Source organism: Salmo salar, chromosome ssa14, assembly GCF_905237065.1.
Source record: "Salmo salar chromosome ssa14, Ssal_v3.1, whole genome shotgun sequence".
NCBI classification, from domain to species: Eukaryota; Metazoa; Chordata; class Actinopteri; order Salmoniformes; family Salmonidae; genus Salmo; species Salmo salar.
The window spans coordinates 46633046-46689352 of NC_059455.1; the positions used below are offsets into that span (position 1 = coordinate 46633046).

The 56307-nt window shown below is 43.4% G+C and overlaps 1 protein-coding gene across 4 annotated transcripts; it reads right to left on the reverse strand.

The window, feature by feature from the left end:
* Positions 1-6983: 6983 nt before the first annotated feature.
* Positions 6984-55477, reverse strand: LOC106569810 (CTD small phosphatase-like protein). 4 transcript variants are annotated; one of them, XR_006758844.1, is made up of 9 exons: positions 54369-55095; positions 26445-26602; positions 25788-25820; positions 21040-21141; positions 17195-17251; positions 14482-14574; positions 9986-10171; positions 7661-9750; positions 6984-7617 (listed from the first exon to the last, which is right to left on the reverse strand). XR_006758844.1 is itself a non-coding variant. In XM_014141438.2 (8 exons), exons 1-8 carry the CDS (start codon positions 55460-55462, stop codon positions 9625-9627), a joined length of 807 nt encoding a protein of 268 aa, XP_013996913.2. In that variant the 5' UTR covers positions 55463-55477; the 3' UTR covers positions 6984-9624. The 4 variants fall into 4 exon arrangements, 3 of the variants coding, with proteins under 3 accessions (XP_013996913.2, XP_013996915.1, XP_013996916.1); XM_014141438.2 differs by lacking the exon at positions 54369-55095 and adding an exon at positions 55411-55477 and having other exon boundaries at positions 6984-9750; XM_014141440.1 differs by having other exon boundaries at positions 6984-9750.
* Positions 55478-56307: the final 830 nt, after the last annotated feature.

The following is a 56307-nucleotide window of genomic DNA, read 5'->3' on the forward strand; positions in this document are numbered from 1 at the left end:
TTACACCTGGATCTTGCAGCTAACTAGCTGCTACCTGAGTGACTATTGGCAACGTCGGTCACGGAATTAACACACATTATTACGGAGCTAGCCAGCTGAAGAGTTCCGTCAGCCACTCCTGGGCTATTCATGAGCTAGCCAGCTGAAGTGTCTCCTGGGCTACAACTCACCTCTCCTGACCCGTTTTACTGCCGATGCGGAGCCCCATCGGGTCTTCACGACTGGACCAACGACGTTATCTGCCCGAGGGAGTTATCCAACTGGCCCCTCCGTCGCGACGTAACCTGATCGCCCATCTGCGGCCCGCTAATCGTTAGCTGTCTTTTCGGCTGCGATCTGAATAGGTCTATCGGACACTTTTCTTGGGCCACTATAACTAACTATTTTGCCAACTTGGACTGGTCCCCCCTTCCACACGGAACCCCACTAACCCACAGACGGAAACGCACGATGTGGCTAAAAACAGACCTCCCTCCCATCTTCCACCAGCTTGCTACCTATGGCCCGGCTAGCTGTCTGAATCTCACTGGACCCTTTGATCACTCGGCTAAGCATGCCTCTCCTTAATGTCAATATGCCTTCTCCATTGCTGTTCTGGTTAGTGTTTATTGGCTTATTTCACTGTAGAGCCTCTAGCCCTGCTCATTATACCTTATCCAACCTCTCAGTTCCTCCACCCACACATGCTATGACATCTTCTGGTTTCAATGATGTTTCTAGAGACAATATCTCTCTCATAATCACTAAATGCCTAGGTTTACCTCCTCTGTACTCACATCCCACCATACCTTTGTCTGTACATTATACCTTGAAGCTATTTTATCACCCCCAGAAACCTGCTCCTTTTTCTCTCTATTCTGGACGTCACAGACGACCAATTCTTATAGCTTTTAGCCGTACCCTCATACTTATTCTTCTCTGCTCCTCTGGGGATGTAGAGGTGAATCCAGGCCCTGCAGTGCCTGGCTCCACTCCTACTCCCCAGGCGCTCTCTTTTGATGACTTCTGTAACCGTAATAACCTTGGTTTCATGCATGTTAACATTAGAAGCCTCCTCCCTAAGTTTGTTTTATTCACTGCTTTAGCACACTCTGCCAACCCGGATGTCCTAGCTGTGTCTGAATCTTGGCTTAGGAAGTCCACCAAAAACTCTGAAATCTTCATCCCTAACTACAACGTTTTCTGACAAGATAGAACGACCAAAGGGGGCGGTGTTGCAATCTACTGCAGAGATAGCCTGCAGAGTTCTGTCCTGCTATCCAGGTCTGTACCCAAACAATTTGAACTTCTACTTTTAAAAATCCACCTCTCCAAAAACAAGTCTCTCACCGTTGCCGCCTGCTATAGACCCCCCTCGGCCCCTAGTTGTGCTCTGGACACCATATGTGAACTGATTGCCCCCATCTATCTTCAGAGCTCGTGCTACTAGGTGACCTAAACTGGGACATGCTTAACACCCCAGCCATCCTACAATCCAAGCTTGATGCCCTCAATCTCACACAAATTATTAATGAACCCACCAGGTACAACCCCAAAGCCGCAAACACTGGCACCCTCATAGATATCATCCTAACCAACGTGCCCTCTAAATACACCTCTGCTGTTTTCAACCAAGATCTCAGCGATCACTGCCTCATTGCGTGCACCCGTAATGGGTCAGCGGTCAAACGACCTCCACTCATCACTGTCAAACGCTCCCTGAAACATTTCAACGAGCAAGCCTTTCTATTCGACCTGGCCCTGGTATCCTGGAAGGATATTGACCTCATCCCGTCAGTAGAGGATGCCTGGTTATTTTTTAAAATGCCTTCCTCTCCATCTTAAATAAGCATGCCCCTTTCAAGAAATTTAGAACCAGGAACAGATATAGCCCTTGGTTCTCCCCAGACCTGACTGCCCTTAACCAACACAAAAATATCCTGTGGCGTTCTGCATTAGCATCGAACTGCCCCCGCGATATGCAACTTTTTAGGGAAGTTAGAAACCAATACACACAGGCAGTTAGAAACGCCAAGGCTAGCTTTTTCAAACAGAAATTCGCTTCGTGCAACTCCAACTCTAAAAAGTTCTGGGACATTGTAAAGTCCATGGAGAATAACAACACCTCCTCCCAACTGCCCACTGCACTGAGGATAGGAAACTCTGTCACCACCGATAAGCCCACTATAATTGAGAATTTCAATAAGCATTTTTCTACGGCTGGCCATGCTTTCCACCTAACTACCCCTACTGCATTCAACAGCACTGCACCCCCCCACAGCTACTCGCCCAAGCCTCCCCCATTTCTCCTTCTCCCAAATCCATTCAGCTGATGTTCTGAAAGAGCTGCAAAATCTGGACCCCTACAAATCAGCTGGGCTTGACAATCTGGACCCTTTCTTTCTAAAATTATCTGCCGAAATTATTGCAACCCCTATTACTAGCCTGTTCAACCTCTCTTTCGTGTCGTCTGAGATTCCCATAGATTGGAAAGCAGCTGCTGTCATCCCCCTCTTCAAAGGAGGTGACACTCTTGACCCAAATTGCTACAGACCTATATCCATCCTACCCTGCCTTTCTAAGGTCTTCGAAAGCCAAGTCAACAAACAGATTACCGACCATTTCGAATCCCACCGCACCCTCTCCGCTATGCAATCTGGTTTCAGAGCTGGTCATGGGTGCACCTCAGCCACGCTCAAGGTCCTAAACGACATCGTAACCGCCATCGATAAGAAACAATACTGTGCTGCCGTATTCATTGACCTGGCCAAAGCTTTTGACTCTGTTAATCACCACATCCTCATCGGCAGACTCAGTAGCCTTGGTTTCTCAAACGATTGCGTCGCCTGGTTCACCAACTACTTCTCTGACAGAGTTCAGTGTGTCAAATCGGAGGGCCTACTGTCTGGACCTCTGGCAGTCTCTATGGGGGTACCACAGGGTTCAATTCTTGGGGCCAACTCTTTTCTCTGTATACATAAATGATGTCGCTCTTGCTGCTGGTGAATCTCTGATCCACCTCTACGCAGACGACACCATTCTGTACACTTCTGGCCCTTCTTTGGACACTGTGTTAACAACCCTCCAGACGAGCTTCAATGCCATTCAACTCTCCTTCCGTGGTCTCCAACTGCTCCTAAACACAAGTAAAACTAAATGCATGCTCTTCAACCGATCGCTGCCTGCACCTGCCCGCCTGTCCAGCATCACTTCTCTGGACGGTTCTAACTTAGAATTTGTGGACAACTACAAATACCTAGGTGTCTGGTTAGACTGTAAACTCTCCTTCCAGACTCACATCAATCATCTCCAATCCAAAGTGAAATCTCGAATTGGCTTCCTATTTCACAACAAAGCATCCTTCACTCATGCTGCCAAACATACCCTCGTAAAACTGACCATCCTACCAATCCTCGACTTCGGCGATGTCATTTACAAAATAGCTTCCATTACCCTACTCAACAAGCTGGATGCAGTCTATCACAGTGCCATCCGTTTTGTCACCAAAGCCCCATATACTACCCACCACTGCGACCTGTACGCTCTCGTTGGCTGGCCTTCGCTTCATAATCGTCGCCAAACACATTGGCTCCAGGTCATCTACAAGACCCTGCTAGGTAAAGTCCCCCCTTATCTCCGCTCACTGGTCACCATAGCAGCACCCACCTGTAGCACGCGCTCCAGCAGGTATATCTCTCTGGTCACCCCTAAAGCCAACTCCTCCTTTGGTCGTCTCTCCTTCCAGTTCTCTGCTGCCAATGACTGGAACGAACTACAAAAATCTCTGAAACTGGAAACACTTATCTCCCTCACTAGCTTTAAGCACCAGCTGTCAGAGCAGCTCACAGATCACTGCACCTGTACATAGCCCATCTATAATTTAGCCCAAACTACTACCTCTTCCCCTACTGTATTTATTTATTTTGCTCCTTTGCACCATATTATTTATATTTTATCTCTGAACTTTCTTCAAACTACAAATCTACCATTCCAGTGTTTTTCTTGCTATACTTTATTTACTTTTCCACCATGGCATTTTTTTGCCTTTACCTCCCTTATCTCACATCATTTGCTCACATTGTATTTAGTCATATTTATATTTTCCAACTGCGTCATTGATTGTATGTTGTTTTACTCCATGTGTAACTCTGTGTTTTTGTATGTTGTCGAACTGCTTCGCTTTATCTTGGCCAGGTCGCAATTGTAAATGAGAACTTGTTCTCAACTTGCCTACCTGGTTAAATAAAGGTGAAATAAATAAATAAATAAAACACCAGTGGAGGCTGCTGATGAGAGGACGGCTCATAATAATGGCTGGAACAGAGCGAATGGAATGGCATCAAATACATGGAAACCAATGTCTTTCAAGTACTTGATACCATTCCAGCTATTACCACAAGCTTGTCCTCCCCAATTAAGGTGCCACTAACCTCCTGTGGTCTACACTGATTGAAGTGGATTTAACAAGTGACATCAATAAGAGATCATAGCTTTCCCCTGGATTCACCTGGTCAGTCCTTCGTCATGCAAAGAGCAGGTGTTAGAGCAGATAGTATTTTGTACTTGTACTTAATCATTCGTCATTTAGCGAAAACCGATTCAACTCGCCAAGGGCTTATCAACCAATTGAGAAAAAGTGCTAAAAAAAAACCATGACTTCTTATTTTCTTAAAAAGGTGCTTTATTGTGACAAGGAAGGAAATATGCTCCAAAATCATGAATACTGTAAAAAAAATATATATACCACTGTACAGCAATGTCCCTCTCTGACCTGCTGGGGTTTGAGAGACTCAGATGGAGTCACAACAGGGCCTGTATTCAGTCTCATAGGAGGAGGAGTGCTGATCTAGGATCAGTTTTACCTTTTAAATCATAAAATCAACAAGAAATGGGGACCTGATCCTAGATCAGCACTAAATACAGGCCCAGATCTGTCTTCACTTCAGTCTTCTCTGACGATCCTTTTGCTTCAATCAAACAATGTATCGTCTAGCCATACCTTAGCTTTAAACTGTTTAGCAATATATTAATCACAACTGACAAATCAATATCACAAGTCATGCCTGAATGTATAGGTTGGTAGCGGCTGGTAAGGGCTAGTATGGGTCGGTATGGGCTGGCAGGAGTAGGCATGGGTTGGTAGGGGCCGGTATGGGTTGGTAGGGCATGAAATAAATATGCGGTATGAAGGTATGGGTTGCAATTAACATTTTATTACATTTAAAAGACGGCAAAGAAACGTTGATAGTGTGGGGAGTACAGGGTGAAAACAAAACATGGACACTCAAAAGTACACCACTTAGAAGAGAAAGTAACAACAAAAAATCTGACAAAGAATAACAACTGAACTTCCCTGTGAGTTGAAATCGGAGACTGGTAGAAGACTGTTTTAAACAAGGAGGTGTGTGACAGTGTGTGACTGAATGCAGCGTCTGACACGTCATACATACACCTAGTCTTCATATACAGTACCAGTCAAAAGTTTGGACACACCTACTCATTCAAGGGTTTTTCTTTATTTTTACTATTTTCTACATTGTAGAATAATAGTAAAGACATTTAAACTATGAAATAACACATATGGAATCATGTAGTAACCAAAAAAAAAGGGTTAAACAAATCAAAATACATTTTATATTTGAGATTCTTCAAAGTAGCCACCCTTTGCCTTGATGACAGCTTTGCACACTCTTGGAATTCTCTCAACCAGCTTCATGTGGTAGTCACCTGGAATGCATTTCAATTAACAGGTGTGCCTTGTTAAAAGTTCAATTGTGGAATTTCTTTCCTTCTTAATGCGTTTGAGACAGTCGTGTTGTGACAAGGTAGGGGTGGTATACAGAAGACAGCCCTATTTGGTAAAACACCAAAGTCCATATTATGGCAAGAACAGCTCAAATAAGCAAAGAGAAACAACAGTCCATCATTACTTTAAGACATGAAGGTCAGTCAATCTGGAAAATTTCAAGAACTTTGAAAGTGTCTTAAAGTGCAGTCGCACCATAATGAAACTGGCTCTTATAAGGACCGCCACAGGAAAGGAAGACGCAGAGTTCTCTGTTGCAGAGGATAGGTTCATTAGAGTTACAAGTCTCTGAAATTGCAACCAAAAAATGTGAGCTTTTTGGTTCCAACCTGCTGTGTCTTTGTGAGACGCAGAGAAGTTGAACGGATGATCTCCGCATGTGTGGTTCCCACCGTGAAGGATGGAGGTGTGACGGTGCTTTGCTGGTGACACTGTCAGTGATTTATTTAGAATTCAAGGCACACTTAACCAGCATCGCTACCACAGCATTCTGCAGCGATACGCCGTCCCATCTGGTTTGCGCTTAATGGGACTATCATTTGTTTTTCAACAGGACAATGACCCCATTTGACCAAGAAGGAGAGTGATGGAGTGCTGTATCAGATGGCCTGGCCTCCACAATCACCCGACCTCAACCCAATTGAGATGGTTTGGGATGAGTGAATGAAAAGCTGGTTGAGAGAATGCCAAGTGTGTGCAAAGATGTCAACAAGGCAAAAAAGTGGCTACTTTGAAGAATCTCAAATATAAAATATATTTTGATTTGTTTAACACTTTTTTGGTTACTACGTGATTCCATGTGTGTTATTTCATAGTTTTTGATGTCGTCACCATTATTCTACAATGTAGAAAATAGTAAAAATAAAGAAAAACCCTTGAACGAGTAGGTGTGTCCAAACTTTTGACTGGCACTGTATGTGAGGTAAAAGAGTTCTGATTGAAAACGTAATTCAATAGATGTCGTCACCAATATCTGTTTTCTCAGTGTGCTAGAGGTGTTGGTCATCAGAGAGAGAGAGAGGGACGTTACCGTGCTGAGAGAAGACAAATTAAAACACCAGCTGGATAAAAATGGGTAAAACGGGCAACTTTTTCAAAACCAAATACTGACAAAGGTAACTAGAAAAATATCACAATGATATGAACAACAGTTTCAGAGAGAGAGAGAGTTTGTCAGAGAGGTGAAACCCAGTAACACTTTCTATTACACTAAAGGGCATTCATTGCATTAAAAACAAGTAACATCTTGAAAGCATGACACCCCAATCATCAGCAATAATACACAAGCATTATTATTAAAATGTCCATGTCAACAACCACAGGTTGACAATATGGTACCCCAAGACCCCATAGGAGCTACCAACAGTAGCCTGCCTACCAAAATCACTAGTAAAAACCTTCAGGTCTAAACACACTGTGCCAACCATTAAAAGCAGCGGGTGACCGTCCTATTGTCTCTGTACAGAACATCATTTTCTGTTTCATTTCTCGAACGAATCGCACAGCTCGTCGACACCCAGCAGGTGATCACGTGACCACCTGCTGCTTTTACCCATTGGTCAGGAGATTGTGTTTCTTCCTGGTCTATGATGTTACAGCTAGACTAGATACCTTGGGATTCATGACGGAGAATTGCTTTAAGGCATTATTACCATGCCGAGGTATCCTGCGGTCCTTTAGCAGTGCCCAGAGTGTTACAACAGAACCTGTATTCAGTGTTCAGACTCCTACACAATGAGATGGGGAGGGACAGGAGTTTTCCCTAACCTAATCAGATCAGAGAGTCAAGTCAATCAGCTTTTAGTTTCTTTGCATTCCATGTATGGAACAACCTACAGGAGTTCTCTACAACAGGATGTCCATGTATGGAACAACCTACAGGAGTTCTCTACAACAGGATGTCCATGTATGGAACAACCTACAGGAGTTCTCTACAACAGGATGTCCATGTATGGAACAACCTACAGGAGTTCTCTACAACAGGATGTCCATGTATGGAACAACCTACAGGAGTTCTCTACAACAGGATGTTCTGGTGCCTCTTTGCAGTTCAACGTGTTGAATGGGGACCACCTTGCTGAGGAATGTGACCGTTTTTCTTGAAAATGTATTTGTAAATTGTTGAATTTGTATTATATTTTGTAACGTGTTAAAAGAAATCAATACAACAGGCCCTAGTAATAGCCAATAACAACGAGGCCAGAGTATTTTCTGATCAGGTCACATGGTATGGGGGGGTAAAACACTCTGCTCTAACACTGACCCAGGTTGAGTCTCCTGAAAGTTATTGCCCATGGTTACAGTACTGTTTCAGTGTGTGTCCTCAGGACTCAAGTCAGGCACTGCGGTGAGGAGAAACATGGCACTCTACCCATTAGAATACTGTACAACATCAGGACAGCATCCCAAATTACACCCTAACTCCAATGTAGTGCACTACTTTGGACCATGGGCCCTGGTCAACAGTAGTGCACTAAATAGGGAATAGGGTGCCATTTGGGACGCACACCAGATCACTGGAAACAATGAGACGGATACCATGGCAACAGTGTACCACTGGGGGGTGGGGGGGGAGATTGGTAAGGGTTACAGCCTCCTGTAGGATATTTTTGTTTGTTTGTTGCTAGACTTATATCCATGTGCAGAAATAAAATGACTTGCATGCTAGTTAAAAACTAGCAGACTAAAATAATTAAATGGATTGCTAACAAAGTATGATCCATTCACTTCAAAACATAACTGAATGGCATTCGTTAACTGGCAAAACTCCTTAAAACAGACTGAGGTAAACCCCTACTTAGATTTTAACAATTGAAATGACGTTTGGCAAAAACGAATAAAAGAAATACATTGAAAAATGTTGGCACAAATTCAACTATGGTTCAGGATGTTTCCCAAAATTAGGCCTAATTGCCATGTAGAAAGTTACATATTCCTTTACTTCTTAAAACAAATTAACCATAATACACTATTCTAAGGTATAGTGAAGACAGCAAGATAAAGAGAAAATAAAACACTTATATGGTGTCAAAAAGAAGAGAATATAACGTGTAACCAATACAAGGTATGACAACCTCCTGCTAAAATAACAACAGTGCTTTGTTATAAAGAATCATAGCGGTCTCCATTTTAAAGTATAGACAGAATTCAATAAAAAGACTGGAGAAGTATTCTGCAAATATGCCATGTACAAAATATCTCCTCATAACCACATTCAAACAAGGCACTTCATTCGGTAAGAAAAGGAAAACATTAAATCACAGTCCTTTCAAACTACCAGAAACTGCCTGATGCATAGCAACAATACAAGGACCTAATACTCAGACTGAATTTATCGGATATCTTCACAACAAAAACATTTCCACACAAAATATAGATTTTTGGTTAAAAGTAACAACTCTGCCTGTTAGTCGGTGTGACAAGACTAGAGTTTCTTCCTTTGCGTCCATTCCCTCAAATCAGAACCGCATTCTGCCGCTCCATACACATCTTCTAACTGATGATGTCACAGTCGAGCTTCCTGATTCCGCCACTGTGCTCCATGGGAGTTGGAGTATTCTTCACTCTGACTACAGTGAGCCCCCAGCCTCCAGGAGAGGATACCATAGCGGAGAGAGGTGTACTGTTTGGGGTGTCTGGTGTTGGGTTACCCACTACAATCCACAGTGTGACTCCAGGTTGCCCCTAGGGGCCGGAGGCCGGGACATCTGTCTAAGCCTGAGCGATGGTGTGTCGTTAAAGAGGCAGAGTGAGAGAGAGAGAGGGAGAGAGAGAGAGACAGTGAGAGAGAGCGAGAGAGAGGGAGGGAGAGAAAGGAGGAAGGTGGTGTTACCCTGGCGCTACCTGCCCCGGAGGTTCTGCAACACACCATACACCTCTTCCTCTCTGCTCAGGCCCTCGAAGAAGGGCAGCAGGTCCTGTAGCTCTGTGTCGCTCAGATCATCAAACCACGACTGGACCGGCACCTGAGGAGACAGACAGCACATGCTGGTTCAGTTGGGTCTACTGGGTGTAACGGCCCTGCACTAAACACACCTGATTCAAGTGATCAACGTCTAGATCAGCAGCTGATTAGAAGAACCGCGTGTGTTAGAGCAGGGCTGGAACAAAACCTGGCGGAGCCAGTAGCTCCCAGGGAAGATCATTCGGCCAGTGGCAGGAGAATTGTCTGCCATACACAGGCGTAACTAGTGAACTCACAGCGTTCTCCGGGTGGAAGATGTAGGAGGCAGGAGAGTTGTCCAGTATGATGACGTTACTGAGCTCTCTACCCAGCCTGCTCAGGTCCTTAACATAGTTCCCCCGGTGAAACACACATGACTCCCTGAACAGACGGGCTCGGAACACACCCCACTGGTCCAGGAGATCCGCCACAGGGTCAGCATACTGGACACACACGGGTCAAAAAGGTTACAGGTCAGGGGTCAGACAGTACAGATATCAAAAGGTGAAAGAAGACACTGTACAGAGATGGAAGCAGGAATCTCTGAAGCTACCATGTTACAACTACCACTAGCCTGTTAGTGCAATCATGCTACCAAACCTTTGGCACGAAAAGGAGTGACATGATGACACAAACAGACTGGTACCCAGGCTAGACTAGCACATCTTAGTGATTTAATGCAGCTGCTTAATGACATGGTTGGTAGTCTCCGTACGACAGAGAGATCCCACTACTGAAGGGTAGGACACTTTGAAAATGGGAGACGCTCATTTACCACACAGACAGTTGACACTTGCCCATCATGCATCAGAAGTTGACAGAGAACGGCTCAAAGAGATGGACAAGAGGAGGGAGTAGATAGATATTAACACAGGGAGAACAGAAGGGAGTAGATAGATATTAACACAGGGAGAACAGAAGGGAGTAGATAGATATTAACACAGGGAGAACAGAAGGGAGTAGATAGATATTAACACAGGGAGAACAGAAGGGAGTAGATAGATATTAACACAGGGAGAACAGAAGGGAGTAGATAGATATTAACACAGGGAGAACAGAAGGGAGTAGATAGATATTAACACAGGGAGAACAGAAGGGAGTAGATAGATATTAACACAGGGAGAACAGAAGGGAGTAGATAGATATTAACACAGGCAGAACAGAAGGGAGTAGATAGATATTAACACAGGGAGAACAGAAGGGAGTAGATAGATATTAACACAGGGAGAACAGAAGGGAGTAGATAGATATTAACACAGGCAGAACAGAAGGGAGTAGATAGATATTAACACAGGGAGAACAGAAGGGAGTAGATAGATATTAACACAGGGAGAACAGAAGGGAGTAGATAGATATTAACACAGGCAGAACAGAAGGGAGTAGATAGATATTAACACAGGGAGAACAGAAGGGAGTAGATAGATATTAACACAGGGAGAACAGAAGGGAGTAGATAGATATTAACACAGGGAGAACAGAAGGGAGTAGATAGATATTAACACAGGGAGAACAGAAGGGAGTAGATAGATATTAACATGGCGAGAACAGAAGGGAGTAGATAGATATTAACACAGGGAGAACAGAAGGGAGTAGATAGATATTAACACAGGGAGAACAGAAGGGAGTAGATAGATATTAACACAGGGAGAACAGAAGGGAGTAGATAGATATTAACACAGGCAGAACAGAAGGGAGTAGATAGATATTAACACAGGCAGAACAGAAGGGAGTAGATAGATATTAACACAGGCAGAACAGAAGGGAGTAGATAGATATTAACACAGGCAGAACAGAAGGGAGTAGATAGATATTAACACAGGGAGAACAGAAGGGAGTAGATAGATATTAACACAGGGAGAACAGAAGGGAGTAGATAGATATTAACACAGGCAGAACAGAAGGGAGTAGATAGATATTAACACAGGCAGAACAGAAGGGAGTAGATAGATATTAACACAGGGAGAACAGAAGGGAGTAGATAGATATTAACACAGGCAGAACAGAAGGGAGTAGATAGATATTAACACAGGCAGAACAGAAGGGAGTAGATAGATATTAACACAGGCAGAACAGAAGGGAGTAGATAGATATTAACACAGGCAGAACAGAAGGGAGTAGATAGATATTAACACAGGGAGAACAGAAGGGAGTAGATAGATATTAACACAGGGAGAACAGAAGGGAGTAGATAGATATTAACACAGGCAGAACAGAAGGGAGTAGATAGATATTAACACAGGGAGAACAGAAGGGAGTAGATAGATATTAACACAGGGAGAACAGAAGGGAGTAGATAGATATTAACACAGGGAGAACAGAAGGGAGTAGATAGATATTAACACAGGCAGAACAGAAGGGAGTAGATAGATATTAACACAGGCAGAACAGAAGGGAGTAGATAGATATTAACACAGGGAGAACAGAAGGGAGTAGATAGATATTAACACAGGCAGAACAGAAGGGAGTAGATAGATATTAACACAGGCAGAACAGAAGGGAGTAGATAGATATTAACACAGGGAGAACAGAAGGGAGTAGATAGATATTAACACAGGCAGAACAGAAGGGAGTAGATAGATATTAACACAGGGAGAACAGAAGGGAGTAGATAGATATTAACACAGGCAGAACAGAAGGGAGTAGATAGATATTAACACAGGCAGAACAGAAGGGAGTAGATAGATATTAACACAGGCAGAACAGAAGACAGAAGGTGGGACAGAAGACAGGGGAGCAGAAGAAACAGAAACCAAAACAATGAGAACAGAGCCATGTCCCAAAAGGCACCCTATTCCCTATAGAGGACTACTAGAGTATGCACCCTATTCTCTATAGTAGACTACTAGAGTATGCACCCTATTCCCTATAGAGGACTACTAGAGTATGCACCCTATTCCCTATAGAGGACTACTAGAGTATGCACCCTATTCCCTATAGAGGACTACTAGAGTATGCACCCTATTCCCTATAGTAGACTACTAGAGTATGCACCCTATTCCCTATAGAGGACTACTAGAGTATGCACCCTATTCCCTATAGAGGACTACTAGAGTATGCACCCTATTCCCTATAGAGGACTACTAGAGTATGCACCCTATTCCCTATAGAGGACTACTAGAGTATGCACCCTATTCCCTATAGAGGACTACTAGAGTATGCACCCTATTCCCTATAGAGGACTACTAGAGTATGCACCCTATTCCCTATAGTAGACTACTAGAGTATGCACCCTATTCCCTATAGTAGACTACTAGAGTATGCACCCTATTCCCTATAGTAGACTACTAGAGTATGCACCCTATTCCCTATAGTAGACTACTAGAGTATGCACCCTATTCTCTATAGTAGACTACTAGAGTATGCACCCTATTCCCTATAGTAGACTACTAGAGTATGCACCCTATTCCCTATAGTAGACTACTAGAGTATGCACCCTATTCCCTATAGAGGACTACTAGAGTATGCACCCTATTCCCTATAGTAGACTACTAGAGTATGCACCCTATTCCCTATAGTAGACTACTAGAGTATGCACCCTATTCCCTATAGTAGACTACTAGAGTATGCACCCTATTCTCTATAGTAGACTACTAGAGTATGCACCCTATTCCCTATAGTAGACTACTAGAGTATGCACCCTATTCCCTATAGTAGACTACTAGAGTATGCACCCTATTCCCTATAGAGGACTACTAGAGTATGCACCCTATTCCCTATAGTAGACTACTAGAGTATGCACCCTATTCCCTATAGTAGACTACTAGAGTATGCACCCTATTCCCTATAGTGGACTACTAGAGTATGCACCCTATTCCCTATAGTAGACTACTAGAGTATGCACCCTATTCCCTATAGTAGACTACTAGAGTATGCACCCTATTCCCTATAGTAGACTACTAGAGTATGCACCCTATTCCCTATAGTGGACTACTAGAGTATGCACCCTATTCCGTATAGTAGACTACTAGAGTATGCACCCTATTCCCTATAGTAGACTACTAGAGTATGCACCCTATTCCCTATAGTAGACTACTAGAGTATGCACCCTATTCCCTATAGTGGACTACTAGAGTATGCACCCTATTCCTTATAGTAGACTACTAGAGTATGCACCCTATTCCCTATAGTAGACTACTAGAGTATGCACCCTATTCCCTATAGTGGACTACTAGAGTATGCACCCTATTCCCTATAGTAGACTACTAGAGTATGCACCCTATAGTAGACTACTAGAGTATGCACCCTATTCCCTATAGTAGACTACTAGAGTATGCACCCTATTCTCTATAGTAGACTACTAGAGTATGCACCCTATTCCCTATAGTAGACTACTAGAGTATGCACCCTATTCCCTATAGTAGACTACTAGAGTATGCACCCTATTCCCTATAGTAGACTACTAGAGTATGCACCCTATTCCCTATAGTAGACTACTAGAGTATGCACCCTATTCCCTATAGTAGACTACTAGAGTATGCACCCTATTCTCTATAGTAGACTACTAGAGTATGCACCCTATTCCCTATAGTAGACTACTAGAGTATGCACCCTATTCCCTATAGTAGACTACTAGAGTATGCACCCTATTCCCTATAGTAGACTACTAGAGTATGCACCCTATTCTCTATAGTAGACTACTAGAGTATGCACCCTATTCCCTATAGTAGACTACTAGAGTATGCACCCTATTCTCTATAGTAGACTACTAGAGTATTTCAGAGAAGTGACAAAGGATTAGAGTTGTTGAAAGTACCTTTGCAAGACTAGCCGTGAACAGAACACATTCAAACAGCTCTCCCATCTTCTGCAGGAACTCATCCACATGAGGTCTCTTCAGCACGTAAACCTGCAACCACAGATTAATATAGGATGATTCACAACTAAAAAACACGTGTTTTATGTGAGAAGTAGGCATTGGTCTGAAGCAGAAAAAGAAAAGGAAATTAACATGAGCACCACAATGCCTACCCCACCCATGCTCTACCAAGGTTTTTCAACACACAGCTTTTACCTACTACAGAAGCTACTGTATATTGGTCTATTGCACTTCAAACATTGTAGATGCAGGTTGCTTAGGATTCAAACCTTCTCAAACAGCCTAATCATCTAATTTCCTTGGTTTTTACACCAGAAGGTGTAAAACACAACATTATAATACATCATAACACAGCAATACAAGTCAAGTAAAAAGTACACCAACATAACTAATGGCAACAGAAATAATGTAGTTAGTACTTTTTTAACATTAATAGCTGATTTTACATAGGGAAGCGAAAAAAACTACAAAAAAAACAGAAACCCATTTAAGCCAATAAGGAGAAAAAAAAGAGATCAGGGAAAATGTTCCAGTTAACAAGACAATAAGAGGAAGTTCCTGGAAAATACACAATAATCACCATGTAGCCTACCCATTAACTGTTTACATACTGTGGCGTACAGCAGGTCAGCCACCAGGGGGAGACTCGTCGAGGCCTGGTGACAGACGGAGTATACATCACGAGGCGATGGCTCCATCTGTTGGACGTGCCAGGTCTCGACGGGCTCTCTGCCCAGGACTAATTGGGGCTGATTGGGGATTGGTGAGTAATCAAGAGCTGATTGCTCACCAGCTGTACAAGTCCCATAAAGCTGCCAGAAGGGCAGCACACAGAGAGAGACTGGGGGAGGAAAGGACTCCTGTATAGTTGGGGACGGTACCAGAGGTAACAGGAGGGAGTTCAGTTTTTGATCCCCCCCATGGGGGAGACCTTTTCTTTTTGACTATTATTTTAATAAACACCTTTGAAACTGAGCTAATCCTACTCTGTTCGTGTCTGATCTGTGTAAACGTTTTGACCCCAAACCCATAATACATTGACTGTCACATTAAGTGGCTCGGGAGAGCAAGGCATGAAGTGGCACAAACTGCTCTGTGTTCTGCGCCAGCAGAGGGACTGTGCTACTTCTCCCCCCTTGACATCCTAGTCATCCACCTCGCTGGAAACGTCTTGGGATTAAACCGAGGGGACGGCACTGGTGCGGCTGATACACAGATTTAGAGGCGGTCATCCGAATGTTTCCCGGGACGACGGTGGTCCTCTCTTGATATCGCGCTGCGCTGGATGTTCCAGTGAGACCAGAAGATGAAAAAAAAAAAGTGCATAGAGAGGGCCGGGCGCTCCGTCAATCAGCTGGTGTACGCATTTCAGGGAACACAATCCTCCCACCTGGTCATTAAGCAGCGTGTCCCTGGGATGTAGCGTAGGGGGTGGCATGAATCTGACGGATGAGGGCAATGATGTATTCTATCTCCAGTCTCCTCCGTAGTAGCAAGATATGAGCAGTAGTACACACACACACACACACACACACACACACACACACACACACACACACACACACACACACACACACACACACACACACACACACACACACACTCCCTGTCCAATGGCACTCAAAGATGCTCTTTTAAGAGCCACCTAATAACTGAAAATAAGCACACTGTGTGGGTGTGTCAGGACTGGGGGAACGGGACTTTTGTTGCTCATTCACTCACTACTAAGCATTTATTTATATTGCTTGGTAAAACTTATTTTTGTTGTTGTCTAAAACAGTTGATGTGTTGAAAATAGTCACATCGCTAACCAAGTTAGCAAGCATGGCATTTTCTTTTAACTGCACAAAGGTCATGCAGGCAAGCAATGATGTTGGTGTTATTTAACCTGGGTGCAGCTGTACCCCCCTGGCAACTTTTTACTTGGATGGTGGACCTCAGGTTTTCCGGAACGCATTGAAAAGTAACTTGACACAGTCAATGCAAATTTGGAGTATTGTATTTTGTTCCTAATGCTAACGACCCTGTTAAAAATACAGTATGCGGTTCTCGGTAATTGCCGAACAGCTCATGACTAGAGGCGAGGAGCGTGTTGTGTACCTCCAAGCCGATAAAAATTTGCTAATCAACTTTGCACAGACATGATGGTAGGGAGATTTGAATTTAACATTGAGCTTTATCCAATGCCATACTATTACACCTACAACCAGTGTTTTGGGATCATACACCTGAAATCAGTCAGAATTACAACAACTACAAGCACTGATCATACACACATTAAGTGAAACAATCAGACAGCTATCCTCTTTCCCAGTAGCAGTAGCTGCCACCCAGTACAAGTAATCATGAATAGGCCAACCAGGATACACACAGCCTATCCTGGATTACTTGAACTGGGTCACAACCTTTCTCCTCCTCCTCCTCCTCTTCCTCCGGAGTTGTTGAGCTCAGAGGAACTGGGAGCAACAGTGGAACATTTGGTCGGGTTTCGAAAGACTTGTGAAAATATTACTTTTTAAAAATGTGGCTTCTATAAAAGTAAAATTTGTCATTTCTGACATCACCGTTGCAGACACTAATGACTCTGGGTGGGCATAATCCAATAACCAGTATTTAAAAGTGAATGAAGACAGAAGTGATCCTACAGTACCTGATGAACAGTGCCATCTATCTCCACTGGGACTATGAAGTCAGCATTGCTAATGGGCTGTAGAGAGAAGAGATAAAACACAACATGTCAGTGTGTCTCAGAAACTGTTCCACAGTGGTGTAATACAACAGTCACACAGCAGAGGGAGAGCTTGCACTGTGCCATAGATTTTAGGCTAGCACACCCATTCAGTCGCCTTCAAGAAAGGAAAACTAATCTTCTCCTGCCCCCTTTAAAGTATTATTCTCCTCCTCCTTCCCTTTTTCCGCCAAAACAAATCTCTCTGTTTCTCTCTGCCTTTCTCTCTAACAAACTATGACAGAGAGAGAGAGAAACTGTACCAAGTAAAAGAGAGGAAGAGAAGAAGAGGGGGATTACGAGAAAGATATTTTGGGTATTGACACCAGAGGCCAAGCAAGGTCACCGTTAGTCAGACTCTCTGAACTACAGTCTATCCCTGCTACTGCTGTTGACTCTCTAACATGGGACAGAACAGTCTCTACTGCTGTTGACTCTCTAACATGGGACAGAACAGTCTCTACTGCTGTTGACTCTCTAACATGGGACAGAACAGTCTCTACTGCTGTTGACTCTCTAACATGGGACAGAACAGTCTCTACTGCTGTTGACTCTCTAACATGGGACAGAACAGTCTCTACTGCTGTTGACTCTCTAACATGGGACAGAACAGTCTCTACTGCTGTTGACTCTCTAACATGGGACAAAACAGTCTCTACTGCTGTTGACTCTCTAACATGGGACAGAACAGTCTCTACTGCTGTTGACTCTCTAACATGGGACAGAACAGTCTCTACTGCTGTTGACTCTCTAACATGGGACAGAACAGTCTCTACTGCTGTTGACTCTCTAACATGGGACAGAACAGTCTCTACTGCTGTTGACTCTCTAACATGGGACAGAACAGTCTCTACTGCTGTTGACTCTCTAACATGGGACAGAACAGTCTCTACTGCTGTTGACTCTCTAACATGGGACAGAACAGTCTCTACTGCTGTTGACTCTCTAACATGGGACAGAACAGTCTCTACTGCTGTTGACTCTCTAACATGGGACAGAACAGTCTCTACTGCTGTTGACTCTCTAACATGGGACAGAACAGTCTCTACTGCTGTTGACTCTCTAACATGGGACAGAACAGTCTCTACTGCTGTTGACTCTCTAACATGGGACAGAACAGTCTCTACTGCTGTTGACTCTCTAACATGGGACAGAACAGTCTCTACTGCTGTTGACTCTCTAACATGGGACAAAATAGCCTCTACTGTGACCAAAAGCTTGGCAATTAAATTACTTCCATTTGCATAGATCTAAGAGGAGACTTTTGAATCTTCTGATCTACCCGTCAGGTGTGCCGGCAGCTTGCTTTGCACTAACTAGTTAGCTACCTTTAAAAATGACTTTTCTTTCCCAGAACAGGTAAGAAAATGGTGCCACTCTCAGAGTTGGTTATCTATAAACTCAGACTGCTTTACAAAACACACAGTGCTGCTAGATCACAGCAGACACAGCCTGGATCTGTCCTACTGGAAGTTGTTGAGGAGGAACAGAGGTCTGTAAAGGTTTAAGGAAACAGTGACTCGCTCTCTGTTGTTTTATCTGCAGCACAGACTGCTTTCAGTGACGAGAGAAGTGCTTTTTGAAGTCGGTTCAATTCTTAAAAAAAATAAATCACAGTTTTCAATTTCGGTTTCGATTATTTGGGTTGAATGCTGTAACACAGAATAAAACAATTAATAAAAGTCCCATGAGGGTAGTGACTGCCCATTACAGCTTATCACTTTATATATTTCAGTTGTTGTATACATTACATTTGTCTTATTTGATGACTTTATTATTTCATTCCAAGTCATCATCTCATCTCTATAGAGCTGCTGTCTGACAAAGTCACTATTTAGTAGTTGTTCAAAGTAAATAAGGCATACTTTTATGACTGCTGAATACCAACTATCAACCACCTAGATCATACATTTTCAGGTAGAGATACCTGGTGAAGCAACAGCTGCTCTCTATATCACCTCACGATACGTCGCTAAGCAACAGCTGCTCTCTATATCACCTCACGATACGTCGCTAAGCAACAGCTGCTCTCTATATCACCTCGCGATACGTCGCTAAGCAACAGCTGCTCTCTATATCACCTCACGATACGTCGCTAAGCAACAGCTGCTCTCTATATCACCTCACGATACGTCGCTAAGCAACAGCTGCTCTCTATATCACCTCACGATACGTCGCTAAGCAACAGCTGCTCTCTATATCACCTCGCGATACGTCGCTAAGCAACAGCTGCTCTCTATATCACCTCACGATACGTCGCTAAGCAACAGCTGCTCTCTATATCACCTCACGATACGTCGCTAAGCAACAGCTGCTCTCTATATCACCTCACGATACGTCGCTAAGCAACAGCTGCTCTCTATATCACCTCGCGATACGTCGCTAAGCAACAGCTGCTCTCTATATCACCAGACGATACGTCGCTAAGCAACAGCTGCTCTCTATATCACCTCAAGATCACGACACGTCGCTAAGCAACAGCTGCTCTCTACATCACCTCAAGATCACGATACGTCGCTAAGCAACAGCTGCTCTCTACATCACCTCAAGATCACGATACGTCGCTAAGCAACAGCTGCTCTCTATCACCTCACGATATGTCGCTAAGCAACAGCTGCTCTCTATCACCTCACGATATGTCGCTAAGCAACAGCTGCTCTCTATCACCTCACGATACGTCGCTAAGCAACAGCTGCTCTCTATATCACCTCACGATCGCGCATTCTTCTCTCTTCTGTAGTAGTCGTAAAAGTAACACAGACCGGACAAGTGCGCGCGCAATGGATTATGGTCATTGTAGTTAATTACCACGTTTTATGCGCTAAACTATGTAGAATTTGGCTTGTTGGAAACTACAACTCCCTACTACATCGCACAGTTCAGGTTGTATCTGATCAATCTCTAGAGAAACACTGCAATGCGGGCACTGAGCTCTCAGGAAGAAAAAAACTAACAAAATGGAATTCAAATAACTGAACCGACGTCTGTCAATTAGTTGTTTATTAAAAAGCGAAAAATGAATGGCTCAGAACTAAGTACTTTACAAACACACGGTCTAATGTACGTGTAGCCCTACATGATTACAATGAACAGAATGAGAGCAGTGGATCTAGGGGAACTGAAAGTAAAGAGGAAACTGTTATGCACTACGTAGGTTAAGTCTACACATTATGACAAAGGCAAGATAAGCCTCATTCAACATTCTATTTATTTGTATTTAACCAGGCAAGTCAGTTAAGAATACATTTTTATTTACAATGACTGCCTACACTGGCCAAACCCAGACGACACTGGGGCCAAATTGTGCGCCACCCTATGGGACTCCCAATCACGGCCGGTTGTGATACAGCCTGGAATCAAACCTAGGGTGTCTGTAGTGACGCCTCTAGCACTGAGATGCAGTGCCTTAGACCGCTGCGCCACTCGGGTGCCTATGAAGGCTGATGAGGGGAGAATTAAAGCAGGAATCATTAAAAATGGTGAAACAGCCACCACCCTCTGTTAGCCATATTACAACAAAGTTACTACACTTTTCTAACCCCTTTTCTGCTCGGACATCATGGCCACACAAGAGCACAATATGTAGTGTTAATATTTTTTAAATAAAGTTAGATGCTAAGGCTTTTTACCTTGAATGAGCCGAGTATCGAAATCAACTTTGTCTCAGAGGAAAATTGGTTTTGCAGAAATAATCTAACATAAGACATGAAAACTGTACATTGATAATACCAGCCTACCAGGGCTTAATTTGTATTTATTTGTTTTACCTTGAATGAGCTGTGTACCAATGTCTCATCCAAGTCGATCACTACACACTTCTTCCCATAGTCTGATATGTTCATCTCTGGTAGGAGGAATTTGGCTGGAGGCTGAAGGAGAGAGAGAAGATATTTTATGTTAGAGAGAGAGAGATGGAGGTAGAGAGATGGAGGTAGAGTAGAGAAAGAGAGGAGAGAAAGAGAGAGGAGAGAAAGAGGAGAGAAAGAGAGAGGAGAGAAAGAGGAGAGAAAGAGAGGAGAGAAAGAGAGGGGGAAAGAGGAGGGAAAGAGGAGAGAAAGAGGAGAGAAAGAGGAGGGAAAGAGGAGAAAGTGAGAGAGAGAAGAGAAAGAGAGAGGTGAGAAAGAGAGATGAGAGAATGAGAGAGGAGAGAAAGAGGAGAGAGGGAGAGAAAAGAGTGCATAATCAACACATTGAGATATCATTAGTTAAATGTGTGAGGCAGGGTGGATTAGCAGCCCAGTGTTAATAGTGAGTCTGGTGTTTCCCATGAAGAAAGATTAAGGGAGAGAAACATGAACACTAGCTAACACTGTGCTGGAACGGTCTGCTGGTTCTCTCTTCTGAACAGATCGGGTCTACATCAGACAGAACCAACAGACACTCCGAAGGACTGAAGCTACCCATCCCTGTCCGGCATCATCTCAGAACAGGAATCCCATCATCTCTGTCCTTCCCTCTCAACACTAACCCAGTGTAATATATAGTGTGTTTAATCCATCCAGATTTCTGTCTAATCTGAAGAGATTAAAGTTAACATCTTTCACACATTCTGACAGACAGTAACAGGTCATGTTGCGGTCAACCAGTACAGACCGAGCCTGCGTTCCATTTCTCTCTTTTTTTTGGTTATTGTTTCACATTCCAGATACAGTGCACTACTTTTAACCAGGGTTAAAAGTGGGCTCTTGTCAAAAGCTGTATACTTTATAGAGAATAGGGTGCCATTTGGGACACAACCAGACAGGACTATTTTCCAGGAAATCACCATCTGTCCTTCTCAGGAACACAGACTATATTAACACCAGATCAATGTCACTAACTGCAACATTTTCTACATGGACCTGAAGTGCTATGGAAAATGGATGCCCTCCATGACGGTGCTAGTGAAAGACGGACATGCAGCAGATCTAACCTACTCCATTAAAAAAGGGTAGACTCAGCAATAGGAGACGATAATACACACAGTGACTACGGCAACTAGTACCCTCTGTTCCCTGACTCGAGGCCAATGCGGAGTCTATGTTTAATGGGCTTAGGCCTTGGGTGTCATGGTCCAGACACAGACTGTGGTAGGTGATCTAGCCAGTGTTTATCTTACTGGCTAGATAACGAGCTCTTCTCTAATACCCTCATTAGCTAAATGGGATCAATCACATCCTACTTTCCATGAGAGCAGAATCTATGAATGTATCCCGAATAGCACCCTATTCCCTATGTAGTGCATAGGGCTCTAATCAAAAGTAGTGCACTATGTAGGGAATAGGGTGCCGTTTGAGATGTAGCCGTAGACTACAAGAACCAATGGAATTGAAGCTCTCACAGAGTAAATGTAAGACAATAAGGGAAAAGTATTATTATAATTTTTTTACATAGTGCATTGCTTGTGCACTATGAGTGGCGCAGCAGTCTAAGGCACTGCATCTCAGTGCTAGAGGTGTCACTACACATCCTGGTTCGATCCCGGGCTGTATCACAACCGGCCGTGACCAGGAGTCCCATAGGGCGACGCACAATTGCCCCAGCGTCGTCCGGGTTAGGGGAGGGTTTGGCCCAGCGTCGTCCGGGTTAGGGGAGGGTTTGGCCCAGCGTCGTCCGGGTTAGGGGAGGGTTTGGTCGGGGTAGGCCATCATTGTAAAATAACAATTTGTTCTTAACTGACTTGCCTAGTTAAATAAAGTTTCAATATACACTGCTCAAAAAAATAAATGGAACACTTAAACAACACAACGTAACTCCAAGTCAATCACACTTCTGTGAAATCAAACTGTCCACTTAGGAAGCAACACTGATTGACAATACATTTCACATGCTGTTGTGCAAATGGAATAGAAAACAGGTGGAAATTATAGGCAATTAGCAAGACACCCCCAATAAAGGAGTGGTTCTGCAGGTGGTGACCACAGACCACTTCTCAGTTCCTATGCTTCCTGGCTGATGTTTTGGTCACTTTTGAATGCTGGCGGTGCTTTCACTCTAGTGGTAGCATGAGACGGAGTCTACAACCCACACAAGTGGCTCAGGTAGTGCAGCTCATCCAGGATGGCACATCAATGCGAGCTGTGGCAAGAAGGTTTGCTGTGTCTGTCAGCGTAGTGTCCAGAGCATGGAGGCGCTACCAGGAGACAGGCCAGTACATCAGGAGACGTGGAGGAGGCCGTAGGAGGGCAACAACCCAGCAGCAGGACCACTACCTCCGCCTTTGTGCAAGGAGGAGCAGGAGGAGCCCTGCCAGAGCCCTGCAAAATGACCACCAGCAGGCCACAAATGTGCATGCGTCTGCTCAAACAGTCAGAAACAGACTCCATGAGGGTGGTATGAGGGCCCGACGTCCACAGGTGGGGGTTGTGCTTACAGCCCAATACCGTGCAGGACGTTTGGCATTTAGCAGAGAACACCAAGATTGGCAAATTCGCCACTGGCGCCCTGTGCTCTTCACAGATTAAAGCAGGTTCACACTGAGCACATGTGACAGACGTGACAACAACATCCTCCGGCATGACCGGTTTGGTGGTGGGTCAGTCATGGTGTGGGGTGGCATTTCTTTGGGAGGCCGCACAGCCCTCCATGTGCTCGCCAGAGGTAGCCTGACTGCCATTAGGTACCGAGATGAGATCCTCAGACCCCTTGTGAGACCATATGCTGGTGCGGTTGGCCCTGGGTTCCTCCTAATGCAAAACAATGCTAGACCTCATGTGGCTGGAGTGTGTCAGCAGTTCCTGAAAGAGGAAGGCATTGATACTATGGATTGGCCCGCCCGTTCCCCAGACCTGAATCCAATTGAGCACATCTGGGACATCATGTCTCGCTCCATCCACCAACACCACGTTGCACCACAGACTGTCCAGGAGTTGGCGGATGCTTTAGTCCAGGTCTGGGAGGAGATCCCTCAGGAGACCATCCGCCACCTCATCAGGAGCATGCCCAGGCGTTGTAGGGAGGTCATACAGGCACGTGGAGGCCACACACACTACTGAGCCTCATTTTGACTTGTTTTAAGGACATTACATCAAAGTTGGATCAGCCTGTAGTGTGGTTTTCCACTTTAATTTTGAGTGTGACTCCAAATCCAGACCTCCATGGGTTGATAAATTGGATTTCCATTGATTATTTTTGTGTGATTTTGTTGTCAGCACATTCAACTATGTAAAGAAAAAAGTATTTTATAAGATTATTTCATTCATTCAGATCTAGGATGTGTTATTTTTAGTGTTCCCTTTATTCTTTTGAGCAGTCTATAAAATGTATTAAGTGCAAAATGTAGCATAAACCTCATTGTAATCAGACAGAATGATTTAATGACAATTTTCTTCAGCAATGTGCCTTACAGCGAGGCAAACATGTCGCCCCTACAGCTACATTTACTGTTCCTTGTCAAAACTTATGCAAGAGGCCATAGTGGCTTCTTCTAGTAAGGCGGTCTGGCTGCCAGTTGACTTTCTACATAATTGATGGGCAGGCTGTCTAGGAGGTTCAGTTAGTTTGGTTACCTAGAGAGCGTCTCATTCTGGTCCCAACAGATTATTACGTTGTCTGTCGTTGAACCAAATGAAGACACAATTCGTTAAAGCAATTAAAGTGAAGTAGTAGAAACAACACGCCTCTAACTGGCTTTAGAAGCAATCCAGGAAGATAGATCACACTAGATTGGTCAGGCTGGCAGTTAGTGTTAGGACGTTTTTTCAAATGCAACCAAACCACTTGTATCATTCATGCAGGAGATGCAATAAGCTTGAACACGGTTTGATTGCTTACGAACACCTACAAATTAAACCCACCACCATGATAAATTCAGATAAGAGGACTTCAGCTCCCCCAACAAAAATCTAATTGCGATTTGTGTACCAAAATATTGCAATTTGAGATCAAAACACTTAGAATAGAAATAGAATGATGGTTCTAATGTTACGGTTGGAATACAATGGGCATTTGGAATGCAGTTTTGTTGGCATGACAACAGAAGGGAGGAGAATGGTTGTGACAGAGTAGGAACCAAAGTGTTGGTCAGTGTTTCACCATGGGACCCTAATTAGATAGGTACATTCAGACAACGATTTTTTTTGAATATTTGCCTTTTCCTCTCAGATTAAGAACAAGCTGTTGCACAAACAATGCCGATATTCCACACCACTGGTACTGGCCTGTAGCAGAGCAAAAGTTTACTAGCAAGATTTGTCCCATCTCAGTGGATTTAGCTAGCGATTAGCATTAGGGGCTAACCCACATTTTTTTTGGCACATTTGCAGCTTAATATCGCAATTTTGATAAAAATGTGATTAATCGTGCAGCCCTACCTAGAGTCAAGACATTCAGAGCAGATACAGAGCCAAATCTTACCCTTGAGATCCATGCCTATAAGTCACATTTTCACTTTTATCTCAATGGACAGCAATGAGTGACTTAATGATTTACATGGTAGTCATTAGTCAGTGTTAGGATCACGGATCTTAAGTTAGGATTCAGCCACTTAAGGACTGAGCGGCCACATGCAGAAGGAAAGATAAATAGTGATACATACACTAGGGATAGGAATAACCTCGACCTGGTCAAACTAGACACAGAGAGAGAGACAGTGAGAGACAGTGAGAGAGAGAGAGACAGTGAGAGAGAGAGAGACAGTGAGAGAGAGAGACAGTGAGAGACAGTGAGAGAGAGAGAGACAGTGAGAGACAGAGAGACAGACAGACAGACACAGTGAGACAGACAGACAGACACAGTGAGACAGACAGACAGACAGACAGACACAGTGACAGACAGACAGACAGACAGACAGACAGACAGACAGACAGACAGACAGACAGACAGACAGACAGACAGACAGACAGACAGACAGACAGACAGACAGACAGACAGACAGACAGAGTGACAGACAGACAGACAGAGTGACAGACAGACAGACAGACAGACAGACAGACAGACAGACAGACAGACAGACAGACAGACAGACAGACAGACAGACAGACAGACAGACAGACAGACAGACAGACAGACAGACAGACAGACAGACAGACAGAGCGAGAGAGCGAGAGAGCGTCACAAACATGGAAACAACAGTCAATGTTGAAACAGATTTTCTGGAGTTCTTTAAAGACACTTCTCTTTTTCATTGTTTATCTGCAATATTGTGTGTGTGTGTGTGTGTGTGAGTGAGTGAGACTTGTCCTAGTGTGTGTACCTTTGGTTGTGTCCCGTTCTCCTCTGGGGCTGGAGGCAGGGAGGTGGTTGTGTTGTTGGAGGCAGGAGGCTCCACATTGTAGTTCCTAAAGCAACAGAAGAACGTACTGAAGATGCCTGGACTCCTCTGCTTCTTTACACTGCTGTTGGACTGGGAGACTGGAGGGGGAAACAGAGGAGAGACGTTAAAACATTAAGAGTAAAGAAACAGCTACTGAAAACGCCTGGACTCCTCTGCTTCTTCACACTGCTGTTGGACTGGGAGACTGGAGGGGGAAACAGAGGAGAGACGTTAAAACATTAAGAGTAAAGAAACAGCTACTGAAAACGCCTGGACTCCTCTGCTTCTTCACACTGCTGTTGGACTGGGAGACTGGAGGGGGAACCTAGAGGAGTGTAAACACTGAGGTAGATTATAGCCTAGCCTATACAGCCGTCGCGGTAAAGCACAATTCTCCGTTTTTTTCCACGCAGAACATTTTTTATTAAAAAACACAGAAGAAATATCTTGCTGTGTTTTTGTAAACGCAGATCTAAAATACATCTTACTGTAATTTCTGCAAAGAATCAGACTAATTTTGTACTTCAGTTACACTTCTCCACTCAGATGAGAAATCTTTGCTGTGGTTTTCAGACCAATCAAAAGTCCCACATTCATGAACAGGCATTCGATCAGCAGACAGCGCTCTGACTGATGGCAGCGGGAAAATGGCGATGGTTACTTTTCTCTAGCAGTTTTAGCAAGTTCAAAATCCACCAGTAACTTCAGCAAAACATTAGCAAATGTAGCTGGCTACATTTGTCTGTGGTAAACATAAGAAATCTGATGGCCGTGCATCATCTTTGTAAAAAAATACCTTGCTCTTTCATTGTATGCTAATTTACCTATGTGTGGCTGCTAGCCAAATAGCGTTGCACTTCTGTTGTCATCTGATGAAAACTACGCTAATTTCGGTATAATTTTTAGCATTTATTTATTTCGTTGCCCGCCCCATATCGCTCTATAGAAAGCAAAAAAAACAAACACTTGCCTTTCAATATAAAACGTAGGTGAAATGGTTAAAATCAATGAATAACTCAACCTCATTATAGAGCAGAAGTATAGCACTCTGGGAAAAACAGAGCAGAGAGAAATACTAATGAATGATGATATATGAACGCACATAGCTGCTTTCCTGCAACCGAAAAACAACCCATGTTATGAAGGTAGCACACAACCCATGTTATGAAGGTAGCACACAACCCATGTCATGAAGGTAGCACACAACCCATGTCATGAAGGTAGCACACAACCCATGTCATGAAGGTAGCACACAACCCATGTTATGAAGTTAGCAGAGTAGTGGAGTAGCTGTTGTTGACCCTGGTCTGACAGACTGAACCACTGATCAGAAAATAACCAGTGACATTAGTCACACATAGCCGAGCTGTAGACGCTCTACCGAGCACGCTCTCTCCCACTTGTTCGGTCTTCCCCCCACCCCCATATATATCTCTCTCTCTCTCTCTCTCTCTCTCTCTCTCTCTCTCTCTCTCTCTCTCTCTCTCTCTCTCTCTCTCTCTCTCTCTCTCTCTCTCTCTCTCTCTCTCTCTCTCTCTCTCTCTCTCTCTCTCTCTCTCTCTCTCTCTCTCTCTCTCTCTCTCTCTCTCTCTCTCTCTCTCTCTCTCTCTCTCTCTCTCTCTCTCTCTCTCTCTCTCTCTCTCTCTCTCTCTCTCTCTCTCTCTCTCTCTCTCTCTCTCTCTCTCTCTCTCTCTCTCTCTCTCTCTCTCTCTCTCTCTCTCTCTCTCTCTCTCTCTCTCTCTCTCTCTCTCTCTCTCTCTCTCTCTCTCTCTCCAGCCCCGTAAGTCAGTCAGTCTGACCCGGTAGAACCAGCCTATACAAGGCAGCATTCCTCTCCCTCCCTCCCCTCCTTTCCTTTCCTCCCCCTGGAGCAAGAGCTGCGGTCAGTCCACCCACACTCACACACCCAGTCAACCGCCCCTCAACACTTCCAGTCAAACTCCCCTCCTACGCCCCTCAACCCCTCCCCCTACGCCCCCTCACCTCTCCGAGGGCCAAGCTGCAACACCAGGGCCAGTTCAGGAGGGTGCAACGTTAGTTACATAATGTTCAGAGGATAGAAATGTATTGTGTCACTCACAGTTAGGTCTTGGTAACGTCTCAAACCGCACACTATTCCCTATATAGTGCCCTACTTTTGATCAGAGCCCTATAGGTGTGTGAGTCCTGGTCAAAAGTAGGGCACTATGTAGGGAATAGGGTACCATTTGCGTACAAAGCCATCCCCCCCACCGCCACTTAAGCCAATCAGATCACGTCTCCCTGTTCCTACTCCCCTCCTACAAGCAGCAACTCAATAAGGAGCCACTAACACAGTGAACAGTGAGGCGCTGGACAGAGACAGACAGACTCACTGCTGCAGGACTGTTCTGAGAATAATGATAGGAATATGCTGGATGAGTCTTCCACCCAGGACTCACCGGTCAATACTGAGGAATATATATCGTCAGTCACAGGCTTCATTAGGAAATGTGTTGATGTTGTACCCACAACAACAATGCGGTCATATTCCAACCAAAAACCCTGGACGAACGGAGATATCCGTACAATGCTGAGAGCCCATACTGCAGCATTCAACATCATCGGAAAGAACCCCGATGACTCTGTGTCGTGCACAAGGCAAGCAGGTACGAGCTCTGCAAATCCATTAGGGACGCAGAAAGACAATTCACAAGACTCAAACTTTAATTGATGTTTGACAACTCAAAACACGCATTGCATGTGGCAAGGGCTACAGACAAAAAAAGGTAAAACCAGCTACGTGGTGGCCGCCGAAGCCTCCCTCCCAGACGAGCATTTCGAGGCAGACAATCCCGAGTCATACAGGCAGAGACTCTCGTTGCTCCGGATGACCAAACATTCTCCGAGGCTGACGGGAAGAAACAAAAAAAAAAACTCAAGAGTGAATACTCACAAAGCTGCCGGCCCAGATGGCATACCAGGCCACATCCTCAGAGTGTGTACTGACCAGCCAGCCCAGATGGCATACCAGGCCACGTCCTCAGAGTGTGTGCTGACCAGCCAGCCCAGATGGCATACCAGGCCACGTCCTCAGAGTGTGTGCTGACCAGCCAGCCCAGATGGCATACCAGGCCACATCCTCAGAGTGTGTGCTGACCAGCTGGCGGACGTCTTCTCAGACACCTTCAACCTGACTCTGTCCCAGGCTGTAGTCCCCACCTACTTTAAAAAGGAGACCACCAGTCCCCAAGAAAAAAAAACAAGGTGACATACCCAACTAACTATTGCTGCGTCGCGCTCACCTCGGTCATCATGAAGTGCCTTAGAGAGGCTGGTTATGGACCACATCAAGGCCAGCATGCCAGGCACGCTATACCCACTCCAATTTGCCAGCGCTCTAATAGATCCATGGAAGATGCCATTTTCCATCGCTATTCACATGGATGAAACATCTGGACAAGAGGAACACCTATGTTGAGAAAGCTGTTCATTAACTTTTAGTTCAGCATTCAACACTATTGTTCCCTCCAAGCTTGACACCAAACTCAGATCCGTGGGTTTGGACACCAACCTCCGCAACTGGATCCTGGACTTCCTGACAGCCAGACCACAGGCTGACTTAACAACAGGGGCCCTGTCTTACAACACCACCACTGTCTACTTGCTAAGGCGGCTGAATAAATTTGTCATGACGACCCGGGTCCTCTCCAAATACTACCGCTGCACCATCGAGAGCGTCCTGACCGGTTGCATCACAGTCTGGTACGGGAATTTCTCTGTCCATGACCTCAAGGCCCTCCAGCGGGTGGTGAAGATGGCACAGTACATCACTGGGACCATGCTCCCACCCATCCAGGACATTTACTTGAAACGGTGCCTAGGGAAGGCCCACAGCATCATCAAGGACCCCACACAGCCCAGCCACAAGCTGTTCTCTCCCTTAACGTCGAGCAGACGGTATCGGAGCATAAGGTATGATAGAAATGGTCTCTGAGCCTGTTGGTATCTACAAGCCATCAGACTGCTGAACACTTGAACTGGACTGACCACCTGCTCTGATTCTCCACAACTTAGCACACACCCACACACTACTACCAGACTTATTATACTGCTCAGTTTATTCACTGCCCCCATCCCCCCCTTCACCAAAACACATGGAAATATTGAGACTGGAAATTGTGTCTTCCTGTATTATATTGAAATGTTTATTGTATTCTACAGAGCTATTTACTTTATCTTGTATTATTTCTTATTGTTGTTGCATTGTTGAGAAGGAACCTGGAAGTAAACATTTCATTGGATGATGTATACCATGTGTATCCCGTACACGCGACTAATAAAAACGTGATTTGGGACGCAGACAGGATGTCAAATCACCATCACTTCACCTCTAAAAGGATTGGTGTAATCTTCTGAGAGGAAAAAAATGCATTATTCGAATGGAGTCACATTATTTGGGCAGAGAGCAATCAGATACCATGATGACATTCAAGTTGCAGGAGTCTCTCGCTCTCTTTGTATATCTCTCTGTATGTCTCTCGCTCTCTCTGTGTATGTCTCTCGCTCTCTTTGTATGTCTCTCGCTCTCTTTGTATGTCTCTGTATGTCTCTCGCTCTCTTTGTATGTCTCTGTATGTCTCTCGCTCTCTTTGTATGTCTCTGTATGTCTCTCGCTCTCTTTGTATGTCTCTGTATGTCTCTCGCTCTCTTTGTATGTCTCTCGCTCTCTTTGTATGTCTCTCTGTATGTCTCTCGCTCTCTCTGTATGTCTCTCGCTCTCTCTGTATGTCTCTCGCTCTCTCTGTATGTCTCTCCCGGTCTGTATGTCTCTCCCGGTCTGTATGTCTCTCTCTCTCTCGGTCTGTATGTCTCTCTCTCTCTCTCGGTCTGTATGTCTCCCCTGGTCTGTCTGACACTACCTGATTGTCTCAAATTCCCTGACTGTCTGTCTCTCTCACACTGTCTCACTCTTCTCTCCCATCTCTAGCTCTCCCTCCCTCTCATTTCATCATCCTCTCTCCCTCTCCCACGCTCTCCCTCTGGCTTCCAGTCAAATTAATGACTGTTTCTCACACTTCAGTATGCTGGGTATTAAAATCTCTTTCAATCTAAGACCGACAAAGAGAGAGAATTAACTAGCCTAGGCATCCATCGATGACAGAGCTGGGCTATAGAGCATCAAGATTAGTGCCTGACAGATATGGGATTTTTGTATCCGATACCGATTTTAGAGTGGAATATTCACAGATAAGCAATATTTTTTATCATTATAGAAAACTAAAAGTTTTTTGTATTGACTGTGCTTAAAACCAGCCAGGTCACCCATGATACAAGTCAGTGTTCGATGTCCATCCATGTTCTGAGGACGTTGAGAGATGTGGAAACCTGCTACTAGGGGGCAACAGTGAGCGCTGTTACCTTCTAAGTAGGTTTTGATTTACTAGGGCGTTGTGGACTGGGATCGCGGATGGGCGTTGTGGACAGGGATCGCGGATGGGCGTTGCTAGGGCGTTGTGGACGGGCGTTGCTAGGGCATTGTGGATGGGGATGGGCGTTGCTAGGGCGTTGTGGACGGGCGTTGCTTGGGCGTTGTGGATGGGGATGGGCGTTGCTAGGGCGTTGTGGACGGGCGTTGCTAGGGCGTTGTGGATGGGGATAGGCGTTGCTAGGGCGTTGTGGACGGGCGTTGCTAGGGCGTTGTGGATGGGGATGGGCGTTGCTAGGGCGTTGTGGACGGGCGTTGCTAGGGCGTTGTGGATGGGGATGGGCGTTGCTAGGGCGTTGTGGACGGGCGTTGCTAGGGCGTTGTGGATGGGGATGGGCGTTGCAAGGGCGTTGTGGACGGGCGTTGCTAGGGCGTTGTGGATGGGGATGGGCGTTGCTAGGGCGTTGTGGACGGGCGTTGCTAGGGCGTTGTGGATGGGGATGGGCGTTGCTAGGGCGTTGTGGACGGGGATGGGCGTTGCTAGGGCGTTGTGGACGGGGATGGCGGACGGGCGTAAGCATCCACTTTCCGATTCCAAAGGTTGTTTAAGATTTTTGTTTTAAGCCGACCCCAAACCTTAGTTAATGCCTGAACTTTACTTTTGCAAATTTGACGTTTGAGAAACATGGATGACATTTTAAATTTTTGTCATTTAGCAGATACTCTTATCCAGAGCGACTTACAGTAGTGAATGCATACATTTCATTTCAAGCGTTTTACTTTTTTTTAAACGTCTAATAGTGACGTGAGACTGAGACCTAGTTGCTTTAAAATAGCCCTATAAAACGATCCTCAGCTGATTTCTCAAATTTGAGGAAAGAACGTTAATGTAAGCAACACATAACATTTAAGAGCCCCACAAACACTATATGTTTCAACGGACAAACAGTTACTCTAGTGAAAGGAGGATAAACTGAAACTGATTCCAGCCCCAAAAAATTGCCTAGGATCTGAAGACAGCTGCCTAATGCTAGCCAGCGGGAAAACAACGACATAGCTAAATACCAATAAACTGAAAATGTGTCCTGTGTTTTCATCGACTGTAGGGCTTTAGCCACTCAATTCTGCTAGTTGTCATTTAAAAGGAAAAACATCTAAATCACAAAATTTGCAGCTGGCACGGCGCTGCCGCTTGCGAAGTGTTGCCTTAGTAAATATTCTTTGCTATCTGGGATCCTTTAGCTTTTCGCTAGCTAGCTGGGCTGTTTTATAAAAAAATAATAATAATCTGATATGAATCAGACACTGTAGCTAGCTAGCAAGCACTCCTCAGGGACAATGTTATTGGGGTGCGGGAATGTCAGATTCGTATTTAAAATGTTATGTTGACTGTCATTGAAGTTGGTGGCTACTACTGGTATCTGATCTGACGTGACAAGAAATTGTCCGCCACGTTTTGTGTTTCGGTAAGGGCTCAGATTGACGTCACTCACTCAAGAAGGCTCAACCAAATCACCCGGCCCACCGCCTTCCTACGGAAGGAAACTTCACGTCCCTGACAAGGTGACAACCCAAACATCAAAACGGAACTATCAAGTGCTACTTTATGACCTGCTATGTTTAAAAATCTCTCTCTATATATATAATTGTCTCTGAAAACATTTGAATGGCAGAGCTTGAGGAACACCCGTCGCAAAAAAAGCAAATATTACACACCAGATTTCCCCCCTGTTTCACTTACGGGCTTACCACAGAGTTGCATGTTCTTAGCACAGCACTTGCTTGACCTTTGGGCATAGAATTCATTGTTTGTCATGACAACCAAAACCCTACCATGACACTTCACGTAATAGTATATGATCAGTGTGCATTTTGCACTCAGTACTCACCATAGAAGCAGTAACAGTTAGTTCACTCTCCTCTCCGAAATGTGTTGGTGTGTAGGGTTATACAATGTACAGTCTTGCTGTAGCCTTATAGCCTAAACAAAAGGTTAAGTTACAACAACAACAAAAAGACACGTAAAGAGTGCCCTCTTCAGGACAAACAATGAAATACAAACATGAAGCCAAAATTTGATGAAGAACAGTTTGAGGTTCTCTCAACATTTTAAAGTGGTCCTTTTCGGTGGATTAAAACACCATACATTGGTAAAAAGCTTAATAATCGGCCGATAATACTGGTCGGGCTCTAATAAAGATGTGCTGTTTTTTGTTTTTGTTGGTACATTCTACAAAGGGCTTAGGCCTCAGTATTAGGCTACATGCTATAGAGCACACTGTCAAAGGGAAGGTTTGTGATTATTCTAGGCCTAGGCTTTGAGTGCAATTTTGCTGTAATAGTGCCAGGAATAAGAACAGTGATTGCCTGTTATACGCTTGCTGCGTTGAAGTCGCCAAAAGTATTAGGCTAAGTGGAGTGTACAAAAGTAGAGGATGACCGCAGACAAAAACCTTTTGGCGAACAAGACAGTAAACAGAAAAGACAGACAATTATCTGACCAATCTGTTAGAAAAAGTACCAATTTCACAGGGTTTTCCATTTTTCAAGCAATATGAAGCCTACTAGGGCGAGAGATACAGTTAGCCTTCGTCAATGAGTCATCAGTGAGAAGCTGGAACACCACTAGTGAAGGAGCCATTTCTGCGCTCCATAGGATGCAATCACAACAGCCACCGCGCTTCAAACAACAGCCACCGCACTTCACACAACACCCACCGTGCTTCACACAACACCCACCGCGCTTCACACAACACCCACCGCGCTTCATATAACATCCACCGCGCTTCATATAACATCCACCGCGCTTCATGGCTTGCTGAAATGACATGGAACGACCCACATACTAAAATTAGGCAGTTCTGTGCTTCCTATGTATGAATCATCGCAATCACATCACACAAAAACTAACATCAACCAGGACTTCCGGCTCTGCTCAGTCCACTGCATGGCTCCAAATATAGCCCACAGCTGGGGGAGGATGCAGTGCACACAGACAGACAGAGAGGAAAGGGACTGTCCATTACTGTTGCCTACCTATACAAACTGAGTTGGTTTATGCTGCTGGATGCATACAGACCAGGGTTTCCATTAGTACTTGACTGGCCTGGACAGAGCCATGACCTCAACCCCATCAAACACCTTTGGGATGAATTGGAATACAGACTGCAAGCCAGGACTAATCGCCCAACATCAGTGCCTGACTTCACTAATGCTCGTGGCTGAATGGAAGCAAGTCCCCGCAGCAATGTTCCAACAAGTTCTTCCACACTGATCTCGACAAACCATTTCTGTACGGAACTCGCTTTGTGCACAGGTGCATTGTCATACTGAAACAGGAAAGGGCCTTCCCCAAACTGTTGCCACAAAGTTAGAAGCACAGAATCGTCTGGAACGTCATTGTATGCTGTAGCGTTAAGATTTCCCTTCACTGGAACTAAGGGGCCTAGCCCGAACTATGAAAAACTGCCCCAGACCATTATTCCTCCTCCACCAAACTTTACAGTTGGCACTATGGATTGGGGCAGGTAGCGTTCTCCTGGCATCCGCCAAACCCAGATTCATCCGCCGGACTTCCAGATGGTGAAGTGTGATTCGTCACTCCAGAGAACACGTGTCCACTGCTCCAGAGTCCAAAGGTGGCTAGCTTGACACCACTCCAGCCGAAGCTTGGCATTGCTCATGGTGATCTTTGGCTTGTGTCCGGCTGCTCGGCCATGAAAACCCATTTCATGAAGCTCCAGACGAACAGTTCTTGTGCTAACGTTGCTTCCAGAGGCAGTTGGAACTGGGTAGTAAGTGTTGCAACTGAGGACAGACGATTTTTACAAGCTACGAGCTTCAGCGGTCCCATTCTGTGAGCTTGTGTGGCCTACCACTTCGCAGCTAAGCCGTTGTTGTTCCCAGACATTTCCACTTCACAATAACAGCACTTAAAGTTGACCAGGGCAGCTCTAGCAGGGCAGACATTTGACAAACTGACTTGTTGGAAAGGTGGCGTCCTATGACAGTGCCACGTTGAAAGTCACTGGGCTCTAAAGTAAGGCCCTGCTACTGCCTAGGTTTGTCTATGGAGATTGCATGGCTGTGTGCTCGATTTTATACACTGGTCAGCAACGGGCATGGCTGAAATAGCCAAATCCACTAACTTGAAGGGGTGTCCACATACTTATGTATATATAGTGTACATGACTAACGAAATTACACACAATTGAATTCCAATAAATTATGCAAATTAACCTATTGACCGATAAGCATGATGGTCAAATGTATTTCCATCAACTAATATTTTGTAATTGGATTTTTTTTTTCTTCTCACGATCGATTTGGCCAGCGTCAATTTTATCTATCGACTTGTCATTGTAATTTTTGGGGCCAAAAGCTGTCAATTACCCTGACAGACTAAAGTATGACAGTGTGAGGAAAATCCAATGTGCAGGAATTAATTCAACCACTAAATATAGATTTCAAACAGCATAGACTGTTTCAGTCTCTCACTAAAGACTTCATATAAACAACATAACCACATATCTTGGAAGAAGACCTTGACAGTGAAATAATTAGTCAATCTGCACCTGGAGAGCACAAATAAACAATCACTTGTGGGTCCAGTTGTTCTGGAAAGCAGGCAGCAGCTCGTTCCATTCAACACCAGACTGTTCACACACACTCTAAAATAAGGCATTAGGGAGTGGGTGCAACAACAGCTTCGCATGGTCTAAACATTTCAGGAGAATGTGTTATTCCAACTCCGAAGCAGCTTGCCAACCAGCCCGCCTCTCTGTCAGAAGACCTGTGTGTGTGTGTGTGTGTGTGTGTGTGTGTGTGTGTGTGTGTGTGTGTGTGTGTGTGTGTGTGTGTGCATGCGCTACGTGCGTCGCAGTCCAGACTCGTGGGTGGGTTTGTGGTTGTTGACACATCATAACTGTGTGCTTGTGTAAGATTTGGGATGTGCCTCCCCTAGTCCACAGACCGGTCCTGAAGTCCTTCCCCTAGTCCACACAGACCGGTCCTGAAGTCCTTCCCCTAGTCCACACAGACCGGTCCTGAAGTCCTTCCCCTAGTCCACACAGACCGGTCCTGATGTCCTTCCCCTAGTCCACACAGACCGGTCCTGAAGTCCTTCCCCTAGTCCACACAGACCGGTCCTGAAGTCCTTCCCCTGGTCCACACAGACCGGTCCTGATGTCCTTCCCCTAGTCCACACAGACCGGTCCTGATGTCCTTCCCCTAGTCCACACAGACCGGTCCTGATGTCCTTCCCCTGGTCCACACAGACCAGTCCTGATGTCCTTCCCCTAGTCCACACAGACCGGTCCTGATGTCCTTCCCCTAGTCCACACAGACCGGTCCTGATGTCCTTCCCCTGGTCCACACAGACCGGTCCTGAAGTCCTTCCCCTAGTCCACACAGACCGGTCCTGATGTCCTTCCCCTAGTCCACACAGACCGGTCCTGAAGTCCTTCCCCTGGTCCACACAGACCGGTCCTGATGTCCTTCCCCTAGTCCACACAGACCGGTCCTGAAGTCCTTCCCCTGGTCCACACAGACCGGTCCTGATGTCCTTCCCCTAGTCCACACAGACCGGTCCTGATGTCCTTCCCCTAGTCCACACAGACCGGTCCTGATGTCCTTCCCCTAGTCCACACAGACCGGTCCTTGTGTCCTTCCCCTAGTCCACACAGACCGGTCCTGATGTCCTTCCCCTGGTCCACACAGACCGGTCCTGAAGTCCTTCCCCTAGTCCACACAGACCGGTCCTGATGTCCTTCCCCTGGTCCACACAGACCGGTCCTGATGTCCTTCCCCTAGTCCACACAGACCGGTCCTGATGTCCTTCCCCTAGTCCACACAGACCGGTTCTGAAGTGCTTCCCGTAGTCCACACAGACCGGTCCTGAAGTCCTTCCCCTAGTCCACACAGACTGGTTTTATACTGCCTTTGCTGCATACTACTACAGAGGTGTGGACCGTTAAACAGTGAAGGATGTATGCAAAAAATATTAATAGTCTATTACAGTGGTCTGCTAGTAACAAGTCCATCACAGCACAAATACTAGTCTATTACAGTGGTCTGCTAGTAACACGTCCTTCACAGCACAAATACTAGTCTATTACAGTGGTCTGCTATTAACAAGTCCTTCACAGCACAAATACTATTCTATTACAGTGGTCTGCTAGTAACAAGTCCTTCACAGCACAAATGTAGTAATCTAAATTCAACGATTTTTCTAAAATTACAGTGAATGTAAGGAGTAGGCTATGTATGCAGTGTTGTTGAAGTATCCAAATCAACGTAAGAACACAAGGGCCTATTTAAAAGATGGCTAGTCATCATTAGCTTGGTTCTGTATGGAATACAGGCATATTATGGGACACAGGCCAGGTCAATACCTTTCATTTTAATGTTATACACAGTACCAGTCAAAAGTTTGGACAGCTACTCATTCAAGGTTTTTTTAAAAGTTTTTTTTACTATATTCTACATTGTAGAATAATAGTGAAGACATCAAAACTGTGAAATAACACATGGAATCACGTAGTAAACAAAGAAGTGTTAAACAAATCAAAATATATTCTATATTTTTGATTCTTCAAAGTAGCCACCCTTTGCCTTGATGACAGCTTTGCACACTCTTGGCATTCTCTCAACCAGCTTCATGAGGTAGTTACCTGGAATGCATTTCAATTAGCACGTGTGCCTTGTTAAAAGTTAATTTGTTGAGCCAATCAGTTGTGTTGTGACAAAGTAGTGGTGGTATACAGAAGATGGCTTTATTTGGTAATAACAGATTGACTGCATTACCTGCAGGACTAGAGTTACAGTGCAATCGGAAAGAATTCAGACCCCTTCACTTTTTCCACATTTTGTTGCGTTACTGCCTTAGTCTAAAATTTATTAAATAAAAAATACCTTATTTACATAAGTATTCAGACCCTTTGCTATGAGACTCGAAATTGAGCTCAGGTGCATCCTGTTTCCATTGATCATCCTTGATATGTTTCTACAACTTGATTGGAGTCCACCGGTGGTAAATTCAATTGATTGTACATGATTTGGAAAGGCACACACCTGTTAATATAAGGTCCCACAGTTGTCAGAGCAAAAACCAAGCCATGAGGTCGACGGAATTGTCCGTAGAGCTCCGAGACAGGATTGTGTTGAGGCACAGATCTGGGGAAGGGTACCAAAACATTTCTGCAGCATTGAAGTTCCCCAAGATCACAGTGGCCTCCATCAATCTTAAATAGAAGAAATTTGGAACCACCTAGACTCTTCCGAGAGCTGGCCGCCCAGCCAAACTGAGCATTCAGGGGAGAAGGGCCTTGGGCAGGGAGGTGACCAAGAACCCGATGGTCACTCTGACAGAGCTCCAGAGGTCAAATCAAATCAAACTTTATTTGTCACATGCTCCAAATACAACAAGTGTAGACTTTACTGTGAAATGCTTACTTACAAGCCCTTAACCAACAGTGTAGTTCAAGAAGAGTCCTCTGTGAAGATGGGAGAACCTTCCAGAAGGACAAACATCTCTGCAGCACTCCACCAAATCATGCCTTCATGGCATCACGTCTGGAGGAACCCAGGCACCGACTCATCACCTGGCCAATACCATCCCTACGGTGAAGCATATTGGTGGCAGCATCATGCTGTGGGGATGTTTTTCAGTGACAGGGACTGGGAGACTAGTCAGGATCGAGGGAAAGATGAATGGAGCAATGTACAGAGAGATCCTTGATGAAGAGCGCTCTGGAGCAGGTTAGGACCTCAGACTGAGGCAAAGGTTCACCTTCCAACAGGACAACGATCCTAAGCACACGGCCAAGACAACGCAGGAGTGGCTTCAGGACAAGTCTCAGAATGTACTTGAGTGGCCCAGCCAGAGCCTGGACTTGAACCCGATCTAACATCTCTGGAGAGACCTGAAAATAGCTGTGCCAAACTTGTAGCGTCATACGCAAGAAGAATCGAGACTGTTGAAGCACCTTTGGCAGCGATTACAAAGTACTGAGTAAAGGGTCATGTAAATGTCATTTAAGTTTTTCTATAATACATTTGCAAAAAATTCTAAAAAACGATTTTTACTTTGTCATTATGGGGTATAGTGTGTAGACTTGTGTGTCCCCCCCCCCGCCTAATCAATGCAATACATTTTAGAATAAGGCTGTACCGTAACAAAATGTGAAAAAAGTAAGGGGGTCTGAATACTTTCCGAAGGCACTGTATGTACCCCCCACCACCACAAACAGTCTAAATCGTGTTTTTCATGAAATGTTATGATATTTGGATGAATCCAGATCAAAGCATGAGGACTAAAGTATGAAAAATTACTGTTGGTTCTACATCGATAAAGTGGGGGGGAAAGGTCGGCCAAAACTCCGCCACAGTTGTCATGTCAACACATTTTGTCAACGATGCTGAGAACTTGATTACAAAAGACATGCCAAATGGGAGATGAATAAAATAATTGACATCATTGATGCAATTTCGATTGTTGTTGGACTTGCTGTGTAATTTGCTTGAGATGATTTTACTGTAACACTGCTCACCGCATCCAAGACATAGGCATTTCAAAGAGCTGTCAGTCAAGGTGAGCTCATGAATATAAGCTCCCCGCCCACTCAGCATGTCTTCCCAAACTTGCTGGTAGTTAGCCATGAGAGAAAAAGTACTTTCTAAAATGTAGCATTTCTATCCACCCCCCAAAAATAGTAATATTTTAGTCACAAAAAGGTTATTTTACATGGAAATCAGAATAACTGTTCGGGACCTTTAAACAGAGTGAAGTCACTCTGCACTGCGTCCCTGTCAAATATCAGGGTTGTGTAATACCATTATCTCTGGGACGTTCCTGAAAACTACCCTGCTGAGACTATGGGGCTAGTCAAGTCTGGCCAAAAGTAGTCAACAACAGCAGTATTACTTGGAAGAATTGTAAGGATAAATGGCAACGACATAATAATAACAATCAAATATACCCCAGCTGTAGGGCTCCCGAGTGGCACTGCATCTCAGTGCTAGAGGCATCACTACAAACCCTGGTTCAATTCCAGGCTGTATCACAACCGGCCGTGATTGGGAGTCCCATACGGCGGCGCACAATTGGCCCAGCGTCGTCCGGGGTAGGCTGTCATTGTAAATAAGAATTTGTTCTTAATTGACTTGCCTAGTTAAATAAAGGTTAAATAAAAAAATACCCCCTTTCCTAGTCCCAGCCTGATAAACCCAGCACCATACCCCAGCCCCCTAGCACCATACCCCAGCCCCCTAGTACCATACCCCAGCCCCCTAGCACCATACCCCAGCCCCCTAGCACCATACCCCAGCCCCCTAGCACCATACCCCAGCCCCCTAGCACCAACAGGGTAGTTAGCCTATATTTAGATGTAAACCCCAGCCAGCCTGGCAGGCAGCAGCAGCAGTTTAACAGTGGCTGTAGAGTAGAGAGAGAGAACAGAAGGACACTTGTGTTTGACGGCGGCCAGGAGACCAGAGGTGGACTGAGGCCAAAGGTGGTGGCCAATTCTGTTCCTGACAGTTGGTCTGGTGCTTCTTCAGCCATTAACTTTAGCCTACTTTATTCACGTTAGCCTACTAACCAAGACTCAAAAAGACTGTTTGAGATGTGCATCACAGTCAAATCAACTGCTTGAAAAGGTAAGAAAATGACATTTTATAGTGAGGCACCCATTGGTACAATTCAACACGAGGAGATATATTTCTCATACATGTGAAATCTTAACCTCAAATACAAAAGTTAGAAATGAGACAGAACAGACATAGCCTACACAACACAGGCGACAACAACAGTCCCTTCACTCCAAGTCCCTTCACTCCAAGTCCCTTCACTCCAGGTGGTCAAACATATGGCCCCGCAGGCCAGGTTTGACTCAAAAAATGTAATATATATTAAATATTTTCTAGGGGGAGAAAAATGAACTCGGTATACTTTAAAATGACTCAAACCAAATTTAAACTATGTAGAACCTGTATATAAATAATAATGGGCATCCGTTTAACACCCCTGCTCTATGCCCTGCCTCTGCCAGATGTTCCATTGGCGTGTCCAGTCTGTTCTGTCCAGATTTTCACAAAACGGACAGCAGTCTGTAATTATTGCTCAGATACAATCCTAGTTGCAATGTTAATGTTTGCGTTGGCACCATGAGGAACTGTTCTGTGTGACTCATTCAGTGCGAGAGCGAGAGAGAGAAACCGAGAGCGAGCGAGAGAGAGAGAGAGCATGGGTGGATAGGAGAGATATGTTGGATCAGAGAGAGAACGAGAGTGAAGGAAGCAGAACCGCAAACACAACCAGTGTGAGCAGCAGCATCACTGAGCTCTGCTTTCAGCGGCCTGGCCTCAAATATGACAACCACGGAGACGCTCCCTCTCCCTTCATCCCTCCCTCTCCACCAGCCTCTCAAGCTCACCCTCTCTGGGTCAGTGCCATGGGGAGTTAGTGTCATCTGAGCCGGCTCTGCACTGAGAAGAGGTCCTGCTCTCCGACCTACTCATATCTAAACTACGGCATACAGACACTTCTTGTTCGTTACTTCAGTCAGACTCGGAACTGATAGTAGCATCAAATGACCTGTTGTGGGTGTACTGAAATTAGGGCTGGGTGATATATTTAACTCATTCAATTAATTTGAATCGCATTCACACACACACACACACACACACACACACACACACACACACACACACACACACACACACACACACACACACACACACACACACACACACACGAGAGATCACTAACTCGCTATTTGCATTTGGAGGTTTGATCGAACACAAATCAGGTCATATGGACACAAACACACTGATATGATTTCATTGTAATAGAGAGGGCTCTAAATTAATTACAAAAAAATATTTGGTATCACTAAAAAGTTAGGAGCAACACATAAAATGTAGGAACCCCAGAGAATAAGATTGTTTAAATTGATTGGGATAGAGCCTATATTGGGGCTATATGAATTATTGCTAATATAGAAGGACATGTTGTGCCCTAGAAACAAACATGTAACACTGTAAAGACATGAATATATTCTAAAAGCATAAATGTTGGTATGAATACCCGTCATTGAAATTAGTCATTTGTAGCATGGGGGTGTACTGAGTTTTCAATATTGGTAAAGTACATCAGGTGATCATCTGCAAATAAGTGTAGTTTATATTCATGTTTACCAATACCTGTTACGTTTGGGTCCTGTCTAATTATTTCTGCAAGCGGTTTAATTGCCAGTGCAAACAGGAGGGGGGAGAGGGGACATCCCTGCCTTGTGCCCCTTTCTAAAGCAATTTCATCAGATAATGTATTATTTGTGTATATTTTTACTTTAGGACATTTAGAAAATATTTTTTTCTAAAATGTATTATGTCAGATGGAAAATTGAAAGCTTCCAAAGTTTTGAATAGAAAATGCAATTCAAGACAGACAAAAGCCTTTTCGGCATCAACAGCCATTATTGATAAATCTATATATCTTGTTTTTTTAGCGTATTGTATTAAACTGAAACCTGTTCTTGTATTTGTTTGCGTCTATTTTTAATAAACCTTGTTTAATTTATATGTATCATGTCTGGTAAGACTTGGCATTCGATTGCTAATGAGTTTTGTTATTATTTTATTGTCACAATTTATTAAACTGGGTTTATAATCAGCAGGAAACTTTCCGGGTTTTAATATAATTGAAATAGCTGTTTGATACATTGAACTAGGAACCACTGAATTGAGTGACGTGTGTAAATAGGGGAGCTACTTTGTCCCAAATTGTTTAATAGAATTCTATGGGAAAGCAGTCCAGGTGCTTTTCTCTGCACAAATGTTTTTAACAGCATCTAATATTTCTTCTTGGGTGATCTGTTTTCTGTGATGTTGTGTCTCCTGATAATTACTTCAGGGTTGTCGAGTTTAAGAAAGCTGTAGGATCGGTCCAACTATTGTTTAATTCTGATTTATATAGATTATCATAAGCTTTTCAAAATGTGTCATTAATCGTGTTGTTGTTTCTAATTAACGCATTTGTATCTTTATCTTTTAAAATTATAACTGGTTTGGCGTGTATTTGTTATGGTGAGGGCTGCGAGATGTTTACCAGGTTTGTTTGCCAATAAGTAGTATGCTTTATATGAGTTTAAAAACTGCAGTTGTTGGCCTTCTTCAAAAGTAAAAGATCATAATCCTGCTTAAGTTCTTTTGCAAAAATTATTTTTCGTTATTCTCTAAAATGTCAGGATATAAAATGAACGTGGAAAAAAACAAAGGCAATAGGAAAAAGAAAAACAATAACTCATGATCTAGAGCAATCCTTTAAGAGGACCACAAAGGATGGCTAGGATGCTTAAGTGACAACAAACAACACATATATAAAGATAACTTTATCCCATTACTCAACAATATGAAAGCAGATCTAATTAAAATGGAACAATCTTCCCATAAATCTTACAGGTAAAATAAACCTCTTCAGAATGGCATGGCTCCCAATGTTTTTATATGTATTCTTGATAATAACAATTACGCCACAGAAGACATTCTTTAAAAAAAAGGAATTACTCTCAGAATAAAAAGGAAAGTTTTACATCTTCCTAAGTCTGAAGGTGGTTTTAACCTTCCAGACTTGAAATTGTATCAACTCGCCACCCAGGGATTTAGTTAAAAATTCACTAAAGAGGAACAATGGGTACCATATTGAAGATGCTCATTCTCATCTGCAAAATCTTTTTACGTGTCTATTTTAAAGGATACAGCTAAGAACATTAACAACTTTATAGTTTAGAAAACTATAACAATATGGAAGAAAATGTAACTGTTTAGACAAGAACCAATATCACTCCCTAAAAACACAAACCCATCCTTCGATAGCTTTTCAGAATTCACCGATTAATTGATCCACATGGAAAACTAAAAGTATAGAAACTTTAAATGACTTGGTAATAATAAATACATGTATTTCCATGACAAAATTAAAAAGCAATTTTGGACTGAGGAATGTAGATATTTTCAAATATATGAAACTTAAGTTTCATAAAGAAATGTTGATTTGAAATCTTTTGGACATCAGAGTAACCTTGAGGGGAAAGGTGCAACCATGATGTTGCTTTACAACGGTACTGTGAAGCCTTATCTTGACAACAATTATTATTTGGGAGAAGGGAAAAAAATCCCAAGTTGCAAATTGTTTGCAATTGAACCTTTCTAAAGATACCCTATTTCTCAACTCGTCAAATTGCAGAGAGCAGACACTACTAAAAACAGGAGTATCAATGAACATGATTCTGGATTATGTTCAGTTTGTCATGGGCTGCATTGTTGTACCACTGGCAGCATTTTAGCCAAAGACTGTTATACTAGCCGTCTAGTCTTTTACAAATGTGCAATAAGCATAAAACACAATTATAAGGAATTGGCAACTTCTTCTCATTCTGAGAAATAAGATAGGCCATTTGATTTGAACATCTGAACAAAGTGGACAGGCTAGCATGCTGTTCAAACAGTTGGAAACAGACAGAAGGGTGTGTTCATAACTATTAAAACTGTTTTACTTTGTTAGCTAGCATATAGATCCAAGTTGGCTAATGTTTAAATATAAAGATTAGCTGGCTAATCACTAGGTTGTGGGCTTGTTCTTGAGAGATTGTTTATGAGACCTGTGATCATTTTCTATAATACCTACAATAAGTTAGTCATTATTAGTGAATGTGCAAAGTTCTGGTTAAAATTCTAACCAAGAGTACTTTCATAGACTTGATAGCCAGATCAGTGATTATTGCAACAACAGAATTTTTTTTAAAAAAGCAGGTTAAACTATTTTTATAAAATAATAAAATGATTAGTGGGTCCTATGGTTGTAGAAGGCTTATATTTAGCCTAGGTATAATTTCACAAGCCCTGAATTCATTATTGCTGACTTTTTAAAATGCTGTATATTTGACCTTTAAAATGTACAACAAAGCTTATTTAGATAAAACATTTATAAAAATAAAATCAATTGAGAGTCAGCCATAAATTTGAAAAATAAATAGGATTTTTAGGCCATATCGCCCAGCCCTAACTGAACTGCACCATATCCCATTCTCTGCTGTAATGATTTGCGCCAACTGTGTGTGTGTGAACAAAACTAACCTAGTTATGTTAGCAATTTCCACTTGGCTGTCAGACCAACAACATGCATTCTTTCTTAGGAGGAAGGAAGGAGCCGACAGTAATTGGTCTGAGCTGCGCTAGGCTAATCATCGCTAATGAGATTACAACAAAGCCACACTCATCTAATGAAACCTGAACGACTAAGGTCATTAGTAAAAGCCTTTAGGCCCTCAGTTTAACCAACACAGGTCCTTCTTATTAGGCCTACGGCAGCATCTCAAATGGCACCCCATTTCCTATATAGTGCACTACTTTTGACCGGGGTCCATTTGAATAGGAATACATTTGGGATTCAGCCTCTCACTCTTTGCTGGTGGGTCTTTTTCTGGTGGATAGCAGATTATAGGTCCATCTGTCATTGGGCTTCAGTGATTGGTTGACACAGGTCAAAGTGCATGACCTTTCCCAGACTGGCCACTGCCACACCTTCACTCTTTGGCCCCATGACCCTACTTGACCCTGTTTGGCTCCTTTTGGAATTTAATGCACAGAAGGAAAGAGCAACAGCTGGGAACTGGAAAATGTGTGGTTCTGCCCAGCCAGTGTTTCCTAGGGACGGGGAGATACCAGCATCGCGATACTCGTTAGTATCTTGGCAAGGAAACAAAACACGAAGCGGATTTACCTTCGATAGGAAAACAGCCCTAATATGTTGTAATCCAGTCACATTTTACACTGACTGTAAAAAATCATTAGGAACACCTTCCTAATATTGAGTTGCACACCATTTTACCCTCAGAACATTCTCAATTTGTCGGGGCATGGACTCTACAAGGTGTTGAAAGCATTCCACAGGGATACTGAATACAGGTCAGCATTCAACGGCATAGTGCCCTCAAAGCTCATCACTAAGCTATGGACCATGGGACTAAACACCTCCCTCTACAACTGGATCCTGGACTTCCTGACGGGCCGACTTTAGGTGTTAAGGGTAGGTAACAACACATCCACCACGCTGATCCTCAACACAGGGGCCCCTCAGGGGTGCATGCTCAGTTCTCTCCTGTACCCCTGTTCACTCATGACTACATGGCCAGGCACGACCCCAACATCATCATTATATTTGCCGATGACACAAAAGTGGTAGGCCTGATCACCGACAACGATGAGACAGCCTATAGAGAGGAGGTCAGAGACCTGGCCATGTGGTGCCAGGACAACAACCTCTCCCTCAATGTGATCAAGACAAAGGAGATGATTGTGGACTACAGGAAAAGGAGGAACGAGCACACCCCCATTCTCATCGACGGGGCTGTGGTGGAGCAGGTTGAGTGTTCCATGGTGTCCACATCGTCAACAAACTATCATGGTCCAAACACACCAAGACAGTCGTGGAGAGGACACGAGAACACCTATTCACCCTCAGGAGACTGAAAAGATTTGGCATGGGTCCTCAGATCCTCAAAAAGTTCTACAGCTGCACCATCAAGAGCATACTGACCGGTTGCATCACTGCCTGGTATGGCAACTGCTCGGCCTCCGACCGGAAGGCGCTACAGAGGGTAGTGGACCATTCTTGTTACACAGGAAACTGTTGAGCGTGAAAAACCCAGCAGTGTTGATGTTCTTGACACAAACTAGTGCACCTGGCACCTATTACCATACCCCGTTCAAAAGCAGTTAAATCTTGTCTTGCCCATTCACAAATAGATTGTGTAGGCCTGTCTCAAAGCTTAAAATGACTTATTAAACCAGCCTCCTTCCCTTCATCTAACCTGACTGAAATGGATTTAACAAGTGACATCAATACGGGATAGCTTTCACCAGGATTTACCTGGTCAGTTTATGTCATGGAAAGACCAGGTGTTCCTAATGTTTTGTACACTCAGTGTATTTTCCAAGCTATAACACACAATATTTTACATACAGCAGGTTTTTAAAGGATCACAGAGCGGTCCGCTTCGTGTTAAAATCTTAGCCATGGGAGAAAAAAATACTGCAATACTGGTATCGTCACAGCCCTAGCGTTTCTCCTAGCATTGTATAGAAGGGAGTGAGTCACAGGCAGTACTGGTCTATCCAATACTAGACCTAAACCTCAATTGATAAGTGCCACAATCAATGACCCACAGCGTTGAAGTAATTCTCAAAACACAAGTATTATTCTGACTTATAAAAGCTCCATCATCTACTTTAATAGCCTCACCAGCACAGGTAGCTAGGATCAGACCAGGAAAAGACCTGCGGTAGTCATCGTTCTGGTTCAAAATTCCTGCTAGCTTCAGGGATCTGGCTGGTACACACCAGATACTGGTACTGATAGTGTCTGAATGACCCGGGAAACCCAGTCACCACAAACTGTAAATGCACAGTAGCAGCCAACGGACTGGAAGGGAACACATTACCACAAGAGGTTTACTTTCTATGACGCTTTAATCCACTAACATGCTGACAATGAGTGATGTCATGAGTGATGTCATGAGGGCTTATGCAGTAAGTGTGCAAAAGGAATGCAATGAAGACGGAATGGATTGACTGACGACGGAATGGATTGACTGACGACGGAATGGATTGACTTGTTCACACTTGGTGCAAACCTGCAAAGTAGGTTTAGGCTCGATGTTGAATTGATGAATAATTTATTGGTCTGTTTAGGGAAATTTAGTCCTAGGCCTACACCAGGCAAGCAGTGGGGGTGCCACCACAATGTGTTCAGCAGCCATCGGAGATACGATACGCTGAATCACACACTGAGGCATTGGCCTTAGGGCAATTCCACGGTAACTGAGTGATGCTTAGTCTCAAGCGATTTTTTTACTTTAAAAATGGATGCCAAACCAAAAACAATAATTGCAAAGTTAAACACCAAACAACACTATGCACGAGGACTACATTGAATAATTTCCACAGAGAATTTTACAGTGCAGATGCAAAGTTTGGTAACAGAATGGCAGTTTGTGTTGTTTGGGCTGTCAGTCTGTTACCAAACTTTCCATCTGCACTGTTCAATTAAATGTGTTTTTGTAAAATTAGGGAAATTGTTTATAAAAACTAAGTTAAAAAAAAGTCCCTTACTGTGGAATTGACCCTTACCATGAAATATTCTGTCATTACCTCAGGCTATTCAGAATGATGGACCTTAAGAGAGTCATGAAGTGACCTAACAACTTGGAAAGTTAGTGTGTGGAGATAGCTATTGAAAATGTTATCAGACACCGAACACCAGAACACCCTGAATCACATACATGATTTATTTATGCTATCCAGCGCAGTCTGGCAATTCACTCAAATTATTGGCATTACCTCGCTTATTTTGAAGGATAGACCTTAGGAGGGTCATGGAGTGACCTAGTCTAACAGCAGCCATATAGGTCCAGCTATACATGGAGTGACCTAGTCTAAACAGCTGTAGAGCAGCCATATACAGTTGAAGTCGGAAGTTTACATACACCTTAGCCAAATAAATTTCAACTCAGTTTTTCACAATTCCTGACATTCAACCCTAGTAACAATTCCCTGTCTTAGGTCAGTTAGGATCACCACTTTATTTTAAGAATGTGAAATGTCAGAATAATATTAGAGAGAATGATTAATTTCAGCTTTTATTTATTTCATCACATTCCCAGTGGGTCAGAAGTTTACATACACTCAATTATTATTTGGTAGCATTACCTTTAGATTGTTTAACTTGGGTCAAACGGTTCGGGCAGCTTTCCACAAGCTTCCCACAATAAGTTGGGTGAATTTTGGCCCATTCCTCCTGACCAGAGCTGGTGTAACTGAGTCAGGTTTGTAGGCCTCCTTGCTTGCACACGCTTTTTCAGTTCTGCCCACAAATGTTCTATAGGATTGAGGTCAGGGCTTTATGGCCACTCCAATACCTTGACTTTGTTGTCCTTAAGCCATTTTGCCACAACTTTGGAAGTATGCTTGGGGTCATTGTCCATTTGGAAGACCCATTTGCGACCAAGCTTTAACTTCCTGACTGATGTCTTGAGATTTTGCTTCAATATATCCACATAATTGTGTTTCCTCATGATGCCATCTATTTTGTTAAGTGCACCAGTCCCTCCTGCAGCAAAGCACCCCCACAGCATGATGCTGCCACCCCCGTGCTTCACGGTTGGGATGGTGTTCTTCGGCTTGCAAGCCTACCCCTTTTTCCTCCAAACATAATAGTCATTATGGCCAAACAGATCTATTTTTGTTTCATCAGATGAGGCCATTTCTCCAAAAAGCACAATCTTTGTCCCCATGTGCAGTTGCAAACCGTAGTCTGGCTTTTTTATGGCAGTTTTGGAACAGTGGTTTCTTCCTTGCTGAGCAACCTTTCAGGTTATGTCGATATAGGACTAGTTTTACTGTGGATGTAGATACTTTTGTACCCGTTTTCTCCAGCATCTTCACAAGGTTCTTTGCTGTTGTTCTGGGATTAATTTGCACTTTTCACACCGAAGTACGTTCCTCTCTAGGAGACAGAACGCGTCTCCTTCCTGAGCGGTATGACGGTTGCGTGGTCCCATAGTGTTTATACTTGCATACTATTATTTGTACAGATGAACGTGGTACCTTCAGGCGTTTGGAAATTGCTCCCAAGGATGAACCAGACTTGTGGAGGTCTACAAAAAAAAAAATTCTGAGCTCTTGGCTGATTTCTTTAGATTTTCCCTTGATGTCAAGCAAAGAGGCACTGAGTTTGAAGGTAAGCTTGAAAAACATCCACAGGTAACCCTCCAATTGACTCAAATGATGTCAGTTAGCCTATCAGAAGCTTCTAAAGCCATGACATCGTTTTCTGGAATTTTCCAAGCTGTTTAAAGGCACAGTCAACTTAGTGTATGTAAACTTCTGACCCACTGGAATTGTGATACAGTGAATTATAAGTGAAATAATCTGTCTGTAAACAATTGTTGTAAAAATGACTTGTGTCATGCACAAAGTAGATGTCCTAACACACGACAAAACTATAGTTTGTTAACAACAAATTTGTGGAGTGGTTGAAAAACTAGTATTAATGATTCCAACATAAGTGTATGTAAACTTCCGACTTTAATAGGGGTCCAGCTATACATGGAGTGACTTAGTGTAACAGCTGAAGAGCAGCCATATAGGTCAGCTATATATTAAACTCTGATGGAAACAAGACACCTCTTTATGTGAGTAGTGATATTGCAAAGCTGGTTGTATCGGTGTGTGTGTGTGTGTGTGTGTGTGTTGGTGTGGTTGTGTGTCAGTGTTCCAATAGTTGCAAAATGCCCTGATTTGGAAAAGGTCCCCTCTATATGCCTGTCAATTGACACCTAGCCCCTTTCAAAACCTCTTTGGTTGATATATAGTGTAGCTACTGTGACATTCATGTTTTGGCAAGCTCCATCTGGTTCTCTGAAATGAACAGGCCTTTAAGGTGACCTGTATCAGAGTTACATTAGTACCCTGCCTACGACGTAAACAGTAGTGGAAAACAGTGGAGGAAAATTACTTGTTATGAGTACAGCATGTTACTTGAATGTGGCAGGACTGGGCCAAGAATCAAGCTGCAATGGCACACAACTCCAGGAAAAACGTGACAGGCATACCAGTTAAAGCTCTCTTTGTTTGTTTATTTGAATCCCCATTAGCTTTTGCAGCAGCTACTCTTGCTGGGTTCCACAAAACAAAAACAAAAAACATGACAAGTAAAACACTGATAGACAAGCACAGTCACACAAATGTAAAATACAACAATATACAAACCATACTACAACAACAAAAATAGTGTGTGTTGGAGTGTGTCTGTCCCCACCGTTCCATGACATGTTGTTTAACCTGTTTTATTAATTTTTTTAAAGGTATTTTTGCCATTTGCTGAGTATAGGTCTTCCCTGTGGCTCAGTTGGTAGAGCATGGTGTGTGCAACGCCAGGGTTGTGGGTTCGATTCCCACGGGGGGCCAGCACAAAAATTTAAAATTAAAAATACATGAAATGTATGCATTCACTACTGTAAGTCGCTCTGGATAAGAGCGTCTGCTAAATGACTAAAATGTCAAATGTATTGGGAGATGGAATGCAATCATGGCTCTGTATAATACTGTGCGTTGTCGTGAATCTGTTTTGGACATGGTGACTGTGAAGAGTGGTCCCACACAATGGTCCCACACTTCATGTACAACTCCAGTTGAGGTTTAGGTCTTAGAGAAAAAAAAATGTAATCAAATACAATGCTTTTAGTATGTGTGTGTGTGTGTGAAAAAGGAGTGGGGCTCACTGCAAACCCTAGAGAACAGATCACTAACTAGTTAGAGTACTGCATAACCTCCAAGTCCACCTATAACTTAACTGACTAGCTGTTTAATTAGCTATATAGCTAAAATAAGTGGGCAACGTTAGCTAGCAAGTTTTCTCCTAGCTCTCAAAATCCCTTCTCTGTCAGGTTTTCATCAGTTCTCTTCAACCAAAATTGTGAACTATAATTCCAACGCTGAGTTTTACATGTTTAGAAACGTCAATTTCAAACAGATTCAACCACAAAGAGCAAAGAGGTTTTCCAATGCCTCGCAAAGAAGGGGATCTATTGGTAAAAAATAAATAAAAAAGCAGACGTTGAATATCCCTTTGAGCATGGTGAAGTTATTAATTACACTTTGGATGGTGTATCAATACACCCAGTCACTACAAAGACACAGGCGTCCTTCCTAACTTAGTTGCCAGAGAGGAATCAACCGCTTAGGGACTTCACCATGAGGCCAATTATGACTTTAAAACAGTTGGCTGTGTTAGGAGAAACCTGAGTATGACAAGAGTGAAAAGGAAGCCTGTACAGAATAAAAAATATTCCAAAACATGCATCCTGTTTGCAACAAGGCACTATTTTATTTATTTAACCTTTATTTAACTAGGCAAGTCAGTTAAGAACAAATTCTTACTTACAATGACGGCCTACCCCTGCCAAACCCGGACGATGCTGTGGCCAATTGTGCGCCGCCTTATGGGCTAAAGTAATACTACTAAAAATGTGGCAAAGCAATTAGCATTTTGTCCTGAATAGAAAGTGTTATGTTTGGGGTATATCCAATACATTACTGAGTACCACTTTCCATATTTGCAAGCATAGTGATGGCTGCATCTTGTTATGGGTATACTTGTATCATTAAGGACTGGGGAGTTTTTCAGGATAAAAAAAGAAGCCAAATGGAGTTAAGCAAAATTCCTTGAGGAAATCCTGGTTCAGTCTGCTTTCCATCAGACACTGGGAGATTAATTCACCTTTAAGCAGGACAATAACCTAAAAACACAAGGCCAAATATACACTGGAGTTGCTTACCAAGAATCCAGTGAATGTTCCTGAGTGGACGAGTGAGTTTTGACTTAAAAATCTGCTTTAAAATCTTTGGCAAGACCTGAAAATGGTTGTCTAGCAATGATCAACAACCAATTTGACAGAGCTTGAAGGATTTAGAAAATAATTGGCAAATGTTGCACAATCCAGGTGTGGAAAGCTGTTACAGATTTAACAGACTCACAGCTGTAATCGCTGCAAAAGGTGATTCTAACTTGTATTGACTCAGGGGGTTGAGTACTTATCTAATCAAGAAATATTAGTTTTTTGTTTTATGTATACAAATATTAGCATTTTTCTCCCACTTTGACAGAGTATTTTCTGTAGATCGTTGACAAAGAATTACAACTACATTTACATTTGAGTCATTTACCAGACACTCTTATCCAGAGCGACTTACAGTAGTGAATGCATAATTATTTTTATTTTTTTTCTGTGCTGGCCCCCGTGTGAATCGAACCCACAACCCTGGCGTTACAAACACCATGCTCTACCAACTGAGCTACATTTTAATCCCACTTTGTAACAACATCATTTTGGAAAAAGTCAAGGGGTGTGAATACTTACTGAAAGGCACTGTATATGGAAGTAGTTGAGTTCTTATTTGTTTTGTTAACTATGAGTCCACTTTTTTTTGGTATGATCTTTCTTATATCGTTCCGATATAGGTCAGACACTTTAATCCTTATTGGGGGGGGGGGGCTACTAAAACCGTCCTACGGGATCATTAAGCTATTTGATTTAAAATGTTAGGATCCCCTTATAAAAAATATGATGAAACATAATTTGATCTTTCTCCTATTAGCCCATAGAGACGCATTGAATAACGTATTTATACATGGAAAAACAGTTTAAAAAAAAAAACACATTTATCAAAAAGGTGTTCGTTTTAAGGTAGTTAGCGTCTATAAAACGGGTTAGTCCTCTCCAATCCATCATCATGTCATTCCATTGTAGCATAGCGATAATACCGCAACAGTTTCTGACAGCCAGAGCGCTTTCCCAACAACCACTGGTGATGCTTGTCAACTAGCTACCGTAAATTCATGTGGGCTTTTTTTTTCTTACCTTTCTCCTGATTAAACGAGATAATCTCCTCCTCCTTTGGGTTGGAAACCTGGGTTATTATAGACGTGTGGTCCATTGCGACGGATGGTTATTCCTTTTTGGTTCGTTTTTAAAATGTTTATTTGCTTGCTTGTTTGTTTTCTACAAAAACAAGATGTCCAGCTAGTCCTAGTCCACAATGGTTAACGTTAGCCTAGACGTTAGCTACCTTGCTAGCTGTGTTGAAATGGCAGCCGGGCCCTAAACTAGCTAGCTAGTGTAACGATGGCCAAATGGACTGAGACGGGACACAGGAGGGGCTACATGTAACTAGCTAGTGGTTTAAAGGTAAAATACCAACACTTGTCAATCGCTGGGAATATCCAATTTAGCAAGCAACATTCAAGAACAGCATGGGCAAAACAAACTCCCAACGTTGAACAAAAAAATAAGAAAACGTTGCTAACGTCTGGCTAGCAACTAGAGCTAGCCTTGAACTGATATCAGTGTTCAATTCAACATAAAAATTAACGTTGACTGAAACAATGATGAAACGACGGAAGAAACAAAAAAAAAGACCTCCCGCTCTCGCCTCGGTCAAGTTTCAATACGAAAGTGGGACAGTTCCGATAATCCCGTTTCTTTGAACTCTCATTTTCAAAAAATAATTGTATGCCCCCTCTACACTCTTTCCAACATGGAGGCGTCGTGTGTATTTGATATTCACGAAATGGATCAGAAAGCGAGCAGCGCTCAAGTGGGAGGGGGCGGTTTCTAGGAACCCCCTCCCATGGATAGAAAATAATACCTCAGTAGCTATGGCTTTATCGACGTACCACTTTGGGTCAATGATATTTGAGTCACTGCCTTCTGAAATGTTGCAACAACAAAAAAAAAGATTGTCAGTCTATGATTGATGGCCAGTACATCATAGCTTGTGCACAATTTAAATCTGAACATGTTAGATTTGGGTTAGATTCCAGTCAATGCATGAATTAGGTCAAAACATGTATATGTCCATAATGACACAGATTCATATTTTATCTCAATAACTATACTCCACCTGTAAAACCGCTTGTGAATGCTTGTTTTTTTTCTCTCTCCAGTATTTGCATGTGGAACCTTGAGATGGACGGATTGGGTCCACGATCAGCATGAACCCAATCAGCACCACTGGACAAATCCAGCAGAAATGACATAGGCGCCATCGAGTGGCCAAAGTGTTGAATTCCAATCACAAGCTTCCTTCTGGCGTCGCTCTCATCTTACCGACACATCATATGAATGCCTTCAGAGCTGTGCAGCCTATCTCTGTCTTCGTGTGGGTGGAGGTTCCGTGAGGGGGCTGAATGTGGGTTAGATTTCAGCTGAGGAGCGAAAATACACAGCAGTTAGGCCTACCAGTTGCATAGCACACTTTGTTTGTGTGTGTATATATATATATATATATATATATATTAAGAGCAGCCTATGTTTTAATGTTTATTTACACATACTTTCCTTATCACTGATTCATGGCAAATACTGTTTAATGAGTGCATCAATAAAGCTAGATTCCATGACCACATTTATGTGTGTGTGTGTGTGTGTGTGTCATTCATCAATAAAGAATGAAAGAATTGATCATCATAACGTGTCAAAATCCTTGTGGTCTCTTCTCGCTCTCCATAGACAAGCACGCTATATTATTATTAACAGCCTATTGATTGCTACAGGTTTTTATGGATTTATGACCTTTGTATTGTGCATTTTTAGATTTCAATTCTGCATCTCCTCCTCCTATAGGCTACCATCATTTTGATCTCCCTGAGCCCCCCAACAGCTCAACTTTTACCCCCTAAAATGATTAGAATAAACATTAATTGACATTTTATTAATAAAGATCCATTGCAAGGACAACACTACTTCACACAGTAGAATATCATTTTTTTTATAGGCTTTGTCTTCCTCTAGTGATCAC

What these genes read in the sequence shown, in the direction of transcription:
- LOC106569810 (XM_014141440.1), bottom strand. Translation starts at nt 54,444, where the DNA reads ATGGACCACACGTCTATAATAACCCAGGTTTCCAACCCAAAGGAGGAG. An exon ending in AGAACGGGACACAACCAAAG is followed by an intron (nt 25,821 to 26,444) that starts GTACACACACTA and finishes CTCTGTGTCTAG; the next exon opens with TTTGACCAGGTCGAGGTTAT. An exon ending in AGGTTATTCCTATCCCTAGT is followed by an intron (nt 21,142 to 25,787) that starts GTATGTATCACT and finishes TCTCTCCTTCAG; the next exon opens with CCTCCAGCCAAATTCCTCCT.